Source organism: Trifolium pratense, linkage group LG3 (assembly GCF_020283565.1).
Source record: "Trifolium pratense cultivar HEN17-A07 linkage group LG3, ARS_RC_1.1, whole genome shotgun sequence".
NCBI lineage: Eukaryota > Viridiplantae > Streptophyta > Magnoliopsida > Fabales > Fabaceae > Trifolium > Trifolium pratense.
This window is the reverse complement of record NC_060061.1, coordinates 39,813,992-39,882,784: the sequence shown is the minus strand read 5'-3', so window position 1 is coordinate 39,882,784 and position 68,793 is coordinate 39,813,992. Positions and strand designations below refer to the sequence as shown.

General features: G+C 33.3%; 7 protein-coding genes across 16 annotated transcripts in view; 3 read left to right on the top strand and 4 right to left on the bottom strand.

Annotated features, from left to right (window-relative positions):
* Positions 1-12,419: 12,419 nt before the first annotated feature.
* Positions 12,420-22,165, top strand: LOC123915090 (isoleucine N-monooxygenase 1-like). Its single transcript, XM_045966240.1, has 3 exons — positions 12,420-13,184; positions 21,096-21,260; positions 21,539-22,165. Exons 1-3 carry the CDS (start codon positions 12,420-12,422, stop codon positions 22,163-22,165), a joined length of 1,557 nt encoding a protein of 518 aa, XP_045822196.1.
* An 11,083-nt stretch (positions 22,166-33,248) lies between these two features.
* On the top strand, positions 33,249-34,959 carry LOC123915089 (isoleucine N-monooxygenase 1-like). The gene is made up of 2 exons (XM_045966238.1): positions 33,249-34,161; positions 34,315-34,959. Exons 1-2 carry the CDS (start codon positions 33,292-33,294, stop codon positions 34,957-34,959), a joined length of 1,515 nt encoding a protein of 504 aa, XP_045822194.1. The 5' UTR covers positions 33,249-33,291.
* Positions 34,960-39,041: 4,082 nt separating this feature from the next.
* On the bottom strand, positions 39,042-40,297 carry LOC123913649 (senescence-associated carboxylesterase 101-like). Its single transcript, XM_045964457.1, has 2 exons — positions 40,238-40,297; positions 39,042-40,023 (listed from the first exon to the last, which is right to left on the bottom strand). Exons 1-2 carry the CDS (start codon positions 40,241-40,243, stop codon positions 39,202-39,204), a joined length of 828 nt encoding a protein of 275 aa, XP_045820413.1. The 5' UTR covers positions 40,244-40,297; the 3' UTR covers positions 39,042-39,201.
* Positions 40,298-41,036: 739 nt separating this feature from the next.
* LOC123913648 (disease resistance protein SUMM2-like) lies at positions 41,037-49,553 on the bottom strand. Of its 3 annotated transcripts, none has more exons than XM_045964456.1 (12): positions 49,200-49,553; positions 48,680-48,814; positions 44,950-47,835; positions 44,465-44,596; positions 43,877-43,996; positions 43,708-43,788; positions 43,537-43,599; positions 43,131-43,256; positions 42,920-43,033; positions 42,204-42,261; positions 41,956-42,111; positions 41,037-41,875 (listed from the first exon to the last, which is right to left on the bottom strand). In XM_045964456.1, exons 3-12 carry the CDS (start codon positions 47,833-47,835, stop codon positions 41,304-41,306), a joined length of 4,308 nt encoding a protein of 1,435 aa, XP_045820412.1. In that variant the 5' UTR covers positions 48,680-48,814; positions 49,200-49,553; the 3' UTR covers positions 41,037-41,303. The 3 variants fall into 3 exon arrangements, with proteins under 3 accessions (XP_045820412.1, XP_045820410.1, XP_045820411.1); XM_045964454.1 differs by having other exon boundaries at positions 49,194-49,498; XM_045964455.1 differs by having other exon boundaries at positions 48,680-48,762; positions 49,200-49,483.
* A 561-nt stretch (positions 49,554-50,114) lies between these two features.
* LOC123913647 (senescence-associated carboxylesterase 101-like) lies at positions 50,115-53,868 on the bottom strand. 3 transcript variants are annotated; one of them, XM_045964453.1, is made up of 5 exons: positions 53,732-53,862; positions 53,287-53,653; positions 51,660-52,035; positions 51,463-51,629; positions 50,115-51,064 (listed from the first exon to the last, which is right to left on the bottom strand). In XM_045964453.1, exons 1-5 carry the CDS (start codon positions 53,743-53,745, stop codon positions 50,240-50,242), a joined length of 1,749 nt encoding a protein of 582 aa, XP_045820409.1. In that variant the 5' UTR covers positions 53,746-53,862; the 3' UTR covers positions 50,115-50,239. The 3 variants fall into 3 exon arrangements, with proteins under 3 accessions (XP_045820409.1, XP_045820407.1, XP_045820408.1); XM_045964451.1 differs by having other exon boundaries at positions 51,463-52,035; positions 53,732-53,868; XM_045964452.1 differs by having other exon boundaries at positions 50,115-51,061; positions 51,463-52,035; positions 53,732-53,868.
* A 3,980-nt stretch (positions 53,869-57,848) lies between these two features.
* On the top strand, positions 57,849-61,487 carry LOC123919078 (ribosomal RNA small subunit methyltransferase-like). The gene is made up of 2 exons (XM_045971302.1): positions 57,849-58,067; positions 60,658-61,487. Exon 2 carries the CDS (start codon positions 60,878-60,880, stop codon positions 61,406-61,408), a length of 531 nt encoding a protein of 176 aa, XP_045827258.1. The 5' UTR covers positions 57,849-58,067; positions 60,658-60,877; the 3' UTR covers positions 61,409-61,487.
* A 5,531-nt stretch (positions 61,488-67,018) lies between these two features.
* Positions 67,019-68,793, bottom strand: part of LOC123914011 (B3 domain-containing transcription repressor VAL1) — a 7,120-nt gene continuing 5,345 nt past the window's right edge. For all 6 annotated transcript variants that reach the window (XM_045964977.1, XM_045964980.1, XM_045964978.1 and 3 more), the window contains 3 exons: positions 68,481-68,594; positions 68,309-68,376; positions 67,019-67,922 (listed from right to left, as the gene is read on the bottom strand). In XM_045964977.1, the coding sequence (XP_045820933.1) occupies positions 67,177-67,922; positions 68,309-68,376; positions 68,481-68,594 (928 nt within the window). In that variant the 3' untranslated portion in view covers positions 67,019-67,176. The remainder of the gene's footprint in view (positions 67,923-68,308; positions 68,377-68,480; positions 68,595-68,793) is intronic.

The window sequence follows — 68,793 nt, the reverse complement described above, 5'->3', positions numbered from 1 at the left end:
AAGCTATAAGCTCAAATGCTACTTGAAATAGCATCTGAAAAAAAGCTATGAGCTAGTACAAAAAGCTTGTTACCAAACACCTCTAATTTTTTGAAACAAACTTATAAACTCATATAATAAGCTATAAGCTAGCTTATTTGTGTTACCAAACAGAGCCCAACATGGTGTGTTCAATGTGTTGTATACTACATATATTGTGTTCTCACTAGCTACGATGCTGGATTGAATCTCTAATAACATTTTGAAGGAGTTTTGCATGAAGATTCTTATGTTGATGCTTGGTAGTAGAGTACTACTCCCTCCGTCTCAAAACTTTAGTTTTTTTTGGAGTTTTGCACGAAGATTAAGAAATGATAAGTAAAGTTATTTGGGTCATGCTAAACAGTGCCCCCGGGGCACTTGTTAAGCATACCTAAAAAGGAAATGAAAAATAAAATTTATATTGAAAAGATAACTTTTTGTACTTTTGAGGTATTGAATGCACGTATTTCGAGACATAATTTCTATTTTAAGATGCTTAACCAGTGCCCCGGGGGCACTGTTTAGCATTTTCCAAGTTATTTTTTCCCTTACTTTATTAAGAAAGATAAAATATATTTAATTAATGTTTTAATTTTGTAAGGGTACAAATGGTAAAGTATCACTAAATATGCATCAATTTCTTAAAAAAACCAAAATTTTGAGAAAAAATTAAAAAGCTAAAAAGGCTAAAAGATTTGGGAAAGTGAGAGTAATACTTAAAAAACATATATAACTTTTTTATGATACATGTCAATTTATCATTGTTTCTCTTGCTATATACTCCGTACCAAAGTGGGGTTGGGTTTCCCGTGCGTGGTCATGAGTGCATGTGCATGTCACATCTTCTAGTTAACGAATATGGAAGGACTATTTTTTTGAAGAATATATGGAAGGACTATTATTACATCGTACAGTAGCAAACCGTCTAATATGGATTTATTCAAAAATTGATTTACTATTTTCAATAAATTAAATCTAGGGTAAATGATCATTTACCCCCCTGCAAAATAAGTAAATTTTCGTTTACCCCCCTATGCAGATTTTTTTTCTGTTTACCCCCCTGCAAAAAATAGATTCCCTCATTTTGCCCCCTAGGTGTACAGCAGGACATGTGACTGTGCAAATCTGCTGACGTGGCTTGTACACGTGGAAAAAATCATTTATATTTATTTTTTAAATTCCATGTCACATAATTTTTTTTTTAAAAAAAATCCTACAAAAAAAAAACGAATTTTTTTTTCCCAAAATTTAAAATAAAATTTCCTACAAATAATTTTTTTCCTACAAAATAAAAAAAAAAAAAGATTTCGTACAAAAATAACTTTTTTTGCATAAATAAAAAATTAAATTTTCTTATTTTGTCCCCAAAATAAAGAATTTAACGATTTATTTTCAAATATCTTTTAATTAAAAAAAATAGTACAAGCTAAGGTTGCTGCACAATTTAATATCACATAAGAATTGAAGCATAATTTTGCTTAATTTTTTTTGCTGCATAATTTAATATCACATATAATTTTGGTAGAAGAGGAAAACACAAATAAAACTTCTTCTTCTATTTTTTTTTTAATTCAAAGAGATTAACAAAAAAAAATAAAGTTTTGTTTTTAAAAATTAAAGATTATGTTTTTTTTTTTTAATTTAAAGAGATTTGAAAATAAATCTTTAAAATATTTAATTTGGAAATAAACTTTATTTCGGAGTAAATCTTTATTTTGGGAGTAAAATAAGAAAATTCATTTTTTTATTTTGGGAGGAATTTTTTTTTTAAATTCGTTTGTAGGATAACAAATATAATTTTTAAAATTTTGTAGGAAAAAAAATAATTTGTAGGAATTTTTTTTTTTTTATTTTGGGAAAAGAAAATAAGAAAATTGGTTTTTTTATTTTGTAGGAAAAAAAATTTATTTTTTATAAAAAAAAAATCTGACGTGTAATTTTTTAAAAAAATATAAATGATTTTTTCCATGTGTACAAGCCACGTCAGCAGATTTGCACAGTCACATGTCCTGCTGTACAGCCAGGGGGCAAAATGAGAGAATTTATTTTTTGCAGGGGGGTAAACAGAAAAAAAATATGCACAGGGGGGTAAACGAAAATTTGCTTATTTTGCAAGGGGGTAAATGATCATTTACCCTTAAATCTAATAAAATTGTATATTTTTTGTACAAAAAAAAAATTATATTTTATTTACGAAAATTTTATTACCAATTAATTTTTTTTTTCATACAAAAAATTAGAGATAAAATTCATGACCACAATTTTAATGAAATCATAATTTTTACTATTTGAACTAATTCATTATTATTAGTTATTTATTCTCTATTTAGAGAACCGTGATGGATTTCAACCTATCTTCTTCAAACTTTTTTGGGAAATAGTGGGCGATGACCTTTGGAATTTTGTTAAGCTTGCCTTTGCTACAGGTACTTATGATCCTCAAGTGTGTGAAGCTCTTATTGTGTTAATTCCGAAGGGAGACAGCCATAACACATTTAAGGATTTTAGACCGATTAGTTTATGTAATATCTCCTATAAATTGATATCCAAGATTATCGTGTCTAGACTAAGACCTTTCTTGGATGGTATTGTCAGCCTGCTCCAAAATAGTTTTATCCTGGCAGAAGTACCAAGGATAATGCAATTGTATTACAAGAAGTACTGCAATTTATGAGGAAATCAAAAAGAAAAAAGGTCATATGGTTTTCAAATTGGATCTGGATAAGGCATATGATCGTGTTAATTGGAACTTCTTGAAAGACACTCTGGTGAAGTTCAAGTTCCCACCTATAATCATATCTCTCATTATGTTTGGTATTACGTTAGCATCTAACACGATTTTATGGAATGGTAGTAAAACTGACGCGTTCACATCAACGAGAGGACTCAGGCAAGAGATCCGCCGTCACCCTATTTGTTTGTTTTATGTATGTAACATCTTGATTAACAAGCAGGTTCGAGATATGAGGTGGAAGCCTATGCAAATGACTCAGAACGGTACGAAACTCTCTCATATTTTCTTTGCAGACGATATTCTTCTTTTTGCGAAAGCTACTGCAACGCAGACCCGGGTTATTGATGAGGTCTTAAAAAACTTTTGTGCAATGTCTGGTCTAATGATAAGCCATGCTAAATCGAAGTTTTGTACTTCTTCGGGGGTGGTGCGTAGTAAAAGAGAAAGTATTGCGAACTGCTCCTATATACAAGCCACAGACAGGTTTGAGAACTATTTGGGATTTAAAATGTTCTATGGTCGAGTTCGCAAGCAGGATTTCAATGTTGTGTATGATAGAGTCACGGCTAAATTGGCATCTTGGAAGAGTAGATTGTTGAACAGGCCAGGGAGAGTAATTTTGGCAAACTCAATCATATCCTCGCTGCCCTCTTACCACATGCAAATTAACTGGATGCCACAAAGCGTGTGTGAAGATTTGGAAAAAAACTGTTAGGAGATTTATTTGGAAAGGTGCAGGTGATAAAGGGATGTGTACCTTGTCAGTTGGCATAAAATCACACAACCTCGTAAATATGGAGGTCTAGGTGTGAGATGCGCGCGCTAGAACTCAAAATGTTGCTCTTCTTGGCAAACTTATTTGGAAAATTCTTCAATCTTCGGATAAACTGTGGGTTAGAATCTTCGAAGATATTTATTTGAAGGGCCAACTCCCTTTTAATAAAAATGTTGTGTGTGGCTCTGTAATATGGAATGATGTTAAGAAGGCCATGAGTAGGCTGAAAGATTGTTTTAAATTCAAAATCGGTGATGGAGAATCAATTGCTTTTGGTATGACTCGTGGGTTCTTAAAGAGAGATTGTGCACGGTTGTGCCCTTTGTAGCGATACAAGATACTGCGGTTAAAATTAAAGATGTATGGGCTAACGACGAGTGGAACCTGAATGCTATCACTATGTTTCAACCACGTTTAGTGATGAACCTCCCTGACGTCTGGACTTGGGATAATTCGACTTCAGGTGTCTACACGGTCAAGGATGCATATAATTGGCTCTCAAATCATACCCCTCTGCTTGATCATCCTAACTGGCAGTCGATTTGGCGGCTTGAACTTCCGGCGAACATTCAGTTCTTTACTTGGCAAGCTATCCACATGTCTATATCAACTTGAGCGGTGCTTCATCATAGACATGTTTGTACTACAGACATCTGTTCGCGTTGTGCAATAGCTTCGGAAAGTATTGAGCACTGCTTATTCACTTGTAATGACGCAGCTAGGGACGGAGCTAGAAGGGGGACCAATAGAGGCCACAGTCCCCCCTAAATATTTTTGAATTTTTTTATACTACTATGGTGTTATATTATTGGCTTAATTTTACTTTTGGTCCTCCTATTTTATTAAACTCAAAAATTGTCCCTTTTTTATTCAAATTTTTGGCTCTGTTTTTATACTGTGTATATTTGATTCCAACATATGTTTTTCCAACTAAAAATAGTATTTTTGTACCAAACATTATTGCCCCAATAATGAACTCAATAAAAAAAATCTTTTTTGAGATTAGAACTCGCTTTTTTTTTATGCAAAAAGTCACAATTTTAAAGGCAAAGTGCATGGATTAAGACCAAAATTACAATATATAAAAATAAAGGCCAAAAAAATTGACTTAAAAAAATGGTCTATAAAATGTGATTCACAATATTAGCTTTGAATTTATCTTATATATATATATATATATATATATATATATATATATATATATATATATATATATATATATATATATATATATATATATATATATATATATATATTGTGCTTTCAAAATTTAGTTTTTTTTTACTAACTTATATTTTTAAACTCGGCCCCCTTAAGCTAAATTTCTGACTCCGTCCCTGGATGCAGCTAGTGTTTGGCGAGCTTATGGTTTACATGTTATCCCCAACTCTTCCCAAGATGTTGACAATTTCACTTGGTATAAGAAGCAGGGCATGAAGCATAGTAGAATCTTCTTTATCATTATGTGGGTGATTTGGTGTGCAAGAAATGAGTTCGTTTTTGACAACCACAAACAAAAGTGTTATTACAAGTGTAATAAAAATAGATTCTTTGCGGCAAGCTTGTTCCGCTGCGTTTGGCTCTACACAAACAGCAGAGACTCTAGCGTCTATTCCTCATTTCGTGACGTGGGCTAGGCCTATGGAAGGAACGATATGCCTTAATGTGGACGGGAGCTTGTTGGATTCTTTAAACTCTGCAGGCTATGGTGGTCTCCTGCGAAACCATAACGGTGAATTCATGTCAGGATTTTATGGTAAATCGTCAATTAAAAGCATTCTTTTCGCTGAAATAATGGATTTGCTGATGGTTTAACAATCTGTTGGGAGAATGGTTACAGGAAGGCTAATTGTTTATCAGATTCGCTTCAGGCGATTAATCTATTCCGCAGTGGGGTCTCTCCTCATCACCGTTTTGCTAATGAGATTTTGAGCAGGGGTGGATGCATGCATATGCTCATGGGGGCTCAAGCCCCCCACCAAAAAAAAAAAAAATCCTTTAATAGTATTAATCTAGTAGTAAAGTAATATATTTTAGTTTATCCCCCATGATTAGACCTATTAACCACTATAACAATTCAACAAAAAATTATTTTTTTAATTTCCAATTTTTTATTACCCTAATTTTTAAATTTTCATACAAACTCTCTCTTATACATTTGTTCAAAACGAATTAGTTTGGAATTAGCCACTCTTTATCTCCCAACCATTTTTTGTCTCTTCCTCTTCTAGTCTTCTTTTTACTTCCCTTCAATTGTTAAAGTTCAGAATGGATTATGGAATCGTAGTGGAGATGAGTGGTTGAATGACTGTTTAGTTACATAGAGTGACATATTTGATAATGTTGACACTGAAAAAATTATCAAACATTTTCAAAATATAAAGTCTCGTAAAGGACAATTGTAATTCATTTAAGCTTTTATGTATTTCGAGTTATTTTTATCGTTGTAACTGTGTTGTTGTTTTTTTGTCATTGTGAATGAGCTAAGAGAGGTTTAAACATGGCAGATTGTTGGATTGAATGATATTGAGTCTTACGTTGATGATATATGATGCATGTTGTTTGTTATCAGGAAAAAATATAGACACCATTTTCTAGCCCCCACCACCTAAAATTCCTGGATCCGCCACTGATTTTGAGCATTCGACAGCTTATTACTCGTGACTGGGAGGTGGTTCTCTCTCATACCATTCGGGAAGGAAATTCGTGTGCAGTTGTTCTAGCTAAAATGGGGGGTGTTGCGAATACTACATTGTTTATGATTTCAACGCCTCCAAGAACTTTGACTAAGCCACTCTTTAAAGATGTTAATGGTGTAATTTTCACTAGAGAGTAGTCTCTCCTGTTATTTATTTTTTTCTTTCTTTTTCCTTTTCTCTTCATGCATGTAACCAAAAAGATGGACCCGTATATATATATATATATATATATGGACCCATATTTCATTCCAGCTTGAGATAAACATAATATTTGGTTGGTACATGTCTCTTGCTTGTGAGTTTTGCAATAAATGAGTAAATTATGCTAAATATGATTGTCTTTTTTACTTTTATTTTTTAATCAATTGTCTTTTTTACTTATTTTCTAAAATATAAAAAATAAAAATAATGACTAATTTCTAAAATTTGAAACTAATTTTCAATATATTTTTCAATACTCTCTTCGTCTCATTTAGCTTTTTAGTTTTATCTTGATGACACTCAATTATATATTGTTTTCAGTAGTAATTTAGGTAGTTTTAATAGCAGTTGAAACCCAAAAGCAAGCAAATACCTGAAAAAGTGAAGTTACTTAACCCAGAAGCAAGAAAAGTGGAAAAGACAGCAAAAAATGGCAAAAATATAATAAAGCAGCGCAACCATCGTACCCACGATGAATTCTGGAGTGGCGCGATGAGAAGGCGGTTAAATTGAAGAAAATCCGCAACAAATCTTTTCCCTCGTACCACGATGACTTGTCATCGTGGCACGATGATGACATCAAAAGCACGCAGAAAATCCTGAAAAAATCTTCCATCGTACCACGATATGATCCATCGTGGGCATGATGAGGCGAAAATACACGCCATCGTGGCGACGATAGGTGCGATGGACGCGCAGAAAAAGCCCAAACTCAGCTGAAAAACTATAAATAGAGCATTCTTTCTCCACTATTATTCATTCCAAAAAATATTGAGAATATTCAATATTCACTCTAGAGTTAGGAGAACTCTAAGGAGAAGGCAAGAAGGTCAAGGAACTCCAAGGCCAACAAGGTTCTTTTCCTTTCTGTCTTTGTAATTTAATTTTCCTAGGTTAGGTGGAGTTGAAAAACTCTTTTACGAATGCTTGGTTTTGTATTTTGTACAATTTGGGTATATATTCAATTGTGTTCTGATTGCAAACTCTTTTATCATCAGGTTTTATATTTATTTTAATATTGATCACATTAGAATAAAATCTAAGAAAACGAAGCTAGTAATCCCGAACGAAGGACGGTATGCTATGGCCAAAATTATGAAGGTGTGAAAACACAAGAAGGGGAGGTTGAATTGTGTTTTAGATAAGTTAAAACTTTTTCTAAGTTTTCAACTTAACTAAGATAGCAACGGATAAACAAGCAAACACAATAACAGAGATCAGAGGGAGAGAAAGCACACAATAGATTTATACTGGTTCCTCTCACAAAACGAGAGTAGTCAAGTCCCCTTGCACTTCCAAGAGATTTCACTATAATCACACAACACAATGCTCAAGCACTCAGCAAGAGACTTCTCAAACTCAAATAAAGTATATCAGATTTAGAGTTAATACAATACTCTTAAAAGAACCTTAATAGCAAATACAATGAGTACTAAAAGACTTCAAAGTATTTTGAATAAAAATGAGATTCAAGGTTCAGAAGATGAGAGATTGTATTGACAGTTTTAGTGTTCAATGAGCGTGCGCGTGCGTATCTTATCTTCAAGGGTGAAGTTAAGATAAATATATATAGTCCAAGATGACGCTCCAGTGAAATGTGACCGTTGTACAAGGATCAAATTGCCCAGCTAACGTTATCTTTGCAGTCTAAGATGAAAGCAACGTTTGCAGACCAAAGTGGTAGTGAGGTTTCTCTACTTTGTCACGGCAAAAGATGTTTATACCAAACAGAGAAACTTTCACAGTTTGACTTCTAAACTACACAAGAGTGGAATAAGGTTAAACAGCTTGCTTGTCCATTTGAATAACTTAAACTAATCTTGAGTAAGGTCCTTGTAACTTGGTTCCAACGTTCTCTGATTAAGCTGACATGAAAGTGACTTCTCAGGCACACAGTTCATGGTTATCTTCTGAAGTCATGTTGCTTCTGAATGACTATCTTTCAGAGGCAGAATGATTTAGAACCTAATGGCCTTGCATCTGAGTCTGCTTCTGAACTTGTTTGACACTTTCAGAGCTTTAATTGTCAGATGATACTAATGACGGTCCTGCACACTAGTTTGAAAAATTAGTACTACCAATTGTTCATTTAATACTTATTGTTATCATCAAAACTTTATAGATTTAAAACTTGGGGATTCAGAACCAATTTTGTTCCAACAAATTAGACCATTAAATTCAGTATTTGAGTTCTTAGTATTGGATTAGAAAGCACGATAATTTCTACTTGAGGCAGAGTTAGGACTAGTTAGAGGCACACGTGACGGCTTATGACACATGGAGCCACTAAGGTAATGATACCAACGTTTTTAACAAAAAAGTGGAATATGGAGGGATGATACTTAAATAGAGTAAGGGTAACCACTAACTAGACTATGAACTGTTTGTAATAGAAATAGGGAACGATATTGCTTCTGAACCTATTTTCAATAGTCTAATTCCTGATAGAGGGAAACAAGGGAATAACCATCAAGCAGGAGTAAGGGAGGGATCCAACCACACTTAACCACCATGTGTGGTCACATACATACCATTTATTTGTCAGTTATTTACTTTCTGCACTTTAATTTCCTGTCAACTATTACCTGCAAAAATATTTTTCAAACACCAAAGCGAATGCAAAATTATTCCTAAGTAAAACTAGTAACTTTGACACAATCCCAGTGGAGAACGATAAACTTATCACTTTATTACTTGGTAGCGATTCTGTGCACTTGCAGAACCACCGTCAAGTTTTTGGCGTCGTTGCCGGGGATTGTGTTTACAAAGTCACTAGCGTAATTTAGGAATTTGTAAATATTTCGAAAAAAAATCAAAAAAATTCTAAAAATCCGTTCTTGCAAAAATTAAACTAACAGACGATTATGGCTAGGCAAGATATGATAATTAAGCAAGCCACCAAACACTCAAATCATTATTATTGTTAAATCATTTTAAATAATGATTATTACTGAAACCATAAATATGGTTTAATGGTTTTGATAGTCTTCTATGTGAAACCAAAATAATTGTCTAATGGTTTTGTTTCTTCCGTTGTAAAATGAATTTCTGCCTTTGTCTAGCTTTTTCAAAATCACTTTGAAACCAAAATAATTATGGTTTAATGATTTTGATAGTCTTGTATGTGAAACCAAAACAATTGTAATAGTTTCTAATAAAATAAAAGAACAATGAAATTATTAATATTAAGAATTGATATACTATTAAGAAATCATTTTTAATCACTAATCTCGAACTTGGCGATGAATGATAATTCTCGTGATGTTGTATGACGAAATGGGCTGGGGTGTACGAAGCAATTATGTTGGGGGGTGTATGACGAAATAAGCTGGAATGTACGAAGCAATTATATTGAGGGGGTGTATGATGAAATGGGTTGGGTGTACGAAGCAATTATGTCGGGGACTTGGGTGTAGGAAGCAAATGGCTGGGGTGTAGGAAGCAAGCTTATGTACGGTCCATATGTTTGGCTTATGCAGTATAACCAGACCCACCTCTAAATTATCAACTTTTGATCAGACCAACACACATTTTATGTGAGACTTATTAATAAAACTAAAAATAAAAGTCGAATATATTCAAAAGATAAAAAAATTATTTATCCCGTATTTTAATTACACCAATTTTATGTACCAAAAAAAAAATTACACCAATTTTCCCCCCTTTCTCATTCTCATAATTCGACAGTACGTATCATAGTGGGGTTTAACAAAAATTTCAAAGAACTTGTGACCACAATTTTTTTTTATCATAAGCATTAAACAAAACTTTCAAAGGACTTATTGTGACCACAATTTTTTTTAAAAGGCCTTCTGACCACAATTTGTAAAGCCATCGATTTCTTTCAATTTGACTTAACATCCACAAAATTACACACGTATTCTATTAAATTAATTTCATATAACGTTTTATTCCTTTTTTTTGTTTAAAACATTTTAATTATTTTTTTATGTTCAGATTTAGATTTCAAGTTTCAAATTTATAATTTTTTTCTCTATACATTTTCAATCATAAATATATATTATGCCTAAAAAATCATTGATTTAAAACTTAAGAAATTGCATATACAAACATGAATAAAAGATCAAAAAGAACAAAAATAACCTAATAAAGATAAATAACCAAATTTTTACTTGAAATTAAATTAAGGAGGTACCAGAATAATTTTACCACACATATACTTATTGTATTAACTAAAAAAAACGTGTTAGTTTATTCTTTTTGATCAAACGTGTCAATTTTAATAACATCTTATATTTTTCCTCTTTCTCATTCTTTATGTAATTCGCATGATTTGTAACTTTTTTAGTAATGTGAATATTTATTTTGGTTTAAATATGAAAATGGGACATGCAAATATGAAGATTTTTTATTTTAATTCTTGTACAAATTTTTTTTTTTTTTAATTTTAGTCCTGCAAATATATAACGTTTAGTTTATATATTTAATTTCAAATTTAAATTTTTTACCGAAATATCTTGGCCGTATAATATCTTACATTTTAAAATGTTCTCGTATCGTTGTCCGTATTGTATCAAGTATCTTGGCCTTTTATAAGCATCCGCTTCCTTGGAAAAATACTTAAGGAAATAATCTATGCATCTAGACCGTTGAATTGTACATATCAGATAATATTTAACTTTGAAAAAATGGAGAAAAAACTCTAAAATATCAATTTTATATTAATAAAAAATAGAGAATGAATAATTAACTGGTAGTGACATCGCACTATATGTGCAAGAGTTGGAGTTCGAATCATGGACACTCCACTTATTCACTTTTAAGATGAAATTTCTAACCATTAGACTATTTGACAAAAAAGAAAAACCAATTGACCCAAACTTTTGTGTATTGAGAAAATCTAGTTCACCGATGAAAACATCATGAATAAATATAATAATTTAATCATTATAATTTACTAAAAAAAAAAAAAGTAAAGTCTATTTTTAAATAAGTCCATATTAGACGCTATGAAGTAATGCAATCCTTTCAAAAACTTGTTAAATAGATCTGAGATGCACTGTGCAAGACGACCAACAACACAATGCCTCATTCATACGATGAAATCACGAAAAAATGCAAATGGAAAATCTTGATCAATGTAAAGAGCAATTATTTATAGTTAAAGAAGAAAAAATAGAAGTAGAAGGGTGATTCTAGACAAAAATGACCTAAATCCACTCATCTTCGGTGAAAATGAATACTTCAAAAAAAAAAAAAAATTTCTCAATAGAGAAAACTAGGGCTGGCCGACTTAAAAGGTCACCTTAAATATAGATGATCATAAAAAATGTAACTACATGACTTAAAATACCTTAAATGACACATTAAGCTATCAGAATGAAAAAAAAATAATAAAACATAATATACAGCTTAAATGCTTGGTATAAAATTTATTTTGCATATATTTGATTTATAAAACCATAAGAACTATAAGATACAAGAACAGAACATATTATATTTGTTGATGATTTAATTTGTTGGCATATTACATCACATATATTACATTGAGGGCAATATGAAATCAACCACATTACCGCTTTGGTGCCATATACATGGAGGGAGCCTTATAAACGGAACATTTTGCAATAAATGAGTAAAGTGTGCTAAATATGACTATCGTTTTTACTTATTTTTTAAAATATAAATAATTAATCAGTAATTGCTAAAATTTTAAACGTAATTCTTAAATATTTTTCTCAATGTATAACAATAAAAACTAATGGACAAATTGACAATTATGTTAAAAGGTACTTATGTTCATATAAATTGTATATAATATATATTTTCTTATATTTTAAAAACTAAATAGAAATTTATTATCAAAATAAATAAATAAATAGAAATTGAAACTTGAGAAAGTAAATCGGAGGTTTATTATTTATTATAAATAGGACCCCGAACTTGTTAAGTGACCATGCCCAACCACTTAAAGATATTATTCTTTTGAACCTTGCTTATTGTTTTTGTTTTAAAATCCAACTAAACAATGAGTTACATTACTTGTTTTTGTTTCCTTGTTATATTTATTGGTTCAATGGTAATCAAAACCATAAGATACAAGAACCCTAACAAACCTAAACTTCCACCAGGTCCCAAACCATGGCCTATAGTTGGTAATCTCCCTGAAATGCTCGCAAACAAACCTACAACTAGGTGGATACATAAAATTATGGAAGAGTTTAACACCGAAATAGCATGTATCCGCCTAGGAAATGTCAATGTTATTCCTGTTACTTGTCCCGCCATTGCCCGTGAATTCTTGAGAAAACATGATGCGGATTTTGCATCAAGACCGATAAGTGTGGTCAGTGATATTATCTCCAATGGCTACATGACCTCAGTTTTTGCACCCTATGGCGAACAATGGAAAAAGATGAAGAAAATTATTGCTAAAGATTTGTTCTCTCCACGCAGACATCAATGGCTTCAAAACAAAAGAAACGAAGAAGCAGATAATCTTATGTTTTACGTGTACAACAAATGTAATAATGGCGGCCTTGTGAATGTTAGGATTGCTACTCAACATTATTGTGGCAATGTGTATAGGAAATCTTTTTTTAATAGAAGGTACTTTGGAAAAGGTATGAAGGATGGAGGGCCTGGTGTTGAGGAAGTTGAACATGTTGATGCTGTTTTCATATTGCTTAACTATGTTTTTGCTTTCTCTGTATCTGATTATATCCCATCGTTGAGGTTACTTGACTTAGATGGCCATAAGGGGGAGATAAAAAATGCAATGAGGATAATGAATGTTGGGTTTTTGAGATTGGATAAAATTTTGCAAAAGCCAACCAGCCAGATGCTGGATCGCGATGCTGTAGCATCATCGTACAGCATCCTGATGCTCTGTTTTAAGTGCAGAATTTTTTCTGTCAATCTCGTTCAAGATTTGCTTCAAATATTAATTCCAGCACGTGTGTATATGCAAGACGAGACTTACTGCACAAGAATTGTCCAAGTCGGCCTAAGGAAAGTTATTAAAAACAAAAATATAATTATATTATATTTTTGTTCGTTTTTTTTTGTTTGGTACAACACAAAACATATTTTCAATTTTAATCTAGGTTTGGCCGCAGCTGTTGCAAGGGTTTTTGTCTGCAACCCTAGCTTGCCCATCAAGACATTGAAGACTATAAATATGTGAAGCCTCAAGCTATTATTTTCATGTATTTTCTAAACCGTGTATTACTAAAGCGTGAGTTTTTTTAAGGTTTAGTGTGTCCTTTTTGTGAGCCTTTCTTGTGTCAATCTGATGCAAGTTTAGGACTGTGTTTGTGTTGTTTATTGTAAGCTACTCCTAAGCTTTGAAGCACGGAGTTAGTGTGTGTGATTCACTCATAAGCTTTTAAGCAAGAGTGTGGTCTAGTTTTTAGGAGAGTGTCTCCATCCTGATTATTATTATTGACAGCAACATGGTATGTGTTGTTAGAGGGAATTTGGGACGGGGTCTCATTATCTAAGAGGTTCTTAGGTAGGATTGCACGGGTAGTGTCTAGGTGATAAGTCAAGTACCGGGTGTTGGTCGAGGGCTTTGAACTAGAGCTATTATAGTGGATTCATTCCTGGATTGGTATCCCCCAGAGTAGGTGACGTTGCACTGAACTGGGTTAACAATTATCTGCGTTATTTATTGTTCTGCAATTTATTTATTTATTTACTGTGTTCTGCGACTGTCTTGCTGCAACATATGCTATAGCATCCTGTGCAGCATTGTGTTCACTGCGTGCCAGATTTCAATTGGCATCAGAGCAGGCACCCTTTCTGGTTATAGGGTGAGCTCCAGGGAGAATGTCTGGCAACATGGACAAAGAAGGAGGGCTTGTAAGCAGACCACCGCTTCTAGTTGGTGTCTCCAACTATGATTATTGGAAATCACGCATGATTGCTTTCCTAAAATCTATGGATAGCAAAACTTGGAAAGCTGTTCTGAAAGGATGGGACCCCCCTGTGGTCATGGACAAGGATGGAAAGCCAACACTTGAACTAAAAGCTGAGGAGGACTGGTCTAAAGAAGAAGATGAGCTTGCTTTGGGAAACTCAAAAGCATTATATGCATTATACAATGGGGTAGACAAACACATTTTCAAACTGATCAAAAAATGTGTCTCAGCCAAGGAAGCATGGAAGATTCTTGAAACTGTTCATGAAGGTACTCCTCAGGTAAAAATGTCCAAATTACAGATCCTTACTACTCAATTTGAAAATTTACGTATGAAGGATGAGGAAACAATTCAAGATTTTCATATGACTATTCTAGATTATGATAATCAATTTGATGCTTTGGGGGAGAAAATTCCCGAAGAAAAGTTAGTAAGAAAATTGCTCAGATCTCTTCCAAAGAAATTTGATATGAAAGTCACAGCTATGGAAGAAGCCAAAAACATATCTCAGATGAAGCTGGATGAACTGGTTGGATCACTCCAAACTTATGAAAGTGTTGTAAATGGAAGAAGTGAAAAGAAAAATAAGAGCATTGCTTTTTCATCCAAAAATGATGAAGAAGATCTAGAAGAGGATGAAGAATCTAATGAAAGTATCTCTGAAGCTATGGAGTTGCTGGGAAAACAGTTCAACAAAGTTCTAAAACAAATGGACAAAAGACCCAGACCAAATTCTAAGAATGATGCTCCAGGCACTATGCGCAGCATTGTGAATCAAGGAAAACCTAAGAGTGATGAAAGGTCAAGCTTAAACAAGAATATTCAATGTCACGAATGCGAGGGATATGGTCACATCAGACCTGAATGTCCAACATATCAGAAAAGAACGAAGAAAGGACTAACTGTCAGTTGGTCTGATGATGATGACTCAGAAGATGATACAGCATCTGTGACTGCCAAACATATCTCAGTCTTAACAGGTACTATTACATCTGATGCAGAATCTTGTGATGGAGAGGTAACCTACGAAGAACTTGCTGATTCTTACAGAGAACTCTGCCTCAAGAGTGGAGAAATATGCAAAGTCATTGAGAAACAAAAGGTAACCATCAATCAATTGAAGGCAGAAAAAGTTGAAAATATATCAAAGATGGATGAGCTCCAGAAGAAGGTAAATTATTTATCCTCTGATCTTGATGAAGCTAAGGAAGTCATTGAAAAATTAAATGCTGACATTTGGCGTTTGAGAAAATTCTCTGACATGTTGTATAAAGATGATGATCATCTTGATAAACTTCATAAAGCTGATGGTCAACTAGAAGAAATCTTAGAGAAAAATGTTCTAAAGCCTAAACATATTGGGCTTAGTTATGAGAATGTCAACAAACACAAAGGTTACAGCCCAGATCTCACGTACATGCATCCAAAAGAAACTCATAAGCGAAAGATGCCTCAACAGATGCTACAACATCATAAGCAGCATCCCTTGTCAAAGAACAAAAGAAAACATCACTCTTGGATATGTCACTACTGTGGCAGAAAAGGGCATATAAGACCTTTTTGTTACAAATTGTTTGGATACCCTAACATGCATCATCAGCCTAAACCAGTTTCCACAACTGCCTCCACTCAACAAGAATGGAAACCTAAAGGTAAGAATGTGAAGACCAGTGATGATACTCAACTTGAGAAGAAGATTACTGCTCTGATTGCTCACACATCACTTAGAGCTTCATCAAGGGAAGACTGGTATTTTGATAGTGGTTGTTCAAGACACATGACCGGAATTGAAAAATTTCTTGTTGACTTAAAGTCTTACTCAACTAGTTTTGTAACTTGTGGTAATGGTACTAAAGGAGAAATTGTTGGTATAGGGGAGCTCAACAGTAATAGCTTGCCTAAACTAAGCAATGTGTTGTTAGTAAAAGGATTGACTGCAAATTTAATAAGCATCAGTCAATTATGCGACCAAGGGATGAAGGTAAACTTCACCAAGTCTGAATGTTTGGTTACAAATGATGAGGGTGAAATTTTGATGAGGGGCGTCAGATCAAAAGACAACTGCTACTTATGGGTTCCCCAAGAAGAGGCAAATGTGTCGACATGCTTAATCACGAAAGAAGATGAAATAAAATTGTGGCACCAAAAACTTGGTCATCTAAACCTAAGAAGCATGAAGAAAGCTATACCTGAAGAAGCCATCAAGGGCTTGCCAAATCTCAAGATCGAAGAAGGAAGCATTTGTGGTGAATGTCAAATTGGAAAACAAACCAAGAAGCCACATCCAAAGCTGCAGCATCTTACCACTACTAGAGTTCTTGAGCTTCTACACATGGATTTGATGGAACCTATGCAAACTGAAAGCTTAGGAGGAAAAAGGTATGCCTATGTTGTTGTAAATGATTTCTCTAGATATACCTGGATAAATTTTATTGGAAAGAAATCAGAGACCTTTGACGTATTCAAAGATCTATGTATTCTACTTCAAAGAGAGAAAAACAATGTTGTGTTAAGGATCAGAAGTGATCATGGAAAGGAGTTTGAAAACTCTAGATTCTCTGATTTTTATGCCTCTGAAGGCATCATCCATGAATTTTCATCTCTCATTACACCACAACAAAATGGTGTAGTAGAAAGAAAGAATAGAATTATACAAGAGTCTGCAAGAGTAATGTTACATGCAAAGAAACTCTCTCATGGTTTTTGGGCAGAAGCTATGAACACTGCTTGTCATATTCATAATCGTGCCACCTTGAGATCTGGAACTACATCTACTCTGTATGAATTGTGGAAAGGTAGAAAACCTACTGTTAAGTACTTTCATGTGTTTGGAAGTAAATGTTATATCTTGTCTGATAGAGAACCAAGAACTAAAATGGATCCTAAAAGTGATGAAGACATATTCTTGGGATACTCAACAAATAGCAGAGCCTACAGAGTATATAACTACAGAACCAAAACCATGATGGAATCTATAAATGTAGTAATAGATGATATTTCAAGTGAAGTTGTGAAAGATGATACAGAAGATGCTACAGCATCTATCCCAGGTAGTATAGATTCTGAAACTATTGAGGAATTCAAGAATGATACAGAGATTACTACACCTGAACCAATCTTTGCTACTTCAAAGAAAGGGTCATCCATTCGTACTCAAAAGAATCATCCTACAGATCTGATTATTGGTAATCCTAATCATGGAATTACTACTAGAAGGACACTTGACTTAGTTCCTAATGCCTGTTTTGTTTCTAAGTTTGAACCCAAAAATGTGATGGAAGCCCTCACTGATGAGTTTTGGATAAATGCTATGCAAGAAGAGCTAAATCAGTTCAAGAAGAATGAAGTTTGGGACTTAGTTCCTAGACCAGAAACTACTAATGTGATTGGTACCAAGTGGGTCTACAAGAACAAGTCTATGCTAGAGGGGTATTGTGATGCTGATTGGACAGGTTGTGCAGATGATAGAAAAGGCACCTCAGGAGCTTGTTTCTTTTTAGGCAACAATCTAATATCTTGGTTCAGCAAGAAACAGAACTGTGTGTCTTTATCTACAGCTGAAGCTGAGTACATAGCTGCTGGTAGTAGCTGCTCCCAACTATTATGGATGAAACAAATGTTGCTGGAGTACAATGTGGTACAAGATGCTATGGCATTGTACTGTGACAATCTTAGTGCCATCAATATTTCAAAGAATCCTATCCAACATAGCAGGACGAAGCATATTGATATTAGGCACCATTTCATCAGAGATCTTGTTGAAGAAGGTATTATAACTCTTGAGCATATTGCCACTGAAGAACAACTGGCTGATATTTTTACTAAGGCTCTAGATGCGGTCCAATTTGAAAAATTGCGAGGCAAACTTGGGATTTGCCTATCTGAAGAGTTATAGCAATTATTGCAAGTGTGGCGTGCAGTTTTCTCTTCAACTTATTTAGTAATGCACGCTGTTATGGGTAATGTTGAAACATCTGAAGATTTGGTAAGAATTGTGTGTTTGTTGATGATAAGGATGTTTCTTGTGGTGAGAAAGTATTTGTCAGAGAAAGTTATGTGGTGTTCTCACCTGCTGTGTTTAACATTTGTTGGTAATGATATTAGCGCTCCAACTGAGGTCAAAGATGACTTTGTGTTGGAACATGTCAAGAAGAGTGTTCCTGAGAAAGATGCTGCACATGATGCTACAACATCTGCAGCACGGGAAAATTTGGATAACATCGTGATACCCGAGTCTCCAGATGATGTTATTGTTCCTGACAAAGAAAAGGGTTCTGAAGCAACTACTACTGATAATGTTTTTTGTTCATGATATCTATGTGATCCCTTATGTTGATGATAGTGGTAAAACTATGTCTGTTCCTTTGGATGTTGATGAATCTGCTGAGAAAGATTCAAATGTTATTTATGTGGACAATCTCAACCTTACTGAGAGGACTCCTGCTTCTAGTACTAGGAGGTTAAAGAAGGCTTGATGTGGAAAGGAATTTAAGTGAATATTTTTTACAATGCTAAAAGCTTGTTGATTTGATTAAAGCAGAAAACTGCAACTGTGCTCCAACTACTCATTCCAATACTCTGGCTACATGTTTGGCTCGGTTTATATATGTTGTAGGGACAAGATCACCTTTTGACTTTGGTTCTTATATTCTTGATGAAACTGTTCTGGATATTAAGTCATTTGTTGTGAAGATGCTTATAGCCTTCCCTACACTGATGTGTGATATTGTTTTGGCTCAACATCCTGACATCTGTTATGAGGCTGATAAGAGAGGTTGTGATTTGTCTTTTGATTTTAGACTGTTTGAAGGTACACATGCTGCAGACTGTGCTGCATCATCTGTCAATCAGTCATCTGATGTTTTGCCTAGGAAGCAAATGATTGTTGACCTCAAGGTGTTTTTTTTTTCAATGTCAATTCTGGTGTTCTTAATGATATTGATGGTGGTGATACTGATGTAGAGGAGGAGGACTCTGACGCAAGTCCTTCTATGTGACCTGCTTATGCTTTATTTGCATGTCCTTTTGGATTTTAATTTGTTGGGCTACGCCCTGATGCTCTCTGGATTGTAACATGCATAATCCATGTCTTTGGGTCCGATACTCCAGGTTTTCTATGCCCTGATGGTTTGTATATGCACTTTATGAGTTCCTATGCTCTGATTATCTCTGCACTCTATGTTCTCTATGATCTGATAACTTTGTGGAAGTGTGTATTTTGCTCCTACTATGTGATACTGACTTTATTTGTCAGAATTTGTGGCTAAAAAGGGGGAGTAATATGTTGTGCATGATGTGATGAAGAATGCTATAGCATCTAGTATAGCATGTTTTATGTGATATGCATAATTTGAGGGGGAGTGAAAGTTTATGCATATATTGAGGGGGAGTAGGTAGATTTTATTTTTCTACTACTTTTAATATGCATGCTTATATAGGAATTTATTTTTCCTATTCTCTGTGGCGTTGCTTAAATTTTAAGGAGTTTATTTCTCCGATCTTGAATCCACTATGTGAGAGTTTATTTCTCTCTGTCTGTACTTTGAGGCTAAGATGTGTTATGTTCCGCTGTTGCATGCCTCTGATGCTTACGTGCTAGCTATCTATTCATCTGATGAATTTCTTTACTCTCTTTCCTAGTTGTGTGCGTATGTTGACTCGAAGGAAAGTTTAAATAGCTTAGCATCGTTCTACTTTCTTTCCTAGTTGTGTGCTTATGTTGACTCGAAGGAAAGTTTAGACTGTATCTCTCTATGCACTGGCCTAAGGTTGTTTTAGCCAAAATTTGCCAAAGGGGGAGATTGTTGGGTTTTTGAGATTGGATAAAATTTTGCAAAAGCCAACCAGCCAGATGCTGGATCGCGATGCTGTAGCATCATCGTACAGCATCCTGATGCTCTGTTTTAAGTGCAGAATTTTTTCTGTCAATCTCGTTCAAGATTTGCTTCAAATATTAATTCCAGCACGTGTGTATATGCAAGACGAGACTTACTGCACAAGAATTGTCCAAGTCGGCCTAAGGAAAGTTATTAAAAACAAAAATATAATTATATTATATTTTTGTTCGCTTTTTTTTGTTTGGTACAACACAAAACATATTTTCAATTTTAATCTAGGTTTGGCCGCAGCTGTTGCAAGGGTTTTTGTCTGCAACCCTAGCTTGCCCATCAAGACATTGAAGACTATAAATATGTGAAGCCTCAAGCTATTATTTTCATGTATTTTCTAAACCGTGTATTACTAAAGCGTGAGTTTTTTTAAGGTTTAGTGTGTCCTTTTTGTGAGCCTTTCTTGTGTCAATCTGATGCAAGTTTAGGACTGTGTTTGTGTTGTTTATTGTAAGCTACTCCTAAGCTTTGAAGCACGGAGTTAGTGTGTGTGATTCACTCATAAGCTTTTAAGCAAGAGTGTGGTCTAGTTTTTAGGAGAGTGTCTCCATCCTGATTATTATTATTGACAGCAACATGGTATGTGTTGTTAGAGGGAATTTGGGACGGGGTCTCATTATCTAAGAGGTTCTTAGGTAGGATTGCACGGGTAGTGTCTAGGTGATAAGTCAAGTACCGGGTGTTGGTCGAGGGCTTTGAACTAGAGCTATTATAGTGGATTCATTCCTGGATTGGTATCCCCCAGAGTAGGTGACGTTGCACTGAACTGGGTTAACAATTATCTGCGTTATTTATTGTTCTGCAATTTATTTATTTATTTACTGTGTTCTGCGACTGTCTTGCTGCAACATATGCTATAGCATCCTGTGCAGCATTGTGTTCACTGCGTGCCAGATTTCAATGAACAAGTATCATGATTCCATCATTGAAGAGAGAATTAACCAATGGAATGATGGAGCAAAGAATGTTGAAGAGGACTTGCTAGATGTTTTGATCTCCCTCAAAGATGACAATAATAAGCCATTATTGACAACAAAGGAAATCAAGGCACAAGTTATTGTAAGACAAAATTTGCTCCCTTGCTTTTATATATCTTTCTTCTATTACAACACCTTTTTATAGTACATTAGTAAAAAAGATCATTTCCTAGCCAAATTATAAGAATAAAATTTAAGATTAATGGAATGCAACATCAACCATGTTAAAAAACAAAAAGTGATAGCTAATTAACTTGTCAAAAAATGAATTATTTAAATAATTTCACCATTTAAATATTTGTAACTATTTAGTAGATTTAAATTAAACTTATATTATGTGCACATTAAACTTCTATGCAGGAATTGATGATGGCAATGGTAGACAATCCATCAAACGCGGTTGAATGGACATTGGCCGAAATGTTAAATCAACCCGAACTATTTCAAAAAGCCACAGAAGAATTGGACAATATAGTTGGAAAAGATAGATTGGTCCAAGAATCAGATATTCCTAAACTCAACTTCTTGAAGGCTTGCGCAAGAGAAGCTTTCCGCCTTCATCCCATTACAGATTTTATTCCTCCCCATGTCGCGATGAATGATACAATGGTTGGAAATTACTTGATACCAAAGGGTAGCCATGTATTGCTTGGAAGAAGTGGTCTCGGGAGAAACCCAAAAGTTTGGAGCGAACCATACAAATTCAAACCAGAACGTCATCTCAAGAACGACGGGTCTGATATATCATTGAGAGAGCCAGATTTAAAGTTCATATCCTTTAGTACCGGAAGGCGCGGTTGTCCAGGTGTCATGCTTGGCTCCACAATGACTATATTGCTATTAGCTAGGTTACTCCATGGATTTACTTGGAGTGCGCCTCCTGATATATCAAGAATTAATAGTGTTCTGTCTCTTGATGAGGCACTAAAGGTTGTAGCAAAGCCACGATTAGCAGCGGAATTGTATAATAAGTTTTCTAGTAAATGAAAATAAGAAGCTAATGTGCTGACACATGCTGACTAAAGTGGCAGCTGACACAAATACGTTTCCTACGAAAATTTGGTAGGTAATGTGCTGACTCACGATGGCACTGACACAAATACGTTACCTACGAAGTTTGTCAGAAATGTTGTAGAAATGTTGTCAGAAATTGTTTCCACATGGTGTGTTCAATGTGTTGTATACTATATATGGTGCTATTTGACCTAGTTTTTTATAGGTGTAGAAGTTATTTTAATCATAAAGTTATAAATAATAGCTTTAAAACTAAAATTAAATTAATTTGATAAATCTTACTTTTTTTAAAAGAGGTTAAAAGTTGTTTTTTTTTATGATAATAAAGTTAAAAGATATGTTTTATAATATATTATAATTTTTTTAAAAATATAAAAGCTGTTATTATAGTGTGTTTTGAACCACTGACCTCTCTGTAAATGGTGAAGCCCATTGTCACTGTGCTAAATTGTTCATTTGTAAAACTATTTACATTGTATTCTATATATTGCATATATTCTTGTATTATATTTGAAGCTTTCTCATAATTTTTATTTATTTCAAAAACATATTTAAATTTTTTTAATGTTGATTCAATTGTTCAACTCTCATTTTTATTTATAATAACTAATGTTTTTGTGGTAAAAATAATAATTAATGACTCTAATTTATTATATTTACAATTAAAATACACATGCTATAATTTTTTAAAAACAATTAATGACTCTAACTCATTTGTGTTTGATGTTTAAAACTTATTTTGATTAGTATTTTGTACTATTTTAATGTGTGATGACAATATTTATAATTTGAATTTAAGAACTTGTGACATTTATGAAATTTTCATATTTTTTATGATTTTTTTTAACTATATACCGGTTCAATAACTATATAAAGACCGGTTCATTACACCGGTTTGTCATGCGGTTCGACCAGTAACTTAGTGGTTCGACCAATGAACCAGTGATCCAGTGCCCTCACCGGTTCGATCTCCGGTCTAGTTTTTAAAACATTGACCCAACATACTTAATTTTAGAGATTCAACGCACGTAATGTTGGAGAAATTGAAATTGTGGAAAACGTGTGGCTATTGAAGGTGGAACAAAAATGAATCAATTTTAACAATTTCCAAATAAATCAATTTTTTCAAAAAATCCTCCAAAATCTCCCTCAAAACTCGAAATTCTCATAAAATCCACCGCTTTATGGCCGAAATTCCCTAACAAGTGAAGACTAAAATCAACAAATAAGAGGTTAATGCACATTTACTCAAATCTTAAAAATTATTTGAATTTTTTTTCCTAAACTAGTTATGTTTGCTGGTTAACCTACAAATCAGCTATATAAGATGTTTGCTAATTAACCTGTGATGCGACCGACTATATACACTATTCACATATCTTACTTTGATTCTATTTTTATACTAATAAATAAAAACAAATATTAGCATATAAGATGTTGGATTCATCTAAATGAGTATTTTCAAAATATCATATTTTAATAGACGAGTGCTACTGTGCACAAGCTATTTAAGCCTTGCACCGTGCAAGACCATTCTTATTCATTAGATTATAAAACTCCACCAAATGTAATGGTACACATCCCACATCATATTTATTCCTTTCTTTCCATTATCTAAAACAAAACAAAAAATTATTAATAGGGTCTATTTCTTTCTGGAATTTTTTTTTGATATATTCTAGATCTGTTTGTTGTAATTGTTAAAATGCTATTTTTAATTTCTTTTATTGAGATGAGATAAAAATATGAAGAAGGTATGGTGGAAATTTCGTTTTTGCATATCGAAGTATGGAGGAAGATGAGATAAATGCACAGGCAGGGAAAGAGATAATCTATTGGTAGTGAAATGGGTTGAGGGAATTTTTTGTTTTGAATCATGCATTGATTCAACATGGAGATGCAAATCTTAAACATTTCTCATTAAAAAGAAAAAAAAAATTGATTGAAAAATCAAATCTTGAAAATCGGGGTCAATAAATCTTGGAAGTTTGAAATGATTTATATTTTTTTATTTTTTTGAGAATAATTTCTGGGTATTTTTAGTTTGCTATTGCTAAGCTTATACACCTGAAGAAAGAAGAAAAAACGTTTCGTTTAAAAAAAGAAGAAAAAAGTGATTTTTTTTTTAAAAAAAATAGAGATAACAGTTTTGTTTTTTCACAAGAAAAAAGGAAAGAGAGAAATAAAGTTGATATAGTGTTGAAGGAACATGATAATATTTTATGGGGTAACTTGATCCTTCAAATAAGTGTTTGTATATTAGACTAAGCCATTTTTATAATTTTCATTATTATACAATTAAAAATATTAATCGTCAAAGTTATGTATTGACATACGTGACACAGTCAACTGGGTCACTCATTATGAAACGAAAGGAGTAACTTTTTTTTTATAATACGTGTCAATTTATCATTGTTTCTCTTGCTATATACTCCGTACCACAGTGGGGTTGGCTGTCCGATGTATGGTCATGATCATGAGTACTGCATGTCACATCCTCTGGTTAACGAATATTTGGAAGGATTATTACATCGTACAGCAGCAAACCGTCTAATATGGATTTATTCAAAAATCGATTTACTATTTTCAATAAATTAAATCAAATGTCCCCGTGAGTTTAGCTCAGTTGGTAGGGACATCGCACTATATGTGCAGGAGTCAGAGTTCGAACCCGGGACACTCCACTTATTTACCTTTAAGGTGAATTTTTTAGCCACTAGGCTACCTGATCAAAAAATAAATTAAATCAATTAAATCAAATAAAAATTATATATTTTATTTACGAAAATTTTATCACCAATTTTTTTTTTCATACAAAAAATTAGAGATAAAATTCATGAATACATGTTTAAGGAGATTATAATCTTTTACTAGTTGAGCTATTTCATTATTATTAGTTATTAGTTATTTATTCTCTATCAAGAGAACCGATTAGATGGACCCATATATATTTTCTTTTTATATGATGGATGGACCATATTTCATTCCAGCCTATTTGGTTGGTACACGTCTCTTGCTTGTGAGTTTTGCAATAAATGAGTAAATTATGCTAAATATGATTGTCTTTTTTACTTATTTTCTAAAATAAATAAAAAATGACTAATTTCTAAAATTTGAAACTAATTTTCAATATATTTTTCAATACTCTCTTCTTCTCATTTAGCTTTTTAGTTTTATCCCTAAATTTTGGTTCATTTAAAAATCAAGGTACAATTAATGATATTTTATCATTTGTACTCTTACAAAAATTAAATAAATTTTCTCTTTCAAAGAACCAAAGTTTTACGACGAAGGAAGTATATCACAAAACTCTAAAAGAATGACCTAAAATCACCCTCTCCGATGAATAAAGTAGAAATGTGGCTTTGCTTAGCAAGTGGAAGTGGAGGACCATTATTGAAAAAGATGCAATTTGGGCTGATTTATTGCATTATAGATATGGTTGTTTGCCTTCTATTTTATTGAGCAGGGAAGCAAATCTATCTTGTTCAAAGGCCTCTCTATGGTGGAGGGATGTTCTAAGCGTCGGGGAGTCGATTATGCCCGGTTGGTTCCGTTCGAACACGAGCTGTATTGTTGGTAATGGTTCGGAAACTAGTTTCTGGAATGCACAATGGCATGGCAGTATTACGTTAGGAGAATTATTTCCTAATCTTTTTGCAAAAGAGATGAGGCCGAACTCTTTGATCGCTGACAAAGTGTCTAGCTGTAGCGAGGGGTTGGTGTGGCAATGGGAGTGGCGTGATGTTCTAACGCAAGATGAGGAACTCGATTTACTTAAGCTTAAGGAGCTGATGTTGGACATTAATTTGAATCAGAATTGTGCTGATAGGTGGCGATGGATTCCTGATTCTGCAGGTTTGTTCTCGGTCAAGTCTTGTTATAATTTTCTGGTACAATTTAGTTCGGCTGAAAATTTCAACCCATCAATGTTGGATGCTTTAAAAAAATTGTGGAAGAATGACGTGCCTTCGAAAGTGAGTGTTTTTGGTTGGCGTCTTTATTGGAGAAACTACCAACGCGGGATGCTTTAGCTTCTAAAGGTATTATCACAAATCCTCATGAAACTTGCTGTGTTTTCTGTTTTAGGCATGTAAAGGATTGTGCTCACCTTTTCTATCATTGTAAGTTTTCCCAATTGGTGTGGACTGCTATTTTCAAATGGTGGGGATGTAGTATAACCATAGGCGAGGAAGGGCTGAATCACTTTTTTAAGTGTGGTGATCTTGTGAAGGGACATCGTGTGCGACATTTGATTTGGTTAACTACTAACTGGTGTTTATGGAGATTGAGGAACAATATCATTTTTCGAGGGGAGGTGGCAGATGTATCTATATTGATTGATAATATCACGACAATTTCGTGGATTTGGTTTAGTGGCAGAGCCGGTCGCAAGTCCACTTATTCCTTTGCGGATTGGTGTATTAATCCCATTGCATGTTTACAAAGCATTTAATCTTTCGATTTGAATTGTAAGAGTTTGAGTACCCCTTGTACTCCTTTATAATTCAATATTGCTTATCAAAAAAAAAAAAAAAGAGTACTTTAAAAAAAAAAAAAATTTCTCAACAGAAAACTAAGACCACCGGCATAAAAAGTCACATTAAATATAATCATTAAAAAAAAATAAACTACATGACTTGAAAATTAAAATATCTTAAATGATGGTTCAAAAAAAAAAAAAATCTTAAATGATACATTACGCTTTGAGTACAACATATCATCAACAAATGAAGACAATAATCTATTATTTATATGTTTAGGAGTTTTTTCTCATAGAAACTTTCCTATGTGGCATTCTCTTACTTAGCCAACTTTGTTTTCATCCTACATGGCATCTTCTCAAGCATAAGTTGCTTATGTGTCATTTGTTTACAACTTCTTGAGTTTTATGTCCACAATTTTGGTAGTTTTTGATCTTCTTATCACATTTAAAACTCCTATTTAAATTTTTTTTTTAATTCTTTTTGTTTATAGGTTTCCTTAAAACTCATAGTATTTATTTTGCACATTCACAAATTAGGAAAATAAACATATTATATTTATTAACAAATCAAAGTTAAAGTTGAACGTAAATGTCAATTTTGATTTGTTAATAAATATAATATGTACCAACAAAAAAAAATTATATATGAGTAAGGAAAACAAAGAGAACTGTGGGTGCCGGTCGCAGCATCTAACAACATGATGCAATAATTTTTGGAGGTGATAAAAAGAAAATAAAAAGTAAAAAGAATTATATCGATCCAATTTTAATATATAAAAAATTCATAATTTTTGTTTATTTATTACGTTACATATACAATTTTTTTTTGACAATATATAGCTATTTTATACTATTGAAATTTTTCTCTCTCATGCTCAATTTCTTAGGTGGCGTCCTCTCATTTCTTTTACCGGTCAAAATCTCACGTGACAATCTCTCAATTCATTTTGCTGATGTGTCATTCTTCTATGTTTTTTCCTTTAGTCATTAGTGCTCAATTATAAATATTGAAATTGCTCAATCAGGTTTTATGAACAAATGTCTATATATTAATATTTTGATACAATTGAAATTTTACATATGGAAACTTTTGATTATTGACCAACTCATTTTTAGAATATATATTGATTAAATTAAATCAATGCTGAAATGTATGGAAATTTCAAAAATTAAGGATCAAAAATCTACTATAGTTTCTATATATACGGGTCAACCTGTAAGAGTGAGGGTCATTGAGTGTCTCAGCGCCCCTTCTCTATTTTCTCTTCTCACCTTCACTACTCTTTTTTTTTTGACAGAATCACTACTATTTGGAAGGTGAAACTTATCATATTTTTATTTTTTTGCATGTCGGAGTTAATTTTCGAAGATTTTCTATCCATATACCAATATTGGGACCACTTTTTCTTAAAATTTGTACAGAACCTTTATTTATACTCATGTATGGGGTTTATTTTTTTGTAATTTTTACGGAGTTAGATTTCTACAGATGTTTTGATACGAGATTTATTAATACGGGGCGAATGACCTCTTCTTTTTTTTTCTACGGGAACCTATATTTCTACACTTATTAATGCTAGATACCTATTTTTTTATAATTTTTGCTGGTACTTATATTTACACTCATATTAATAATAGTGCATTTTTTTTTATAGTTACATTTGTTTTTAGTGTAAACTCTGATACACTTACTTATTTACTTTAAAAAGTTGAAATTTTAGTTACTATATATTACTTAACAAAAAATACATTAACTAAAAATAAGAATAAAAAAACTAAAATTAAATTTAGAAAAACTAATATCTCAACTAATTAACTTTAACCTTAATCATATATGATAATAATCTAATTTTTTTATATGATGTTCGACGAGATTCTTGCAGACAATGATGAAGATGACTACGAGGGATAAATAACATGTGGATTGGGAACAAAGGAGTGGATAAAATATTCAAGTTTAATTCTATAATCAGAAAATTGTACTAATTTTGAGTTATAATTCTTTATTTGCAGGTCCATATACGGAAGAACAACATTGTTTGTTATTCAAATTAGGATTAAGTATTATCAATTGATGTTAGAGTTTTAAGTATTTATTTATATTTTTTATATTTTATTGTCATTTTTTTTAATCATATGTTTACTTATTAAAAAAGAATTGTTGTTCGTATTATTTTTTATTAGATTTAAATCATGCTTATAAATGTTTTTTTACTATTATTTATAAATAAATGTTGTACTCTATTTTTTTACTCATTATTTTTTTATTTGTCTAATTTTTCATGTGATATTTAACAAATATACTGATAAAATAATAGAAACTCCTCGAATGACTATACTATAGAATGAATTGGAAAAATGTGGAATTGAGAAATTGATATGCTTAAAAAAAATATTATTCTTAAACTTCATGCTTATCACGTAGAGAAAAATGTGTCATTTTCTGAAATATAAAAGGAATGAAGTAATTGACTTCATAGATTATTTTTCTATTTCATTTGATTATTTTATTAATTATGGTTTACCTTAACGTGGTTTTTCTAATAAAAAAAATACATAGTGATATGTACCAAACAAAATATTAAAATATAGGGGTATTGATAAAAAAATACCTACATGGAGGTATTAAGCAAAAAATAACTTACACAGGGTGAGACATACATTTGTAGATTTTATTATATAAAAAATATGATATCAATTGAAAGCAGAGAAAGTAACAATGATTTTATATATAAAAAAAAAGAATTAAAAGCAATAATATCATGTATTACTTTATTTTTATTCTCCATACATCACTGTAAAATAAACAAATAAAAATAAAAACAAATAGATACATTTTTTAAAATTTGCACATTAACAAATGAGATATGCTTAAAAAAATTATATAAATTTTTTTTGTGTCAAGCAAATGACAAACAATTCTACTGTTCATTACTTTTAAATAAATAATATTAAAATCAAAATCGCCCCATTTTGCTTCTCAAATGTGAAATTTTTTCACACGGGGACATGAGATAAAATACTCCTGAAGAAAACAAATGTCTAAAGGAGAGAGATGACGATTAAGAACAAATATATTAACCAGTTAGATTAGTTTTTGCATAATGACCTTTTTTTTATGAAAATAAAAGAACAAATATATGAACATGTGAGTTGGGAATGCGGAGTGGAGTATCACTCTCCATTCTGCCATTTCTCCTTAAAATCTCCAAAATTTGGATATTTTATCATATTTAAATAAACTATTACATTAAATATAAAATTAATTTTACAAATAATTAAAAAAATCACAATATTAAAATTTTAATAATCCATATTTTTCATGTGTGAAAAAAAATGATCTATATTTTTCATAGAACATTAACCCGGGCGATAGCACGGGTAAGTTATACTAGTAAAACATAATATCCAGCTTAAATGCTTGGTATACAATATATTTTGCATATTTGATCTATAAAACCATGAGAACTATAAGATACAAGAACAGAATTTTTTTTTTTTACGCAAGTACATATTATTTTTCTTTTTTTTTAAGGAACATATTATATTTGTTGATGATTTCATTTGTTGGCATATTACATCACATTACATTGAGCACAATATGAAATCAACAACATACAAGAACAGAAGTACAGAACATATATTTACGCTTTGGTCCCATATACATGGAGCCTTAAAGATAAACCGCAACATTTGATACACACCTCTCTTGCTCTATTGCTTGTGATTTTTGCAATAAATGAGTAAAGTGTGCTAAATATGGCGCTGAAATTGGTAGTACCACGGTTCGATCTCCCGTAATTGTGATCGGGAGGGGGCTAAAACCACTTGATGTTATAATTGACTCTCGAACCAGATTAGGCGGTCCAGCGGGCCGGATATTGGTGGTGAAAAAATATATATAAAATCAATCGATCGTTAGTTGGTTAAGAGCTGATTGGTGCTGGATTTGGTTGGGAAGACCGCGGTTCGATCCCTCGCAACTGCGATAGGGAGGGGATTGGACCCACTTGATGTTAGAACTGACCTCCCAACCAGATTAAGTAGTCCAGTAGGCCGGATACTAGTACTAAAAACCATATATATATATATATATATATATATATATATAGTTGTGAAATTGCATATCTAAACCCTAATCCACAAACCAATGAAAACTTTTCATTTAGCCACATCATCCACTTACATCCATTTAATGTGGGGTACTAATTATAATTATTATTAATATTATTGTTATTTTGGGTTATTATTCATTTTAAATTTTTCCGTTCATTTTATTATTTTGTGTATTTTATTGTCTTTTTTTCAAAAAAGTTAATGTTTTTGCTAATAATCTTTTGTCCAATCTTTATAAATATAAGGAGTTGGTCGATTGTCAGGACTACTTTCTAATGTTAGTAAAAAAAATAGATAAAATAAATTTTACTAATGGTTGTTATGCCCTGTATATGATTTTTATCATATTCGATATTTGAGTATGAGTTAAGTTGGTTTATCTTTGCTCCAATAAGTTTCAAATTAATATAAATGTCAAATTCGATAATACAATAATTTTTTGGTAAGAGATAATGAAGTAGTTTATCCAACTCAGAATCCTCCAATGAGAATTATAATATAAATAAAAACTTATGTTTCAACATCAATTATTTTCCATTTTCCATGGTCAATTATATGTTATCATTTCCATAGTTATTTTGAAGAATGAGTTAAAAATATTGCTAATCAATGTTAATGAAGAAGATACCAAAGTAACTTCAAATGTGATGTATAAATAAGTTTTTTAAATGTATAAACATCTATATATATAATTCCTAGATAGTTGTGCAACCACTATTCTAACCCTAATCCACGTCAGTCACTTATATTCAATTAAACTACCCAATAATGTCACATCACTTCTACTTACATCATTGTCATCTCTATACACTTTTTCATATGCCTACATTTATAGTATACCTATGACTTTTCATTATACACCCACTCAACTAATAATAATTTACTAAATTATACGCACTAATTAATCTTTTATACTATATATTGAATTATAGTGTCCTATTAAGAATCAAATGCACAGTGTATGAGTATGACCACAAACCGTTTTCATAGCGACATAACAATTTATGGATTACCAACTTATTTTGGTAGATGCAATATGATCCATTGTAATCTTTTCGAAATGTATAAACACATCTTTAATATCTATCTTATATTTACATCACTTTTTATTATTATTATTTTGTTGTTGTTGATGTTATTATTATAATTTTCATAATACTTATTGTTTCAATTTATACTAATGATTTTTCAACATTACAATATATATAAAATACCACATAATACCCATGCATCGCACGGGTGTGGGACTAGTGTGTGTGTGTGTGTATATATATATATATATATATATAACTGATTGAAGAGTAATTGCTAAAATTTTTAAAGTAATTCTTAATATTTTTTCAATATATAACAATAAAAAATACCACAGATCTCTGCCATGAATGCTGATTTCAAACCTGTATTCTCTGCAAAACAACATAAAAAATCTGCATTGTGGTTTCTAAAAATGCCACCACAAGATGAGGTAAAAGAGTTAGAAGCCCCATCTGTGTTACACTATACCCAATGCTCCAATGGAGGCTGCTTAAAGAAGTCTTTTGGCAGCCTCCATTGGAGCATTGGGTGAAGTGTAACACAGATGGGGCCTCTAACTCTTTTACCTCATCTTGTGGTGGCATTTTTAGAAACCAAAATGCAGATTTTTTATGTTGTTTTGCAGAGAATACAGGTTTGAAATCAGCATTCATGGCAGAGATCTGTGGTGCTATGAGAGCTATAGAACTAGCTAATTGTAGGAATTGGAAATATCTTTGGCTTGAGTCAGATTCTACTCTTGTTGTCATGGCTTTTAATTCATCTGTATTAGTTCCTTGGGAGCTAAGTAATAGATGGAGGAATTGTCTCAGAATCACTAGAAGCATGAATTTTGTGGTCTCCCATGTGTATAGGGAGGGTAACCAATGTGCAGATGGTTTGGCAAACATTGGTCTTACTATTGATAGGTTTACTATATGAAATGAGCTTCCTCAACAAATTAGTGGTTTTTTTGTTGATAATAATTTGGGTAAGCCTAGTTTCAGGCTTATCCGTGTGTAAGGAGATTTTGGCCTAGTCCCCATCCTTCTTTTGTTTTTCTCTCTCTCTCTCTCTCTCTCTCTCTCTCTCTATATATATATATATATATATATATATATATATATATATATATATATATATATATATATATATATATATATATATATATATATATATATATATATATATATATTTTGAGGCAGTAGCACTTTGCTACTCCTCTTTTGGGAAAAAAAATATATATATATAACAATAAGAACTAATAGACAAATTTACATTATGTTAAAATTGTACTTATGTTCATACATTGTATTTATTATTTATTATAAATAGAACCCCGAACTTGTTAAGTGACCAAGCCCAACCTTGCTTATTGTTTTTGTTTTAAAATCCAACTAAAACTATGAGTTACACTACTTGTTTTCTTTGGTTACTCCCTCAGTCCTTATGGCCTCTTTTCCTTGTTATATTTTTTGGTTCAATGGTAATCAAAACCATAAGATACAAGAACCCTAACAAACCTAAACTTCCACCAGGTCCCAAACCATGGCCTATAGTTGGTAATCTTCCTGAAATGCTCGCAAACAAACCTACAACTAGGTGGATACATAAAATTATGGAAGAGTTTAACACCGAAATAGCATGTATCCGCCTAGGAAATGTAAATGTTATTCCTGTTACTTGTCCCGCCATTGCCCGTGAATTCTTGAGAAAACATGATGCTGATTTTGCATCAAGACCGATAAGTGTGGTCGTTGATATTATCTCCAATGGCTACATGACCACAAGTTTTGCACCCTATGGCGAACAATGGAAAAAGATGAAAAAAATTATTACTAAAGATTTATTCTCTCCACGCAGGCATCAGTGGCTTCAAGACAAAAGGAACGAAGAAGCAGATAATCTTATGTTTTACGTGTACAACAAATGCAAAAACGGTGGCCTTGTGAATGTTAGGATTGCTACTCAACATTATTGTGGCAATGTGTATAGGAATTATTTTTTTAATAGAAGGTACTTTGGAAAAGGTATGAAGGATGGAGGGCCTGGTGTTGAGGAAGTTGAACATGTTGATGCTGTTTTCATATTGCTTAACTATGTTTTTGCTTTCTCTACATCTGATTATATCCCATGGTTGAGGTTACTTGACTTAGATGGCCATAAGGGGAAGATAAAAAATGCAATGAGGATAATGAACAAGTATCATGATTCCATCATTGAAGAGAGAATTCAACAATGGAATGATGGATCAAAGAATGTTGAAGAGGACTTGCTAGATGTTTTTGTCTCCCTCAAAGATGACAATAATAAGCCATTATTAACAACAAAGGAAATCAAGGCACAAGTTATTGTAAGACAATTTTCTCACTTGCTTTAAACTTATATAGTACATAGAGCATAATTTCCTACCCAAATTATAAGAATAAAACTTGCTCACTTGCTTTAGACAATTTGCTTAGTATACATATTACTAATGGAATGCAATCCGTAACTTTCTATGCAGGAATTGATGATGGCAATGGTAGACAATCCATCAAACGCAGTTGAATGGACATTGGCTGAAATGTTAAATCAACCTGAATTATTTCAAAAAGCCACGGAAGAATTGGACAATATTGTTGGAAAAGATAGACTGGTCCAAGAATCAGATATTCCTAAACTCAACTTCTTGAAGGCTTGTGCAAGAGAAGCTTTCCGCCTTCATCCCATAACAGCTTTCAATGCTCCCCATGTCGCGATGAATGATACAATGGTTGGAAATTACTTGATACCAAAGGGTAGCCATGTATTGCTTGGAAGAAGTGGTCTTGGGAGAAACCCAAAAGTTTGGAGCGAACCTTACAAATTCAAACCAGAACGTCATTTCAAGAACGATGGGTCTGATATATCTTTGACAGAGCCAGATTTAAAGTTCATATCTTTTAGTACCGGAAGGCGTGGTTGTCCAGGTGTCATGCTTGGCTCCACAATGACTATATTGCTATTAGCTAGGTTGCTCCATGGATTTACTTGGAGTGCGCCTTCTAATATATCAAGAATTAATTGTGTCGACTCCAATAGTGTCATGTTTCTCGATGAGCCATTGATGGTTGTAGCAATGCCACGATTAGCAGCAGAATTGTATAACTTTTCAAGTAAAAGTAAATGAAAATAAGAAGCTATAAGGCGCTTAGCTTGTTTCATTTATTTAGTATCACATCCACATCTTGAACTTGATTTTAAAATCATGTTATGTATTTATATGCAATTTCAATGATTTGTTATAGATGTATATGTAGTTTATGTACCATCATATGTAGTTACTGTGGCATGTAATCTCTAACTAGGATTTAGTGACCACATGGTGTGTTCAACGTGGAAATTGGGAAAAGGATTGCCTGCAGTTGAATTTTACTGCAGGGTCCTGCTGTAAGGCTTTTTAAGTCATTCTTATCCACATTCTTTTTTTAGTTTATAATTTGTTTATATTATTTAAATAACAATTGGACAAAGTTACTCAACTGTGTCATCCTGCAGTTACACACAACTGCAGATATTCCAGATCTTGAAATTGGATATCCTGCAGTTTTAAAATCCTGCAGTTTGATGCAGTTAATGTTATTGTGAGAGATAAAAAAAATTGACAGGAGAGAAAAAACAAATTTCCAACAACAATAAAAGTACAATTACTTTGTGTGTTACTATATATAGTGTGTGTGCAATAAAATTTTGAATTATCGAAGGAAACAAAATTGTTGAATTATTTTATCAAAGAATGAGTCGTATACCGTAAACAATGAGATCCACTTACACTATATTATATTTGTGGTAATAACCCAAGGTAATTTTAGAGAAATTGAAATTGTGGAAAACGTGTGGGTAATGAAGGTGGTACTAAAATGGTTTAGTTAACTTTAAGAATACGGTGAGGGCCCGTTTGGTGCACAGGATAAGAGACAGGATAGGATAACTGTATCATATTCTGTCGCAATCCAGTGTTTTGTGATACAGCAGGATATGATAAGTTAATCCTGAAGCTTATCCTATCCTGTCTCTCTGGTTATAATTCTTATCCTGAATTTGAGCTGGGTTACCAGCATGATAGGATAAAAAAAAATTTACTGGTTTATTTTATAAAATATATTTTAAAATACATAAAATAAAATTAATAAAATATAAATAATTAATTTTTAAATATATATGTGATTTTTTCACAGGGGTAATTTTGTAATTTATATATTCTAAAAAATCAAAATTTTACTAAAATTACAATATTTTAAAGTAAAATTATTATTAAAAAATTGACAAATAGGGATATTAATTTAAATTTTATAAAAAATTAAATATAATTCTTTTGCAATAGTAGTTTTATTATTTACGTATGAGATATATCATATATTTATTTGGCTTATCTAACATGTATATATTATTGAGTTATTTATTTGATCATGATTCATATAAAAAATTAAACTTGACATGATTTTTATTTTAAATTATATAAAGTTATTTGATTACTTATTTATGTTTTTATTTATAAATTTCAAAGTATTACAAAATAATTTAAAAAAAATAACAATTATTTTACAAGAGTAATTTTGTCAATTAAATATGTTATATATCTTATCATATTATTATGAGCAAGTATGTATTAAAAACAAAATATAATAGTTATCATGTTTGTTATCTTGTGTGCACCAAACACAGGATATGATAACTGAGTATAACTGTTATCCTGTTGTTATCATATCCTATCCTTATCCTGTTTTATATCCTATCATGTCACTATGCTATCCTGCGCACCAAACGGACCCTGAATGTTTATGTGAATTTAATTCGGTTTTTTTTTAGGGATTAATTCGGTTATTCGTAGGAATATTGTATTATACATGTAGAGTTTGGAAATGAAAGTTTGAACACTTTATTTATTCACCTTAAAGAATATTGGTGAATTTTCATAAAAGTAAATTTATAACAATTAGTTTAATAATTAGTCCCTGCATTTTTATAACATGTTTCATGTTCGTAGGGACGTATATGAGACAGGACGAAGATGGCGGTCATCCTAGGTCCTTACAAATTATTAGCCTAAAATAATTTTTCTAGGGGCATATTTATATGCAAAAAAATAAAATAAATAAATAAATAAATTGAATATAGAGATTTTTATTAAAAGATTAGATAGAAAAGTTACGTAAAAAACATGTATATTGCAATGTAAACTTTCTCGAAACATAAAACATTAAACACGAAAATTATATCCAATATTAGCAATGAAGACCATGAATGGAATCTTCCTCCTAGAGATAAAAGAGGGGCAGATTGTCACTTAGTTATTCTCACCTTTCAGTTTGATAGCATGAGTTCCATTTGTGCATGGGAAATCTCATTTGATTGACATCCTTTTTGGTTAGTCATAACATTCTCAATTTGGTAAGAAAAAAATTTTCGTCGATTACCATAACGTTCTTAACTAGGATTATTAAAGAACATCGATGGGAATGTTATGAGTGACCGACGACAGATTATGAGACCGTTTACAAACGAAACGATGAAAATATAACAAAAGATAAAAATTGAAAGAATGTGAAGAAAAAAAAAATTAGTACAACGATTCCCTTTTAGAATTCACCAAGGCTTGTGATTGGTGATAGCTATATGAGAGCCACATGTGGCCAATCCAAATTGGGCACGTGTCATCGCAATTTGATTGTTGGAGGACTTTTTTACTTACTTCCGACAAGTTTGCCTGTTATGTGATAGCAAATAATTTTTTCTTAAATTTTACTATTTTACACTGTGATGGAGCTAAAATTGAAAACTCACTAAGCATTTATATGTTATTCTTGGATGTAAAATTGTACTCATTAGCTTTAGCTTTATCCTTGATGAGGTATACGGTGTAACCATTATTTTAGCACGCAACTGCAGAGATTAATCTCATCAAGATAACTGAGATCCATTTAAGGGATTGACTTCTCCCAACAAATGTTTTTTCATACGCACCAGCCGAGGATCGAACTGTGTAACCATTATTTAAATACGCAAAAAGTTCATGTAATTAAGGTCACTTTTATTTTTATTTTTTTGTCAAGAAGGTCACTTTTATTTTAGTCCTTAAATTATTTTTTTTTTTCCTTCGGTGGAGTGGTGCTGGTCCGGATGAAAGTTTACAGCTGCTAATTGTCAATCTTCCACCTTTGGGCTAAATTTGTATTGAAGAAGAATATTACTTTTCGCATCCCTACCATTTCTCACACGCCCTTCAAACAAAGAGGGTGCGCGAAAAAATTCTCGTAGAAGAAAGGTCATTCAAGATATTTTGAATACCCAAGGTATTGTGTTCATCTTATGTTCTCTTTTTAGAGAAGATGAAGAAATTTGTACTAACAGGTTAACTAGAGTTGGCACAGGGCCTTTTGGCGAAAGATTATAGCAACTATAAAGAGGCACAAAGCTGTGTAGTTGTAGCCAAAAATAAACTCCTTGGTTCATATTTATTGTTGGGAGCTAATGAAAAGGAAGTGAAAATGCATGACTTTGTGAATTTGCAGTTGCACAATGCATAGAAAACAAAAATATTCAAGTAGTAAGCCACTAGATTTGGTCTAATGGTGAGACATTTGGGTAGTATGTATGAAGTTTTAAGTTGGATCATCATTGACAACGTTGTAAACCAAAAGAAAAAGAAAAAAAATCAAGTAGTAAATTTGTCGAACAAAAATCAAAGGTTCCGTTAAAAAAACAAAAATCAAAGGTCATTGGTTACAACGAGAAAATATATTGAATATTTCTTATGTGAAAGCAAGCAAATGGACATGTTTTCATGTCAGTTTGATGCTTCTAAACTCGAGATTCTAATTGTCGACACTGATACAGGCGACTATGTTGATGTCCTAAATTCATTCTTCGAAAATATTGCAGGGCTTCGTATTTTGGATTTATTGTATCAACCTAAACTGCATTGCAAAGGTATCATATTAGAATTTATGCTTTCATTCTTCTCTGGTCAAGACTTTTCTGAACCAAAATCTATCAACATATCATTATGTCACAACATGAAATACAAATTTAATTGCCCAATACCAATTTGTCAAACTTGATTCCTTAACGGAGAAGCATCATAATGAATTGCAAAATTTCATCGATATTTTTCGAGAATGTCATCGTACCATGCCTTTGTCCTTGAAAGGGTCATCTTCCAAAGATGGTTCCTAAGCACAAATACAATTGGACCCTATGATTGCTCATGGATGACCAACCTTGCAACACACATAGTCATAAATATTTCAAGGGGTAGCTGCCACTCCACCCAAATACACAAGTTTGTTTTTCTAGGGAAAAAAAAATAACATATGATACAGTTATGATACACACTTGAAATATTCAATCTTTATTACACAGTGAATACACTTTAGGGGAAATCATAAGCTCCTACAGCATACTGCTTGAAGTTTGAAGCATTGCTCATGAAGTTCGCGAGTGCTGAAGTGTATGATGATCCCTTAATTGCTTTATACTCATTCCACCAACGAATATAGCTGCTTTGTGCCAGAAATATATCTGGGGAGATTGCATAATCCTTCAGCAACTGATAAACATACTCTTCAAATTCAAACAAGTTCTTTAATGTCACTTGTTTCTCTTTGACAACCTTCAACTCTTGGCATAAAAGGAGAGCCTCTTCAACATGCGCCCAAAAGCAAGAATCTATAGTCAAAATAGCTTCCACATTCTTTTTACACGTACTGTTTATATCACTCGTTGCATTTTTTGACTCTTCCATCAACCAATCCTCCAACTGTTTGAAGTGTTTCGACCTTTTTTTGTTAACATAGTCTTTACCACCATCTCTATAGTAATCAGCAATAGCTAGAGGTTCAACCATTCTCCTGTATGTAGTCCCACCATATAGCCAACGGGTACGAAACGCTGCACCTTCTTTTTGAGGCTTCAAATCAACTTCTGCAACCATCTTTTCCCAGTAACTACTGAGCGTTTTTTGGAAATGAACAACATCATGGTGAAATGGTGTGTTCATGTTTTTGAAGCTGTCATAGTACCCTAATTGTAAATTCTTAGTTTTCTTTTTGTACCATTCAAGTTGGGCCATATGTACCTTCATGTCATTCAATTTCTTTGATGGATCAAATAATGTCTTTTTCTGCAGGATGAAACTTTTTTCTAGTTCTTTTAACTTTGTTTCCAGAGTATTGATATCAATGTTCTCCAGTTGCTGCTGCCAAATCAAGTTTAGAAATGAGAACATGAAAATTGGAGTTTAAAGGTTAATGTTAAGCACGGACATTGGACACCGGACACGACACGGACACTGACACTGACACGACGACACCGTTTAGTGTGTGTCATGTATTGTCAATTGAGAACCACACCTATCAAGTATTAGATGATTTTAGCTCTTGAAGAAGAAATATAATATATTCACCCACCTGCATATGTGGCGTCAATCCTAGCGCCTGCAACTGCAAACTAATACCAGTTACGAGTGAATCTGGATCAGTCATGTTTTCAGCTTGAGTGGAAAAATCTATGCATGTTGCTTTAAGATAGAGACTTTTTACTATATTTCCATAATCAACAGATTCAAGTACTTGATTTTTATCATGGACTGAGGCCAATGCCACCAAAATTTTCAAGATAGAATCGGGGTTCTCGAAAGAAGTTGCATCAGACGAACACAAGATAAATGTTCCAAAAGGCATGTAATGTAAGTACTGTTTCGATTTGTAATGAAGAGCCTCGGAAGTGGGTCTTTGTGTGATACAACGTGTATGAAGCAGGAGTTCCAAATAGAACTATGTGATATGGTTCGGTGCAATGTCATGTCGCCAACAAGGGGTGAACCAAAGGTGATGCAGGGTGGACGATTCTTTCCTGAACCAATGTTATGTAATAAGTGATATAACAACGAGAGAAGTAATTGATCTTACGAGACCATGTCCGGTAACAATCAACTGAATCCGTGGATTGGAACTATTGATCTGCATCAAGATTGTTACATAAGGGATTGAAGGGAAAAGGAAACATGCCTAGAAAGAGAAATCTAGATACATAGTAGGATATGAATACGGTACAGTACAAGGATACAAATTTTTTTTTAAATAATCATTGGTACAATACACCTAGGTACATTATCAGAAATTTATAGATATACATTTTCAGAAATTTCATTTATATGTGATCTTTATTTTTGTTACAAAACTCACAATAATGTCTTAAAATAAAGGATAATGTGAAGTATTCCAGATATTTTATAAAGCTATCACAATAATATCCAATTCTTTCTTTCCCTTACTTATTGTTTAAAATAAAGGAAGAAATTAATACTTAATCAAGGTAACATACAACAATCAATAACAATTTTAAAATTTGCAAACATAATAACATGGTAGTTGATTTCAAATGAGAAAAGAAGGAACTACCCAAGAGGTAGGTAAACAATAAAAGCTTCAACAACATAGGACACAACCGTAAAGGAATACGAGGGAAAATAGTCTAATAGCCAAGAGGTGCGCTTAAAGCGGCCTTAATTTCTAAAATTTGTGCCTCGTGTTGAATGATACTGTCCAAAGCAGCTTTGGAGGATGTTAATTGATGTTTAAGCTCTTCCACATGTTGAGTAAAAATGTTTATCTTCAAAAGCATCGCCTCAACTTCCTTGGTGACCTGTTGCTGGGGATCCAACACTTTTTGCAATGCATCTTGAGAGAATGGTAAATCAGGAGACAAAGCGCGTTTTTCAACACCATCCAACCAATCCTTATCAAAACCGCATTTGTGCACATCTTGTAATAACTCATCAAATTCAGAGCGGCTTGAACCTAACACATCCAACACACTATGCGTTTGGAGGAATTTCAATAGCTCGGCTAGGCAGTTGTAGGCATAACTTTTGTATCTATTACTCAGTGAAGTGTCCCTTAAAAGAACTTGAGGATGCTTAACAAGGAAATCAATCAACAAAGACAAGTTCTCATAATTCAAATGCTTCTTGGAGACCAATTGCTCAAGCTCTCGCATGACAAGAGAAGAAGAACTTGAATCTTCCACAATTTGAGAAGGGTTTCCTAACAGTGAAGACAAAACTAGTTTAGCCTCTTGAAAGCCAAAACAAAATCATCAAAAATAAAATTAAGGGAGAAAATACCTTCAGGAGGCATTGAAGGAGTCTGATATGTATGAGGCAAAGGAATGCTGTTGCTAGGAGATGGCCTAGATTCTGGAACTATAAATTCACCATCCTTAGGAAACTGTTCTTCAATAATTGAGCTTACATTCATGACTACAGCATCATTAAGAGAAACTGAACAAAAGGTGAGAGAGAAGAGAGTTCAACTACAAAATCAAAAGGATGATGAGGTAACAAGAAATAAAATTTATTGAAAGAATCTTCACCTTGATCATTATTAATCTTAGTTGTTTCTTGAGAGTCTTTGGCATCAACATCTTGTTCCTAAACATATACAAATAAGCAAATAATATTGTCATATTTGAATTATCAATATTGTAAAATCAACATCTTGTATAACAATATATTTTTAGTTTGGAAGTGTCTGACTTCAATATTGAACGAATAAACAATAAAAAACAAAAGAATCAGTGTTAATCCTCAACAACTATTTAGCAACAATTCCTCTTAACTTTAGATACAAATGTCAAAAGCTTGTAAAAAATAGTTTTTTCTCCAAGAAAGAAGATCCTCAAAATCAGTTTAATTAACGTTTTTTTTTAAAACGGACGATGTTAATAATTATTATTGTTAGTTTTACTGAGGGTGGGAATAAAACCACTGACTTCCTTATCACTCGACTCCCTAACTCATCCACCCGAGCCATCAAGCCATCCTTATATCTCCCAAAATTAGTTTAAAGTTTGATTCTTAAAAATTCAATCCCATAGCAAGTAAATAATTAAAAAAAGGGTTATGTTAACTTGTGCCCTAAGGGCACATGTTAAGCTACCTAAAAATAGAAATAAAGCATTTAATGATAGAAAACATTTAATGTTTAGAGAATTGAATACACCACAAGTTCAATAAATTTTTTCCACATTTGTCTTCTTAACATGTGCCCTTAAGGGCACAAGTTAACATTCTCCTTAAAAAAAAATACCATGATACTCTGCATAGCAAGTTTTACTGATGATGAACTAACTGATTCTGAAAGAGTTGAGGATGTTATTGTCTTAGCTAATTTAGTTCCTTCTTCCACATTTGCCATGATACTCTGCATAAAATTAAAAAGGATACTTTATATGGTGGTATAATTCACTTCCTGCATTGAAAAAGAGTCAAAAAGAATACAAATAAAATAGGGAAAATGCCTTTTGTTTAGGAGCAACAAATTGTATAGGTACTGTTGTTTCTGAAATGGCAAGCAAAGTTGTTGCAACAGGTTTTTGTGATATAGAACCTTCTTGAATACTTTGATCTTCTGTTGCTTTCAAACACTATATATCATGAATATGTAAATAAGTAGCAGAAGAATATATCTAAAAAGAGTTTAAAATAAAATTTAACTCTGAATATATTTCTATTTCTTAGTAGGTAATAGTTTGTTATTAGTTACTAGTTACTAATTTACTCTATATATAAGTGATGTAACTCTTTCATGTAAACATAACATTCTCATTAATAATACAATTTATATTTTACTATCTACACTTTTCTCTTATCTATGACTTTCATCTAGAATTGTAATGATATGAATAGTTAGTTATATGGGATTACATTTTTTTCCGGAAAAGGTTTGACTAAACATTGTTGCCTCGTCGATTGTTCATTCAACAAATCCTGTAATAAGAACATAATTAGCATTAGTTATACTGAGACAAATATTAATGGGATTGTGAAGATGGTTTGCACTCGGAATTAACTAATGCGCCAATATGATGAACTTACTAATTCTAAATGAGTTGATGATGTTATTGCCTTAGCATTACTAGCTGATGTAGTTCCTTCTTCAACACTTATCTCAATACCCTGCTTAAAATCAAAAGCATGTTTAAGTTTGTAATAGAATTCAATTCCTGCATTGAAAAAAGTCATAAAGAAAACAAGGAGTAATTACTTGTATAGGTGGCTCATTATTTGTTGTTTCTGAAGCGATAGACGAATTTGATGCTACAATTTTTTCTGACATGGAAGTAGAACCCTCTTGAATGTTTTGGTCGTCTATTTCATTCAAACGCTGTATAGAGTGAAAATGTAAATAAGATGAAGCATTTTTTTTAATAATTCAAGTAGCACTAATAACTATTTTACAACTGTTCGTGACGAGATTTGAACGCGGCACCTTGAGATTAACAGATGAAGCTTGTTTTTAAGAAGCAAAGAAAACGAAGAAAAATTCCTTTCCTATACTATTTCATTTTATCCTACATAAATCATAAGGTAATTTGTCAATTATGCATTGAAAAAGAGTCAAACAAACGACAATTAGCATAAGAGGATAGGATGGCAGCTAACAGAGGCGAGATTGGTCAGCTTAAAAATGTGTTTGAGATGGGTCGGATTAAACCTTGCGAAAAAGACGGTTCTACCGAAGCTCTGTTTATTGCGAAAAGACGAAAAAGAAAAAGAATCGACAATTTGCAGTTAGAAAAGTGTATTAAAGGGTGTGACCCTAGTATTACTCCATAGCATAATAAAGAATTACCTTTTGTCTGGGAGCAACTAATGATATGTGTGGCTCGATCCTTGTTTGTGAATTATTGGACAAAATTGTTGTTATAGTGTTTCTTGATGTAGAACTTTCTGAAATATGGTGGCCCTGTGTTTCTTTCATACTCTGTATAGCATGAAAAATTCAAAATAAGTGTGAGGGCTGTCTCAACATAATTAGAGGCCTAAAGCAGATTATGTTGTGAGACCTTGTAAAATAAAAAAATTACTCAAAGTTATATGAAAAATAAATAAAAAATCTAAATATTGTTGAGGCTGAGGATTAAATTTGAGTCAACAAGGATTTGGGACCTTCAACTATACCAACTCAACTAAAAAATTAATTGTCATATCATATATTTATAACTAAATTAAACTATGTTGAGGCTTTTTTTTTGCCTAAAACTTTGGGGCCTAAAGCCCTTGCTTGGTATCAATAAAAGATGCATGGATCAATCAAAAATTAAAGAGGGTAATTACCAATGTGATTGAGCAGCCTTGTTGATCATCGGAGACTACTGGAATTTCTGTACTTGTACTCTTCAGTTTATGACTACAACAAAATATACAAGTCCAAGAGAAGCAGTTGCATTTTACAGGATCCAATTCCATTTGTGCCTTGGGATCATCTTTGGAAAATGACTCTTTCACGGACAAAGACATAGCACGATGACTACTGAAATTTGGCGAGTCATGGAGCTGCGGTTCTTTCAATAGGGGGCATCTTTCAATATCAACAACTTTTAAATTTGGAAACATTGAGTTGTGACTCATAATATCATTGTCACATGATATAATGTTTTTCAGTTTCTCACAATCAATTATTTTCAATTCCTCCAATAGGCTTAGAGAAGTTGATGATTGAAATAGGGAAACCAACATTGGACATGCCTCCAATGTCATGGTCTTCAAATTGCAAAGGTTTACCTTGAAGTTAAACAAGCTTTTCAATTCTTCACAACATTCAACGGATAGCTCTTCCAAATTCTTTAGAGAGTCAGAGGAAAGAGGACCATTGCATAGTACTTCCAAATTGTTAATTTCATAAAGATGTAGCACAACCAACTTAGAGAAAACATTTGGTAGTTGAGAACCAATATCCTTAGTGTCAATGAGGCATTGCAGTTGCGAATCATAACGCAAGCGAAACTCAACTAGATCATTCATACCTCGATCAATTGAAACGATTTCAGGTATGAGATTTCTCCATTTCCCCTCAATTCGACTTAGCTGAAGGACCTCTGCTGTTTGCATCAAGTATTTAAATGTTGCTTCCAAGAAAAGTTCCGCATCCCCATCCCCTTCAAAAGCCACACATTTTGATAGTGAATCATTTATTATAGCCCATGACTTACAAACATGATACTTTTTCAATGCAGGTAAGGTAACTCGACAAGAATCATTAAAACTATGAAGAAAATACAACTCTTCAAGTGATGAGCAACTTTTGATAACTTCAAATGGATTTTCACTTCGAACTTCACAGAATACCAAGTTCAACAATTTAAGTTTCTCTAGTTTTGCAATTTCAGGTGGCAATTTATCAATTTTACACCATACCAAATCAAGAGTCTCAAGAGTTTGGAGCTTTCCCAAAATAGAGATATCACCTAAATCAACCCTACCAAATAATAAAGATCGAATGTTTCTCAATGACTGAATTGGCCGCAGTAATGGTATAGTAGGCTGATCTTGATATGATAAATGCAAAACACGAAGATCTGCAATATTTTCAAAGAATGAACTTGGTATGTCCACTGAGTCACTAGTATCCATGTCGACAATTAGAATCTCAAGTTTAGAACCATCAAACGTACACGAGAACACATCAATTAGCTTGCTTTCACATAACAAATATTTGATATCGTTCTCTCTTTCAATCAATGACTTTTGATTTTTGTTTGACAGATCTATAGCTTGAATCTCTTTATTTGATATCCATTGGGCCACTTCACGCACCAAGTCATGCATTTTCACAATACTCCTTTCATTGGTTTCCAACAACAAACAAGAATCTAGGAGCTTATTTTTTGCTAACTCTACTTGCCTTCGAGCATCTTCGTAACTATCATAACCTTCCCCCAAAATGCCTACACCAATGGCAAACCTGGTTAGCACTTCAATAGAAATTTCTCCATCTTCTTGGAACACGGAACATAAGAGGAACAATCTCTTGGCATTTTCATCCTTCATATTATCATAGCTAAACCTCAGGCATTTATAAATGTCAACCAAATTATCATCAACACCATGCCCAAACATAGGCTTCTGCAATGACTTTAAGGCCTCCTCCCACTCTACTAGATGTTGTTGAGCCCTTAAACTGCTGGCAATAATTGATATTGCTACTGGTAATCCTTTGCATTCATTTGAAATATTTTTTGCTATTGTGAGTACATTTTTAGACAAATCATTGCTTTTAGAATTGTATCTTTTGAACATGATCCATGCATCTTCTTCAGATAAGAGTTCCAATTGAACTGTTCTCCCACATCCATTAATGTTGCATACCCTCAAATTGCGTGTAGTTATGAGAACTTTGCAGCCTTTGTGATTATCACTACACGGAATTCCTATATCATCAAAATCGATATTTCCCCACACATCATCTAATATCAGAAGAATTTTCTCACCATTTGTTAATCTATTCCACAATTTTTTAGGTCGGTCTGCTTCATTACAGCTTTCCCCAAACACCAACCCCAACGGCCCGGAAATATCATCTTGGATCTTTTTTATATTAGGAGAAAATGACACTCTCGTATCGATGACTTGTGAGAATTGTTTGGATCGCTTAAGTGCTTTACCCACTTCTTTGGCCAAAGTAGTTTTCCCGACACCTCCCATCCCTTGCAATCCTATTATATAATTCTGGTCATCCTTCAGGAATTCCAAAAGATCTTTAAATTTTGACTCTCTGCTTTCAAAAGAAATGTAGTATTGTGAAGTATGACGTTCAATGCCTGGTAGACGTGCATGGAGTCCAATTTCAAGATTTTGCCCTCTTTTGACCAGTTCTTTAATAATCTCCAACCTATTTGCAAGTTCCTTTCCCCTTTTATATCGCCATTTGCAATTAGGACAGAATCCAAATAAACATTTTTGCTTTGTTTTGGTATCCTCTTGATCGAGTTCGTCAGCTTGCTCCTCCCAATGATGGACATTGTTTTGTATAATATCACCTCTATCAGTTGCCACATTAACACGTTGTCCCACAGTTGTTCTTTCTACTTTCAGTCGAACCTTTTCTTCTTCAAACTCCTTAGTAATGCATGTGAAGCAACATATATAACGTGATCTTGCTATGGCCCCATCTATCAATTCCTTCAGATATGTCTTAGCCAAATCAATTGGTAGACTCACCATCTAAATCAATTTCAATAAATCAAACATCAAAGTTAGATAATATATAATCGTAATTTATTTCTGTTTTCTTTCATTAAGGAAATTTGTTTTATTTGTAATATTTTTATAACATGAGTAAGAATGCTCTAAAATATATATACATGACATTTCAAATATTTTAAAATGGTTATTGATTCAGTTAAATTTTCCTCGTATTAATCTTTCTCATAATGTGTTAGTGATTAAATTGATAGTAAGTTGTTAAAATAAAAGAACCTAATTGATAATAAATTGTTAAAAAAGAGATCAACTTACTATAATGGTGAGCCTTGCAATGGCTTCATCAGTATTATGGAATTGTCGTAATTGAAGATAATTTTGGGATTGGATTTCTTTGGCTCTTGTTTATATGGTTTTGTTGTTGTACGGTGCTTTTGGCTCCCAATAGAATTGCCTTTTGTCTTATTTCATGGTCATTTTTGGATTTGATAAACTATCATTGTGTTTCATGTTGTCATCATTTGCTACTAGAGTTTGGAAATTGTTTGGATTGAGTTTGGTGCAGCATTGCTTACTCTTATACTGTATGGAGGAATAATTTTGGATTTAAGTTTGTTGTTAGATAGTTAGTTAGTTAGTTAATCCTCTAATAGTTCCTTATAGATTTTACTCTCTTTATCATCTTTTATCAAAATGATTCCTTATAGATTTTACTCTCTTTCAAAGCTTTTATCATTAAATTTCTCCAAATTCTCAAAATCTTAACAATAATAAATGGAATAAAATAAACAAATTATTGATTATTTTTTTTAGCAAAAACAAATTAATAGATATAAGTTGTAATTTAACATATATTAAGGCTAACCTTTTTTGTGCAGAATGTGAACAAGGTCGAAAATTTATACACCCAATTGCTTCAGACTAAATCAGCTTCGGACTGTGGATACACTGTAAAAGTAGACATACAACTTATAGATCATTGGTGCCTGTTTTTCCAAACCTAAAAAAAAAAAAAAAAAAAAAAAAAGATTTGAGTGTAATATAGTATGTCAATATCAATAAAATTAAAACCAAAATGATAAAATAAGTAGTTTTCCCTAGTTTAGCAGTAAGTAGTTTTTATACAATATCAATGAAGCCAAATGTAAACGCTTTAATTAGGGAATAAAGCCTGCCTTAATATCTCTGTTCAGTTGATAAGAAGAATGTTAGGTTTTACTTATCTCGTGGCCGAACTGAACTACTAAGACTCTTTTCCCTAGGACCGCATAAATTGGAAAATAGCCCTCAACCGCATGAATAAACCACCAGGAAACCAGAAATAACACATAGCATTCAGACAGAAAATTGAAAGGTAAAAAAATGAAAAGGGCAATAACTTTTACCCCATTTTTGGTACTTTCAGCACCCAATTCTTTTGAGCAATCAACCCTTCAGCTAGATCCAGAGAATAACTTATAAAAACCAGCACAGTTTTGCATTGAAGTTCAATATAATATACTAGTTTGTACTATTTTAATTCTGCATATATATATTGAACAACTAAAAAGCAGCATAAAGCTAGTTTGTACTATTTTAATTCTGACTTCTTTTAATTGCTTCCCCTGCACATGCTCTGGGATTTTTTATTCCAATCACCATTTTCTTTCTATGTGAAAAGCTTTCAATGCATGTGAAAGAGACAGGCATGTTTTCTTCACGTGATTCAAAGCTAAATTTATTAAAATGTAATTAAATATATTATAAAAATACTGTAAAATGTAAATAATTTAATTTATTCCGTCGGTGTAAAGTTATTTTGTACATGCGTTTAATAATATACCGACATATCATGTATGATAATTAAAAACACATAATATGTCACATTCATTAAATGATGTGGCAGTACGTCATTAAATGTATGTGTAAAAAAAATTTACACCAACTACCTGTGCATAGCAATTAAACTCAAATGTAGATACCTTTTAAAATGATAAAATGCATAATTTAACACTTACTCTTTTTTACCTCAATTATAAAAAAAGAAAAATTAAAAGGGTAGGTTGCTGCTGATATCTTGACCAAATCCCTACATCCATGTCCATTTCAAATGCTGCAAGTCAAGCTATGTATTAAAAAAAAAAATGAGTACCATTAGTAACCATCTCACTTTTTTCGGTTATATTTCATTCTTTTCGATAGATGGCTTGCACGCACGCATCTTTTATTTCTATTTCCTATTATGTTATTTCTATTTTTCCTATTCATGTTAAACATTGCATAAAAGGATTGACAAAAATAAAAGACAAACGTGCACAACATTGCAGAATCAGAAATATTTGGAGGCGTAGCTGCCACACCTCTCAAATACACAAGATTTTGTTTTAAGGGGAAAAAAAACAAACACATATGATACGCACACTCTTTATTACATAGTGAATACACTTCAGGGGAAATCATAAGCTCCTACAGCATACTGCTTGAAATTTGAAGCATCGTTCATGAAGTTCGCGAGTGCTGAAGTGTATGATGATCCCTTAATTTCTTTATACTCATTCCACCAACGAATATAGCTGCATTGTGACAGAAAAATATCTGGGGACGCTGCATAATCCTTGAGCAACTCATAAACATACACCTCAAATTCAAACAATTTCTTTAGCGCCTCTTCATTCTCTTTGACAACTTTCAACTCTTGGCATAAAAGAAGGGCCTCTTCAACATGTGCCCAAAAGCAAGAATCTATAGTCAAAATAGCTTCCACATTCTTTTTACGTGTACTGTTTATATCACTCGTCGCATTTTTTGACTCTTCCATCCACCAATACTCCAACTGTTTGAAGTGTTTCGACCTTTTTTCATTAACATAGTCTTTACCACCATCTCTATAGTAATCAGCAATAGCTAGAGGTTCAACCATTCTCCTGTAAGTAGTCCCACCATATAGCCAACGGGTACGAAAAGCTGCACCTTCTTTTTGAGGCTTCATCTCAACTTCTTCAACCATCTTTTCCCAGTAACTACTGAGCGTTTTTTGGAAATGAACAACATCATAGACATCTGGTTGGTTCATGTTTTTGTAGCTGTCGTAGTACCCTATTTTTAGATTCCTATATTTCTTTATGTACCATTCAAGTTGAGCCATAATTACCTTCATATTATTCAATTTCTTCGATGGATCAAATAATGTCTTCTTCTGCAGGATGAAACTTTTTTCTAGTTCTTTTAACTTTGTTTCCAGAGTATTGATATCAATGTTCTCCTGTTGCTGCTGCCAAGTCAAGTTTAGAAATGAGATCATGAAAAATAGGAGTTTAAAGGTTAATAGTAATTACACATAAGGAGTCTAAATAAAAGCTTAGTTAGGCAATTTTAGCCTCCCTTTTTTGTAATCCACTGTAATAATAACATTTAGCTCTCTATTGAGTCCAAGATTATCCCTACAAGCTTCGACATTGTGTGCGGGATATAGAACTAATTGTCAGTTCATAAATTAGTCACATTCAAAGCTCGTCACACTTATCAAAGGGCTTGTTCTGCGGGGATCGAATCTTAATCCGTCCACTCACAAGTTTAGTGTGTGTCCTGTGTTGTCAATTGAGAACCAGACGCCTATTGAGTATTAGATGATTCTAGCTCTTGAAGAAGAAATATAAGATATTCACCTACCTGCATATGTGGTGTCAATTCTAGTGCCCCCAACTGCAAACTAATACCAGTTGCTAGTGAATCTTGATCGGTCGTGTTTTCAGCCTGAGTGGAAAAATCTATGCATGTTGCTTTAAGATAGAGATTTTTTACTATATTTCCATAATCAACAGATTCAAGTCCTTTATTTCCATAATCAACAGATTCAAGTCCTTTATTTCTATCATGGACTGAGGCCAATGCCATGAAAATTTCCAAGATAGAATATGAGCTTTCAAAAGTGGTTGCATCAGAACACATGATAAATCTTCCAAAAGGCATGTAGGTACTGGTTCGATTTGTAATGAAGAGCCTTGGAAGAGGGTCTTTGTGCGACACAACATGTATGAAGCAAGAATTCCAAATAGAACTACGTGAGATAGCTTGTTCAAATCTCCTATCACCAACAAGGGGTGAGCCAAAGGTGATGCAGAGTGGACGATTCTTTCCTGAACCAATGCTGTGAAATAGTGATATGATAAAGAGAGAAGCAATTGATCCTCCGAGACCATGTCCAGTAACAATCAACGGAGTCCGTGGATTAGAACTAACGATCTGCATTAAGATTGTTACATAAGGGATTGCAGGGAAAAGGCAATACGCCTAGAACAATGAATCTAGATACAAAGTACAATACAATAACAGTACAATATAGGGGGATACATTATGTTTTTAAATAATCGAGTGTCATGAACCATGATGATGATGCTGAGGATACAGACAAGGAAGATACCTCACCAAGACCCAAGAGAATTCCTGCCAAAGTGGTTAGGGGGGTATGTGCTGCCTAAAAAGCTTAAGTAGGTTTGGCCCATTAGCAGGCACATTTCTCATATAGTCTAGCCACAAGAAGGATCTAGAATCCATTTCCGTTCCTTAGGATACCGTTAGGATAGTACTAAAATTCTACTATCAATTCCACTATCTTTTGTAGCTGGCAATACTAGCTAGAGTACTATATAATGTAAGGAAGGAACAATGAAATGATATATGAGAAAAATTATTCAGGATTTTGTTTTGTTAGGAGGTCCTCCCCTCGAAGGAGTTATTTTCTTTTTCTTGCAAAGTCCTTACATCGAGATACAATACGACCTAGACACGCTATCAGAAATTAATAAATATATACAATGCAAAATATTTGAAAAGAGATGTGTCATGAAATAAGAATATGTGATCTCAGAAACTAAGCAAACAAAAGAAATGAAGCAGATGTGCAAAATTTAGCAGCAAGAACAATAGATACAGAGCAAATAATGAGCAATATCCACGCAATAAGAGCAACTCTGCAGAAATAACTAGAGAGGAGCTTAGATGACAAAATCAGAATGTGAAAATGCAGAAAATTTGCATTTGATAAATGCATTGTTTGTGAAGTGTGGCATGTGTTCTTATTTTCACTTCAACAGATAAACACAAGATCATACATATGCTAGAAGGAACAAGAAATGATGTAAAATTAAAACAGCAATGGAGCTTATTTTTTAAGGTCATTGACCCATTGACTTTTTGGTTTAGTGTTTCCTTTTTTAGATGAAACTGTGGAGTTAGTATCCTCTCCATTTAAGACCCAAAAACAAAACAAAAAAATTAAACATTTTGGGGTGTATAAACGTGATTTGACTTTATTTAATGTTTCAGTTTTGCATTTATATTTCCAAAACTACGGTGGTATATAGTAATGGAGAAAAAGGAAATAATTGAAAATAGAGAGGATTCCAACTCAAAACTGTGAAGCTAAGGATCAAAACAAGTTACAACGTTAAACAACTCAATTTACAGGAGTTAGAAAAATTAAGTTAGATGTACCTGGGATTTCAACCTATCAAGTTCTTGATGATTTTGGCGAAAGAGTGAAACAGCAGTGTGGTTAAGAGAGAAAATTGGAATTCTCGTAGAACACAAAAACTCAAAGACAAGGAAATTATCCTCCTTAAGATCAGAAGAAGAAACAAAATCAGCTTGAACAGAATCTAATGTAGCCTTAAATGCTATAACCATCAAATCTGGACCATGTTCTCTATCAACTTTCCAAGAAAGTCCAACACCATCATTTGAAACAATATCTTCTTCATGATCAGATTCAGTTTCAGATTCAGATGATATAACACTCCATGATTTACAAAGGATACGAGAACTTGTTACCAATGATGCAAGTTCTATTCCACTGCAAAATCTGCAAAACAAAATATTCAGGTCAGGTGAATAAAAACGAAAATAGAAACAAAAATGGTTCCACTTAGCTTGCACATACAGTTTTTGTGACATGGTCAAGTTGAACAAGAAGAATGATTGATTGGAAACGGTCTTTGAAATTTGAGTAGTTTATTCAAACAAAGGTTTAGTTAGGTGAAAAGATGTCAGGTCGAGTCAAATAAGAGCCTCGGAAATATTTAATTTTGGCAACTTTTAGGTTAAATATGTTTTTGATTTTATAAATATTTCGTTTTTATTAAGTTTTATTTCCTTAAATATTTCCTGTCATTATTTAATATTTTGTTTTTCGGTCAATTCGTGTACATCATTCGAAAATTTAAAATTTTTTTGTGGTCATATTTAGTACAGTATATAGTATAATTAAGAATCTTTCTTGCAAAAACTTTTAAAAAAATTAATAAATAATGAATTAAATATGAATTTTTTAATTTTTTGCGCATAAAAATTCATAAATAATTCATCTTATGTTAAAAAATTCTAAATTGTTGATCTAAGATAAGAGTTTATTAATTCTAGTGTCAACACAAGAGATTCAAAAGTTATAGTTGTTTGAATTGAAAAATTGTTGTTTTATTTTTTATAAACTGTAATATTTTTCTCAAATGCTATTATGTTTTTCTATGAGGTATTTTTTCTACCGTTGACTAATAAACTTATGACTTGTGGGACTTTTTTTTTTTGGTAAGTTTTTTCCTTTCTTTTTTGAGACTTAATGCCCTTGTTTTGGAAAATTTCTCATCCCACCCACTCACTTTCTCACCCACCCCTTGTTTTTCCATTTTTGTCCTTGGTCAAAAAATTCGGAACGCGTTTTCCGAATTTTTTTAGTTCAAATTTGGAAAAAATTCGGAAAACACATTCCGAAGTTGTTTTTAAAGGCAAAAAAATCGGAAAACGCGTTCCGAATTTTTTGACCAAGGGTAAAAATTGAAAAATAGAGGGTGGATGAGAAAGTAAGTAGGTGGGATGAGAAATTTTCCTTATTTTGATTGTCTTATCCTTGGGTTAGCCCCGAAGACAAATAAACAAACTTTTAATTGCAATAAGTGAATTTCTCCCCCTTTGCCCCCACACCCCCAATTTTCCATAAGTACCCCGCTCGAGTTATAGAATCCGAGTTGAAGCATGTTTTGCTTATAATGTGGCTGGTGGTTAATAGTTTTGAAGGGTAACCTTTTCTAATTTGTCTTTGTAGATGTGTTGTTTTTTAATTTCTCCCCTAATTTGCATCATTCATTCTCCTCTCAACTAAATATTTATCATTTGCTTATCTTCTTGTTGGGTTTCATTTTAAAAGATCTTAGGGTATGTTTGGTTCAAATGAGAGGAAGGGAAGGGGAGGGATTTTAATAGAGAGGAGGAAAGGGAGGGGAGGTAAAAAATATTTATATAAAACATATTTGGTTCAAAAGAGGTGAGAGGAGAGGAGGGAAGAGATTTTAATTACAAATATGTTTGGTTCACAAGGATGAGGGGAGGGATTTTATAACAAAATTACATTTGTATCCTTATAATTTTACTACAACACATAATCCTTATCATATTCGACATAAATCATAGATCAAACCATTTGCTTGTACCAATATTTTTTGATCTTAACATTCTATTTTACAAAATAATTTATTAATATTATATATATTAAAATAAATAACAAAAAAATAACGAAATGAAGGGCTGAAGAGAACACAGAGGCGGCCTGCACACATGTGCGGCATGTGCGTATTAGATCAAGTTTTTTACGTGTTCGACTCGTATTTCGAATAACCTTGGTGTAATTTTGTCTAGAATGTTATTATCAATTTAACTTTCTTCTCTTCACCAAGAGAAATAAACATATGGACAAGGGAAGAGACAAATATAATACATTGTTTATGCTTCTTTCATTCTTAAATAAAAATGACAAAAAGAAACAAATGTGCAAGATTCATTGTTTTGAACTGACGCTTCACGGTCGTGCACACGTTGCAAGTACATGTTGGTTTGTGTCTTCCTTTTCCACTTGGGGACTGAATGCACACGATACAAGAGCAGCCTGGGCGATGTCTAGGATGCTTAGTGGTGGCTTCGGCTGACGAATCAGTAGGATCAATGAGATTTTCTCCTAAGACTGCTTAACTGGCGAGAGCATCTAAGCCAGAAGGCTCGTGTTCTTGGATCAACTTGTTGTTTTTTACAATAGCATCAGAAAAACACCTATATTTGACCTAATAGGCAGAGTCGTTATTGGAGGTACATAGCATCTATGATAAGATTTATGATATTATATACCACAAGAGATGTGATGTATCGTATTGAACCCTAAGATCCATATAAGTACACCCGTTACACATGAAGTATAACCCTATAGGACTGATTTGTTATTCCTTAATTAGAATTTCGAAATAAATAATAATAGTAATAATATTTGTTATTCCTCGTTTTGGTCTTACATAGCGTCGGTAGGGGTGTGCAAAAAATTTGGCTATCCTTAACCAAATTACTAACCAATCCATATCCAATTTTAGTTTTCAAAATCCATTTAAAAAAAAACCACACCACTCCAATAAAAAAACACCAATTATAAACCATAACCACATTTTATAATTTGGTTTGAAATTAGTTTGAAAATTTAGGCCCAACAGCTAATTCAGACCCAATCTTCAATTTTTTAAAATTCTTTATTATATAATAAAATAATTAATTAAAAGAGGGGTGGAGGACCGGTGGTCAACGCCGGACCACCGGCGGCCGGCGCGGCGGCGCTCCGACCGAGACGGCGGCAGTTTTCCGACGGACCTCCGGCGACTTTCACAGCGGTCTGCGGTGATGCTCCGGCGGCCGGTGGTGGTGCTCCGGCGGCCGGCCACCACCAACCACCCATACTATTTTATTATTATTTTATTTTAAAAATCAGATTTTTAATAATTATTTTAAAAATAATAAAAAAATCAGTTTTTAATGTTTAGTTTTTAAAAATAATTAAAAAATTCAGTTTTTTTTAAAAAATAATTAAAAAATCAGTTTTTAATGTTTTTAGTTTTTCAAAAATTTAGTATTTTAATTTTTTTCCTATTTATTAGTTTTTTTTTGTATTTAAAAATCAGATTTTTTAATTTTAAAAATTACTCTTTTTTTAAATAATAAAAAATATTTTTAAAACAATATAAAAAACAAGTTTTCGGCTAAGTAAAAAATAATTTGGGTTTAAAAAAAATATTTTGTGGGTTGATTATAAACCAATTCAATCATAAAATTAATGAAAAATTATGTTTTTAAAATAATTAATAAATCTATTTTTTTTAATCAACTAATAAAAAAAATTAATTTAAGTAAAAAACCTATTTAAAATTGGATCATGTGAGTAACTTAAATTTTATTACAAACCGGTTATAAATTGGTTCGATCCGGTTAATAACCAAATCCAAATTAGTTTTAAAAAATAACCGATTTGTTATTGAAATGGTTTTGGTTTAGAACCAAAACCATCAATTAGATGTGGTGTGGTGTGGTTTTCAAACCATGCACACCCCTAAGCGTCGGTTACTTTTTGGCTCGGTTAGCTCGTAAGAAAACATGCTTAAAAACATATTTTGAATCCTAAGATACCAATATGCATAATTTCAAAATTTAACTTCAAATAAAAATCTATTATTTCAGAACATATACTTCAAATGATGGCGACGGTGAAGAGAGTTACGATGTTGATGATGATGAAAATGGTTTCAAAGGAAATGAGTTTTGAAGATGGGTTTTTTTGGAGTTGCTTATAAAAAAAATGTAACTTGGAGTTGGACTTTTTTTGGAGATGGGTTTTGGAATAGGGGGTGTATGACAAAGGAGGGGGTGCACGAAGCAGACTTATGCACCGTGCATAAGGATGGCTTATGCACAGTAACCGGACCCCTCAAAAATTACACGTGTTTAATAACTTTTTTTTTTTTTACAGTAGTCCAAAACCTGGAAGGTAATTTAGTAAGTTTGGGGGTAAGGACAAAGATCAATTTTTTAAATATAAAATCCTAGTCCAAGAAGAAAAGTACAGTTAAAAAAAAAAAACACTTTTTTTTGACAAAAAAAAGAAGAAAGAATCAATCAATATAAGAAAAGAAAGAAATAACCACGCTTTTAGGTTTGTTTCACTTTCATTCTATAATCATTCAAATTCATTCATCATGACCAGTTTCAGATTCATTCATTCTTGAAGAGAAGTAACCACCATCACGCGTTATGTAACAAATGATTCCAACGAATGGGTAAACGTTCATATATGACGCTTGAATTCTCTGACGGAGGTTAACGAATGTTGGCGTGACGGTTAATTGTAGCGATCGCGATCGCGATCATTGAAGAGGGGTGAATGGAGAAGTGAATCTGCGTCGTATTCCTTTTCGAAGGTATTGATTCATTTATTCTGCAATTTTAGTTTTCTTGATAACCCTAAAGGAAAGTTGTATGTTATTTTTTATCGCACGAATTGAAGCTTCTGCAATTTTCTTGTTCTTGATAACCCTAAATTGTCGCTCAGAATTCAGAAATACCATAAAATTTTCAAACTATTGATGCCTAAATGACCCGAAAGGATATTATTTGTTCCATCAATGTTGCTTTTGGATGCCTAAATGATACTTTACTCATCATAATGTACAAAGTAAGTTGGATGCCTAAATGATACTTTACTCATCATAATGTACAAAGTAAGTTGGATGCCATATTGATATGAATTTTTTATTCGATCAAGTATTAAGAATACTTTACTTGCGATATTGATGCCTAGATGATTCTACCGGTGCCTTGAATTTGCTTCCGATATTGGGCCTTTGTATTTACTGATTTAAAGTGAACCTACTATAGCAATACACTATTTGATGCACTCTTCACTATGCCAAAGTTTATGTGTGACATGATCTACTACTAACCTAAAAACTTAGGTCCACACTCTATTAGTGCGCCCTCGTATAAAATTTATCCAATAATGAAGAGTGTGTCAATAGAGAGAGTACGCTAAAATGTGTGGATTTTAGCTCAAGTGGGTTGATCTTTGATATTGATGCCTTGAATTTACTTTCTATATTGTTGCCTCGATGACCCTAATGATACCTTGAATTTACTTGCGATATTGATGCCTCGATGACCAAAATAAAATGAAGTATTATGAATACTTTACTCAAATGTAAAAGTTGCCTTATTGCGATATTGAAATGAATTTTTATTCATTCATGATGCCTTGATGACCCTAACTCAAGTATTATGAATACTTCAGTTCCGATGTGATATTGATGTCTCGATGATCCTAATGATGCCTTGAATTTACCTGCAATATTGATGCCTCGATGAACCTACTTGATGCCTTGAATATACTTTCTATATTGATGCCTCGGCCCTAATGATGCCGTGAGTTTACTTGCGATATTGATGCCTCGATGACCATAATAAAATGAAGTATTATGAATACTTTACTCAAATGTAAAAGTTGCCTTATTGCTATATTGAAATAAATTTTTATTCTTTCACGATGCCTCAATGACCCTAACTCAAGTATTATGAATACTTCAGATGTGATATTGATATCTTGATGATTCTAATGATGCCTTGAATGGCTTGAATATTCTTGAGATATTGATGCCTCGTCCCTAATGATGCCTTAAGTTTACTTGCGATATTGATGCCTTGATGACCCTAATAAAATGAAGTACTATGAATACTATACTCAAATGTAAAAGTTGCCTTATTGCGATATTGAAATGAATTTTTATTCATTCATGATGCCTCGATGACCCTAACTGAAGTATTATGAATACTTCAGATTTGATATTGATGTCTTGATGATCCTCATGATGCCTTCAATTTACATGCATGATGCCCCAATTACCCTACTTGATGCTGCCTGGAATATTCTTGAGATATTGATGCCTTAAGTTTACTTGCGATATTGATGCCTTGATGACCATAATGATGCCTTGAATTTACTTGCGATATTGATGCCTTGATGACTATAATAAAATGAAGTATTATGAATACTTTACTCAAATGTAAGCGTTGCCTTATGGCAATCATTTTAGCATTAGAATTACCAGCTAGACATGCTTGGATGAATATTTGGGTTGAGAGAGACTCTACTGCGGCTTGAAAAATGATATTTGGATTGAAAAATATGATTAACTTATTGCCCTACAAACATGATCTGGCATATCCACTTCACAAGCCTATCTTTATGACCATGCCTTTTAGCTAGCTCTTTTTCCTCATGCAAAGTTTAGGAATTTCTTCTTATTTGCTTGTTAAGTTGATTATAAATTCGGCAGAAAACTCATGATGCCAACCGAAATGTTTTATTTCAACTCATTTCCATGCTACCATGAGAAAACATATTAGTGTGCTTTCATCTATTCCTTCACAATTTGCAGTGAATGAACAGTTATATCAGAAAAAGAAAGAAGCAAAACACTATATGCCGTAAAATAAACTACATTACGTGGGATAGGATTTGAATGGATCCTTAGATCAGATTCTTTTTCAGATCTAAACACAAATTTTGAAGTGGATGGGGATATTTTGTGGCAGAATGGTTTTCTTTCCGGTTGCATATATATAGCTCTGTGTCATCAAAGTCATTGGTGTATTGTTGACGATGGTCATAACCACACTGGATAAATGTCTGAAATTTCAATATGGTACTCTATCTGAATGCATTTTCTGCTTTTACTTGGCTTTAAAATAAAGCATTAACCTTAAGTTTATGTTTCTTTTTTAATGTCATTTGGAAAGATGGCATTTTGGTTTTGAATACATGTAAGCAAAAAGTTAGGTATATAACCGAGGAAATTCTCTTGTATTGTGCTTTAAATAATCCTTGTTGCTTTGCATCAAAAGACTTTGACAGTTTGTATTGTACGTGTGTTTCTCTGCCATCTAACTATCCCTACTTTCCCTTTCCTCGATTGTTTGAATTTAGTATCTTTAGATTTTGTTGATTGATGATTACAGGTTATGCAAGGTGATGTTTTGAAGACCGAACTTCCTTATTTTGACATATGCGTAGCAAATATTCCTTAGCAAATATCGTCTCCTCTCACATTCAAGTTACTCAACCACCAACCTGCATTTAGGTGTGCAATCATAATGTTCCAAAGAGAATTTGCCATGAGATTGGTCGCTCAACCAGGCGATAGACTCTATTGTCGTCTTACTGTGAACACACAACTCCATGCCCGAATCTCCCACCTCCTCAAAGTTGGAAGAAACAATTTCCGACCTCCCCCTAAGGTCGATTCCTGTGGTACGAATTGAGCCTAGAAAGCCTCATATTGAAGTTAAGCAAAAGGAATGGGATGGATTTTTAAGGATTTGTTTCAACAGAATGAACAAAACACTTGGCTCATTATTTAGGCAAAAGAATGTGATATCTATGCTTGAAAAAAACTACAACACTGTGCAGGCATTGAAACTTGCACAAGAAGGCTCGCTTAAGGAAACAGATGCTAAAGTGGATTTTTCCAATTTTGGTGATTTTGATTATGACGATCAAGGTATGGAGGTGGACGATGACGGAGTAGATGATGATGAAATGGATGTTGAGGATGGTGGCACAGATGAGGTGCAATCCGAATTCAAAGAAAAGGTTTTAGGTGTTTTGAAAGAGGGAGATTTTGAAGAGAAGATGTCATCCAAACTCACCTTGCAGGAGTTCCTATACTTGCTTTCTCTATTTAACAAAGCTGGCATTCATTTCTCCTGAATATACATTTATTCTTTCCTAATTATATTTTTTCACTTTTTAAATCATATTTTGGAATTCAATTTTTTCGAAAAGAGAGTATCATCAGATTGTCAAGAATTATTGGCTTGATGCCTTTCTCATTGCTATTTCTTGTATATATAGAGGTTACAAGGTTATACAGGTAATTACACTAAATAATTACATTTAATGAGAACAAATCAATATTTGATTTGTTTTCCTTATTCTAGAAACCAACTAATAATTATAATTAAGAGGACAAGTCAACTCCTTATTCACACCCCCCCTCAAATTGATGCGGCTGGTCAATGAGCATCAATTTGCTAACAAGAAACTGATGGCGTGGACGCGGAACAACTTTGGTAAGAATATCTGCAACTTGGAACTGAGTACTGACATGAGGAAGTGCTATAAGTCGGTCATCATAGGCATCACGAATGGAATGACAATCAACTTCGATATGTTTTGTGCGTTCATGAAAGACAGTATTTGCAACAATCTGGATGGCACTTGTATTGTCGGCATAAAGTGATGTAGGCTCAGTTTGCGGAAATCCAAGTTCAGCCAAAAGACCACGTAACCAAATAATTTCCGAGCATGCAGCAGACATGGCGCGATACTCAGATTCAGTAGAGGATTTAGAAACTCTTGCTTGCTTCTTACTCTTCCATGAGATCAACGATGAACCGAGAAACATGCACCAACCAGTGACAGATCGACGAGTGTCAGGACACCCTGCCCAATCGGCATCGCTATAAGCACTCAATTTAGGAGTGATTCCGGTGGGAAAGAAGAGACCACGATGAGAGGTGCCTTTCAAATATCGAATGATACGACGAACCGCTGCTAAATGAAGATGTCGCGGAGAATGCATGAACTGACTGACTTGCTGAACAGCAAAAGATATATCAGGACGAGTAATAGTCAAGTAATTAAGGCTACCCACAAGTTGTCGATACAATAAAGGATCAGGCAAGAGATCACCATCATCACGATGATATTTAACATTAACCTCAAGAGGGGTATCCACCGGATTAGCTGATTCAAGACCAGCCATAGAAATCAAATTGGTGGCATACTTATGTTGATGGAGAAGAATTCCTTTAGATGTAGAATGAACTTCAAGACCAAGAAAATAATGTAGGGTACCAAGATCTTTCATGTGAAATGCGGACTGTAATTGTTGCTTAAGTCGCTGAATGGAAGCAAGATCAGAACCGGTAATAACCATATCGTCAGCATACAAAAGAAGAAGAACGATACCCGCAGATGTGCTATGAATAAATAAAGAGGAATCATATTGACTTTGAGTAAAGGAGAACCCAAGGAGAGTGGAGCAAAATTTCTCATACCATGCTCTAGGTGCCTGTTTCAAACCATATAAGGAACGTTTGAGCTTACACACACCTTTAGATGAAGAGAATAGACCTTGTGGCGGAGTCATATAAATATCTTCTGTCAAGTCACCATGTAGAAAAGCATTCTTCACATCCATTTGATGAAGAGACCACCCACGAGAAGCAGCTATAGAGATTACCGTGCGAACAGTTGTCATCTTGGCAACCGGTGCAAATGTCTCATCATAATCAATTCCATATTCCTGCTTGTTTCCTAAAGCAACCAAACGAGCCTTGTAACGGTTAAGGGACCCATCAGAATTCAATTTCACGGAATACACCCATTTGCAACCTATGGGTTTGACATCAGGAGGACAAGAGACAATATCCCATGTAAAATTCTGTTGAAGAGCTTGAAGCTCTTCATTCATTGCTTTTATCCATCGCACATCTTTAACAGCCTGTGAGTAACAAGTAGGAATAGATATACTAGACAATGAGGCAGCCAAAGAAGTATGTGAAGCATCATACCTGTCTGGTGAATATCGATCTGGTGCTCGAGATATTCGACCAGAACGTCGTGGTTCAACCATAGCAGGAGCAGGTGGCGGAGCAGTGTCTGGAAGGGGCATGGGAACCTGCTGTCTGGATTTCCTGACATATACATATCCAGGTTTATAACGTTCTATAGATTCAGGCATAATGGAAAAATTAGGAAGAGTAACAACATCATCCAAGGCAGGAGAAACACGATGAAACATAAATTGATCCTCAAAAAATGTCACATTACGAGAAATGCGGAAGCGACAATTAGATACATCATAACACACAAAACCCTTATGAGAGTGACTATACCCCATGAATGCACATTGAACAGATTGTGCTCCAAGCTTATGTCTTTCAAACGAAGGTAGATGAACAAAACACACACACCCAAAAGTATGCAAATCACTATAATCTGGGTGAGTTTTATAAAGACGAAAAAAAGGAGAATCAAGATCAATAACCCCAGAAGGAAGACGGTTGATCAAAAAAACAGCTGTGGAAAGAGCCTCCACCCAAAATCGAGATGGTACAGACGCTTGAAGAAGTAAACTGCGTGTAACATCAAGCAAATGACGATTCTTGCGTTCTGCCATTCCATTTTGTTGAGGGGTATTAGGACAAGAACGTTGAGACAAAATGCCTTTTTGTTGAAGAAACTCCTGAAACTCATGAGACATGTATTCACCACCAGAGTCAAAACGAAAAATTTTAACACTTCCATGAAATTGAGTTTCAACATATGTCAGAAATTTCTTAAACGTAGAAAACACTTCAGATTTAGCTCGAAGAAAATATATCCAAGTAAACCGACTATAATCATCAATAAATGTGACAAAATATTTATAGCGAGCATGAGAAACTACTGGAGACATACCCCATACATCACTATGAATCATCTCAAAACAAGTGGAAGCACGATAAGCACCAGACGGAAAAGGTAGTGTTTTACTTTTAGCCAATTTGCAAACAGAACATGAAAGAGATGCATTAGAAACAATATTTTTATTGCCCAACAAACGATTTTTAAGTAAATGAGATAAAACAACAGAGTTTGGATGACCCAATTTCCTATGCCAATCCTCATAAGAATTCAAAACATTATTACAAGCAAAAGATAAATGACTAGAAATAAACTGGAGTGGAAACAGTCTTCCCACTTTAGGCCCCTTCGCGATCACCTTCCCCGACACCTGTTCTTGCACAAGACAACCATCACGAGAAAAATTAACATTACAATTGTTATCCACCAATTGACCAACAGATAATAAATTGGAGGCAAGTCCAGGCGATACAAGCACATCTCGAAAATCAGAGTTAAGGTCACCAACATTAGTGATAGACAGGGCATTGCCATCAGCAATTTGAATATTCTGATTACCATGATAAGAATGTAAATTGTGCAAGTATTCAGAGGATCCTGTCATGTGATTGGATGCACCAGAATCAAGAAACCATGGGCGAGAAACATTAGAAGACTTACCCTGAATTCCCAAGGCTGAAAGAGCAGAAAGTACCATTCGTTGGATTATTTCAGACTGTAAAGCACCATCAGTAGATGTACTGGTGATGGAAGGACCAAATTCAGAGCTTGTAGAGGCATGAAAAGCTTGCACCGGACGTTGTGTTCGTCGTGGAGGACGAATAGGGCAATCAGAGATAATATGGTCCCGCTTCTTGCAATAATTACAAAACTTCTTACTGCAACCACTAGCAAAATGTCCAAATTGTTTGCAAGAGAAACATTGGATATGTCGAAGATCACGACCGTTACCTCTACTTTGAGCAGCATATGCAACCGTAACGGGCTCGGAAATGACAGAATCATGAGACATTATTCCTTGAGTAGCAAGACGTTGTTCCTCTCGGAGAAGTTCACCAACACATGTATCTAAAGAAGGAACAGGGTTTCTATTCAGCAAAGCACCTCTAACAACCTCAAATTCTGGACGGAGCTTCATGAGAAATTGATCTCGCCTACTAGTATTGTAGACCTCTTGGACAACCGCAAGAGAACTCTTGGGGACCTTAGCATGTATAATTGCAGAGTGTTCTGTCCACAAATTCAGAAACCCAGAATAATACTCTTGAACGGACATATTACCTTGTTTGTAATTGGCTATCTCTTGCTCCAACTGAAAACGTTTGGCATCATTATCTTGGTCATAGATACGCTTCAAGTAGTTCCACATCTCTTGAGCAGTAGAAAAAGCTCGCAAATTATTAATCATCTGAGGATCAATAGTACTGAGAATCCAAGTGATAATTTTTGCATCTTTGATTTCCCATTCATCTAAATCAGTTGTCTCTAATGGTGCCATAGAGACATCATCCAAGTGACTCCATAATCCCTCTCCTTTGACATACATTCTAAATTGAAATTCCCAAGCAGGATAATTTTTGCCGGTAAAACGGACACAAAAATTATTTTTTTCGTTCATAGAAGCCATGAAAACAATGCTACAATAGTGGTAAAAAGGGAACCTTGAAAATTCCAACAATATCAGAAGCAGGAGCTTAGCAGAAAACAACACAAACAGAACACTGTAGCAGTGCGGTACTGTAGCAAACATGGTACTGTAGCAACGCGACACTGTAGCAAACGCGGCACTGTAGCAGCAAACAAAACAGACGTGTGCGATTAGAGTGCACGAAAAAGAATCCCAAATCGAAGCCGAGAAATTGTGAACAAAACGAATCACACCAGGATGTGATTGTACGACGACGGCGGAGAGCAAGAGCAACAACAAAAAATGAAACGGCAGAAACAATTTCAAGAGCGAACCAGTGGGGTGTCGCTGAATAAAGCCAAGATTAACGTAAAAACTCACAAGTTGGATCGAAACCCTAATGATACCATGTCAAGAATTATTGGCTTGATGCCTTTCTCATTGCTATTTCTTGTATATATAGAGGTTACAAAGTTATACAGGTAATTACACTAAATAATTACATTTAATGAGAACAAATGAATATTTGATTTGTTTTCCTTATTCTAGAAACCAACTAATAATTATAATTAAGAGGACAAGTCAACTCCTTATTCACACAGATAAAATGGTCTTGACTATGTATGCATTGCATTTTTGGAGCTCCTTCGTATAGAACCTCTTATAAGGCTATAGCCCAGTTAGATTGAATGACATTCTTTTTGTAATGATATACTAGTATCAACATTTTGTTTAGTGATGTTTTCACTTTCTCATATTTACATCAATACATGAAATCTCATTGAAAATTGGTGGCTGAAAAAGAAGATACTTGAAATCTCAGTTACAATCAAGCTTAAATGTAACATACAATTTAGAAAAGAAAACATTGGTTTGTAGAGAGTAGTGCAGTAACTTTTTATTAAAATTTCTTAATTATTAATAAAAATTACTATTGAAGAATAATTTTGTATTATCAAAAAAGAAAATCTAAACACCATGTGAAGAAATTATAGTTATAAATGAATCATAATAACTCAATTTGTTATGGGTTAGTTACACACTTGGGCAACAATAGAGAAAGTATTAGGTCAAGTTTTTTACGTATATCTTGAATAACCGTGGTGTAATTTTGTCTAGAATATAATTATCAATTTAACTTTCTTCTCTTCACCAAGAGAAATAAACATATGGACAAGGGAAGAGACAAATATAATACATTGTTTATGCTTCTTCCATTCTTAAATAAAAATGACAAAAAGAAACAAATGTGCAAGATTCATTTCCATGACCAAACATACTATGAAGATAAAGAAAACAAAATTACATTCTTTTCACAAGAAAGAAGTATCTTTTACAACCCTTTTGAAAAATAAAGTAAAATATATACTATACAAGTACAAGTGAGGAAAAAAGTATAAAAATTTCAGCTCAAACAAGGGGATGGGAAAAAATTCTTTTAAGACATATTGTTTTGACTTTCATTTGATTGATTGTATACTTCATCTCTTCTTTCTTTGTTTAAGATAATGGATGCAATGCTTCTATCATCGGACAAGTGTCTCTTATCTTCACCATTAGATTGAGTGACCAAAGAAGAATGCTGCTGACCTTCCTGCACTTCAGTATTAATGGTTCTTAGACCAACATTTTGGTTCATATTCATACGTTCCGATAGTTCACGACGAAGTTTTGCGATATTATCCAATTGTGAGTCTTCGCGGTTTGGATCACTATTCAGATCTATCTTTCCAGCACTGGACTCACCAACCTCGGTTTGACTTCTATTTAAACCTCCCTCTTTTTCCAAAGGATTTGCATCATCTCTTGATGCTCCACCATTGGTATTTAAGTCATCGTCTTTTTTGCGAATTTGATCTTTCTTGGCAGCGGCATCTGCTTCCCGCTCTGACTGGCGTTTCTTCTTGCGGAGCATAAGAGTTTTGAACCGACGCTTCACGGTCGTGCACACGTTGCAAGTACATGTTGGCTTGTGTCTTCCTTTTCCACTTGGGGGCTGAATGCACACAATACAAGAGCAGCCTGGGCGATGTCTAGGATGTTTAGTGGTGGCTCCGGCTGAGGAATCAGTAGGGTCAATGAGATTTTCTCCTAAGACTGCTAAACTGGCGAGAGCATCTAAGCCAGAAGGCTCGTGTTCTTGGATCAACTTGCTGTTTTCTACAATCCGTCGCTTCTTAAAATCTACGAAACACCAAATGCAGCCAGAAGGTTACACAGATTGTCATTAGTGCATACACAAATTTAAATTTAGAAGCCAAGAAATTGACAAGCGCTAATGATGCCGACACAATTCAACACATCCAGACAATATCATGAATGCAGAACTTTCATGGATGCATCGTCATCGTTCATTATAAATATTCAATCAACTTTGCATTTAAAAAGCAACATAACTTTGACCGAATCTCAAAACATTTTTTTGAAACAGAAAATTAGTATTTTTGGTAATTATGAGTATTATGTTAGGAATGGGGATCGAACCCTATACCTACTTAGCACTCCACTCCCGAATCTCACACATGACATGCAAATTAAGCTTATCTAAAATACAGACAACAGAATCATACCTTTGCTGGTTTTCATAAGATTTTCTAATTCTCTTGAGCTCAGCTCCTCTGGTGCAGAACATGAAGATCTGACAAAATAATGTCCACAAAAAAATCGTAAAATATTTTATTACGAACTCGTGAAGAAGTGATCTAAATTCCAAATAGAGTAGTAATGATAATGATGAAGTACCTGCTTGTATCCCAAACATTTTCAGAACATGTCCACTTGGGAGGAAGAAGAACATCAACCGGCAACTTTCTCCATTTAGAACAATCATCACATTGAGCCCATTGTTCCTTCATCCTGGATAAAATAGTTAACATACTCAGATCAAAAGTTTAAAATTTACTCACCGCATCTTTATAACAAGTCCAAATGCTTTCATGAAACATAAATAGGATCAAAGGAATGTTTGAAACAGCTTATTTCAACTTACATACGACATAATATGTGTCTAAGTGTTCAGAAAAACTCGTGAAAATGACTTACTCAAACTGTTTTC

Bases quoted from the DNA above. Each gene is read 5' to 3' on its own strand.
- LOC123915090 (XM_045966240.1), top strand. From the start codon at position 12,420: ATGAGTTACATTACTTGTTTTTGTTTCCTTGTTATATTTATTGGTTCA. The intron at 13,185-21,095 runs GTTGGGTTTTTG...ACTGCGTGCCAG, and splicing joins ATGCAATGAGGATAATGAAT to ATTTCAATGAACAAGTATCA. The intron at 21,261-21,538 runs GTAAGACAAAAT...ACTTCTATGCAG, and splicing joins AAATCAAGGCACAAGTTATT to GAATTGATGATGGCAATGGT.
- LOC123915089 (XM_045966238.1), top strand. From the start codon at position 33,292: ATGGTAATCAAAACCATAAGATACAAGAACCCTAACAAACCTAAACTT. The intron at 34,162-34,314 runs GTAAGACAATTT...CTTTCTATGCAG, and splicing joins AAATCAAGGCACAAGTTATT to GAATTGATGATGGCAATGGT.
- LOC123913648 (XM_045964456.1), bottom strand. From the start codon at position 47,835: ATGGTGAGTCTACCAATTGATTTGGCTAAGACATATCTGAAGGAATTG. The intron at 44,597-44,949 runs GTAATTACCCTC...CATGCTATACAG, and splicing joins AAGGCTGCTCAATCACATTG to AGTATGAAAGAAACACAGGG. The intron at 43,789-43,876 runs GTAATTACTCCT...GATTTTAAGCAG, and splicing joins ATAATGAGCCACCTATACAA to GGTATTGAGATAAGTGTTGA.
- LOC123913647 (XM_045964451.1), bottom strand. The intron at 52,036-53,286 runs GTACATCTAACT...ATCTTAATGCAG, and splicing joins TTGATAGGTTGAAATCCCAG to ATCGTTAGTTCTAATCCACG. The intron at 51,065-51,462 runs GTAGGTGAATAT...TTGACTTGGCAG, and splicing joins AATTGACACCACATATGCAG to CAGCAACAGGAGAACATTGA.
- LOC123919078 (XM_045971302.1), top strand. From the start codon at position 60,878: ATGCCCGAATCTCCCACCTCCTCAAAGTTGGAAGAAACAATTTCCGAC.